Raw genomic sequence first — 71,589 nt, 5'->3', positions numbered from 1 at the left:
TGAATTCAGCCATGGTGCCTCTTGGCTTGCAAAAGCCAGTTGGTTTTTTTTTTTATTTTATTTTCCCTTTCCTGGCTGTCTAAATCTACAGAGGATCTTTAGTCATGTGTTAAAGCTTGTTTGGCCTGAGGAGTTAATCCATTCTAAGACAAGTCTTTTCTCTCTCACATCCATGGGTATTCATGAAAGCATGGTCTGAATCCAGGAGAGTTTTCTTTAGGAACTCATGGCCTTCTCTTAAGGAAAGTATATTGTTCACCTGCAGAAGAGACCACCAAAGCTGCTGTCTTTAACATTTTCTCATGTATCATAACCTTGATTTAGACTCACCTCCCTCTTTGCTTCAGAAAATAATTGTTTAATTGATGGGAATGTGGGTCTCGCTCTAAAACAGGGAGCACAAACTGCCCTGCCTAATCTTCCTGCATCTACCCACTGACCTGAGCTCCAATTTTTAAGAACACTTATTAATTTCTGACTTTTAGTAGGGTATCATATGTCAATAAATCTGTGCCTCTCTCCTTCCTGCCTAAATTTCTCCTCATGAAAAGTAATTTTCAAGCTTATATTCGTTTCCATGAATTCACCCTGGTTCATCAGGACTTCGGGGGGAGGCTGTTTAAATGTGACTGAACGTGCTTATGAAAGAACACTTTTTTTTTATCTGGGGATGAAAGGATTATGGTTATGTGAACGGCAATATTGAATAATGAGGCCATTTGTAACAGGAAGAATTATATGTGAGATCCTTCTAGGTAAAAGGACAAACTTTGCTTGCATGCAAGTACTAGAAAACCTTTGTACTTTTCACATTACCCAATTAGATCAGAATTTTTCCTTTCTGAGCTACTCAGTTAGGATTGTATTGAGTCCATGAGCTCCAGACACAAATAATTACATGGCAAACACCCCAGTTGTGTGAACAAATGTGCAAACGCCCTTCCCCTAGAAAGCCTGTATAGCCCTACAGTCCTTTTCATTGCCCCAAATACAGCTCTATGAGCAATGTCTTCCTCTTCAGCTCTGTGGACAGCCTCACGGTTCACCTTCCCCAGCCCCACGTGTGTCTGCCTCCAAGTCTTCAAGCCATCCTACCCCTACACCAAGGCGTAACTCACAAGTTTTTTCTGCTTTTCCCAAGCATGTTGCTCTCTGCTTGTTGCAAAGACTGTTAGCTGCTAAGTGAAGCATTCAAGGCCAGGCTGGATGAGGCTTTGATCAACCTGGTCTAGTGGAAGGTGTCCCTGCCCATGGCATGGGGGTTGGAACTAGATGGGCTTTAAGGTCCCTTCCAACCCTAACCATTCTATGAGTCTATGATAATCCACATTCAGTACTACGTGGGGTGGTTTTGGATGATTTCCCCTGGGAACCGTGTTACAGCTACAGCTGGGGACCCAGGTGGGTGAAGCATCTGTGAGTGGAAATGTCCTAAATCAGCCAGGAGGTGGGCTGTGCCTCACAGGCTGCGGGCTTCTCACCGCTGATCCAAAGGTGGGACCTTGCTTGGTGATGAGTATCCCATAGGCAAGAACAGACACCAGAAAGCTGCTCTCTACTTCTGCCTACCATCATCTAACATCATATAGCTTATGATTTGGGTAGCACATGGTTGGAGAAGAAGGAAGTAGTTAGAACTTGATTATGTGCCTGGTAGCATCATTCGCACCATTTTTCCTTCCTTAAAATCCATGCTGAGTGTGTGCAATGGCCCTGAACAAACAGCTGTTAGCTATATTATTACTACTTCAAAATACAGAGGCTTGTTTTCTGTGCAGGATGTGGGAATGCCATTTAATGGTCCAGTTACACTGACCTCTGTCTACAGAATTTAGGTCCTGGCTCTTCAGAGGGTTTCCCCGTTTGGAACCGCTTATGGAAAGAGCCGATGTGCGGGTGGGTGACTCCTGGGAGCTGAAGGGCTGCGGGCAGGACCGAGCGACTGGCATGGTCTGGGCAGGAGATTGAGGATGGGAATTGGCTGTGTGGCATGCTGTGTCTTGCTGCACAGCCATGACGACTCAGGGAGAAGGAGGGGGTCAGGGTGCACACTCTTACCCTCCAGTGTGCCCTTGTCTCACCCTCACTAGCAATGGACATTCTCTGTGCTCTGTCTGACGGGTGTCTCCTGCTCTGTTGCAGTGATAAGGTTTGGGGACGCACCTCCCAAACCCATGAGAGTGGTGGTTTTGCTTGTGTCTCAGTGACATACGCTGTCAGTATGTGGCTCTTCACCAGGTACTTTCTTCAGAGTAATTCCCTGCTTTAAACCCAAACATAATCCTGGGATTACACCCTCTCCCTCCACTCTACAGGGCATCTGTCACCCACCACTGCTATCACACAGCCCTGGGGTCTCCAGGAAGAGGAGGTGGCCCTTGATGCAGACAGGACCAGGCCATCCCCAGGGGATGTTCATCCCTCTTCATGCCTAAACTCATCCCTCAGGGACTCTGCTCCCCGGCCATGGCTTTCACACCAAGCAAACAGCCTTGTTGGTTTACCAGCACAGGGAAAACCTCTTAACTCCTCCTCTGCTCTCCCCTGGCCTGGCTTCTGTGCACACCGCTGCTTGCTGATGGGCCTGCCATTCCTCATGTGCGTTTTTATCCGTAAGGGTCAATTAAATCACTAATGCCATCATCTGTCTGCCCGGGATGACTCCTAAGCACCCAACGTTTTGCTGTGTAATAATGCAGAGGCACTTATTCTTTGAGGCTGTCTCTGTGAATTACTCTTAATGTATTTGCGCAGCGAAAAGGATTTGGAATTAATGCCGCCCAAAACATATTGATTTAGCCTTCCTTTCTGTTTGACACAGTTTATGTTTTTTAACGAGGACACGCTGGCTGTGCGGTTCATATTGCGCTGAATCATCGTTCATAAATCACCAGGTTGGGTTGTTGTTGCATTTTAACCTCCCTGCCTGGTGGGGTGGGGCTAGAGGTGCTGTGGAGGGAGCTCAACCACAAAGGGATTGGTCGCTCTTGGGTTTAATTTTGTCCTGATTTACTGCAGCATCACACAGTAAAAACAGCAAAGCAAAGCAAACCCCCAAGCTGGGGCAGATGGCTTGTGCTGGTAATCCTTCATCGTAATGGCTCTTGACAGGGCAGCTGGGTTCTCTGTTAGTCAGGGTTTTCCCATCAGAGGCAAGACTTTTCTTGGGATATGAAACTTCGCTGTAGCAGTTTGCTTCACTCGAGCATCTTATACCAAAGAACAACACAGAAGAGGGAATTACTTTTTTGGGAAGGGAGGCAACCTCCCTCCCATCAAGATAATTTGCTGGCCCATGATTTTTTGCTTACGCATTTTTTAAAAGAAGTCTCAGCCTTTAAATTGTGGTGTTGGAAAACTTCTATGGAGGCTTCGGGTGAAAGCCTACAAAAGCAAAAAAGCTCCAAATGGTCACAGATCCTCCTAAGAGACCAGCGTGGAGGCATTGGTGAATTAGGGTGTGGTGATGCCAGGGTTGCTGAGGGAGGATTTGGTTTAGCACTTCATTCCCTCTGTTTGTGAATCCCATGGATGTAAAGCTATTTTTTTCCATGGGAAATCCACTGAAGCTTTGCTGGCTTTGTCATCCTTTGTGTTGGATTTTCTAGTCCTGCCTGAGGTGTCAGATAGATAGAAGGGCTGTAATTGAGATCTGCTGTGTTTGGTTCTGTGCCTGCGTGTATGTGTGTGAAATACTCAGCCAGTGGAGAAGGATTCATAATTATTTCTCTATCTCCATGCCTGGCGGTGCATAGTTGTGTATTGATTTGCTGTAGTCGAGATGAGCAGACTAATTACGATGATTCATTACCAACACTGAATTATGGCAGTAGGCAGACAGTTGTGTGTGTGACAAATTGTGAGTAAATAGGATAGGATGTTGCACAGAGGAAGGCATGTGAAAGGTAGCAGGTTGGAAAGGCATGTGGTGGCTTTGGCTGACTTGGCAGGGCTGCTCGCTCCATCCCTGGAGTCTCCCTGGATGCTTCAGGAGACCACAGCCTGTGTGGAAGTGGAACTGCCATAGAGGTTGTGCTGTGGTTATGTGCAGAGTCCTGACAAAATTCTGAGTCTGTAGTATTTTAAATGAGTAAAATGAGAGAAAAATGTCCAGTGGGTTGGTTTTATGATGGTTTGTTTTTTTTTTTTCTTGGAAGAAAATGTTTTGATGTGTGGGATTTGAAGTCTTCCACATTAAAAGGAATGTTTTCTAATGCATTTTGACAAGCATGCTTTTAGCTGGAAAGCAAGCTGTCTCCTGTTGAACTGATACTTCAGAATGAAATATCCTTTGCTTTTCAACTGAGAAAACCCCATGACTCCAATGATCATCCCTCCTTCCAGCCTTCAGAGTGAATGGCACTGACATCCAGAGTGGTGTCATCTTTAAGACCCTCAGGTAGCATGTGGTAACATGTGCCATCCTCTGGAGCCCTACCTCTTTGCTTGGACAGTGGAGACGTTTAGACTCATTTAAATGAGAATAGCAAATTTCCAGCCTCCCAGCTTGGGGCAGACTTGATACTGTTGAAATAAGTAGAGTTTTTGGAGAAAGATGGAATTATAATCATGCTGTGCTTCATTTTGATTTTCAGAGCCAATTAAGAATGCATTCGGTTGCCCACTGCAAGGTACCAATATGTGATGCCCATATGACATCTCACAATTTCTACCTGCTTCTCCTTAAATATTGAGTCTTGCTTAAAACTTCAGTGCTTGCGAAGTGCACTGTGGTCAGTGGTTGGAAGATGCTGTGGAAACCCATGCCAACGGTCACCTGAGAAATGCAGAGTTAACAGTGTTCAGAAATCAGCTGCTTTATATGCACATTGCCATTCAGTGCATTACTTTTATTATTATTATATTTTATTTTTACACCTGGACTACATTAACTTTGTGCTGGCTCCATCCTGCTGGCTGACATAAGATGGGTGATGTTGGTGGCCTGGCATAACAACCCACATGGCCAGGTGCCTTTGAATGGTACGTGCTGCCTTCGAAGGGGGAAGCCTGCTTGATCATTAGAAGTTTAGCAGCGCTATCTGCCTACTTGGCTGGAGAAGCCCGTGGCCCTGATTTTATGTGATGAGCTTTCCTTGGCAAGAAAACAGATGGCTTAAGAGGAAAACTTTGCAGAATGACAAAAATGGGGCCAAATATTCCTATTTCGGTGCTTTTTGGAATTCTGCTGAGGTGCTGGTTGGGTTTGCTGTGGTGGGGGCTTGCTGCAAGGACTGTTCCTCCTGTGCTGGAAGCGTCTCGCTTCCACCAGTCCCTCAGGCAGGATCGACACTGCAGATTTAGGATGCTCTTAAGGAGGAGATTGATCCAGTCTTTAGACCCTCAGGAGACCTGCCTTTGATTTTCTTGGGTGCCACCTTGACATAGCACTTGGGGCATGACTCTAAGCTAGTCAAGAGCCCAGCTGCTGTAGTAGTAAGTGCCTGGATAAGAGTAAGGCTCTTAAATATCTTTGCAAATATGAACCTAAATACTCCGTATCTGAGCTCTTGTGCAGAATTAAGATGGGGATATCAACATTCATCTTGCATAGAAAGGTGCTGTGAGGATAAAGACACCTGATTGCCCAAGGTGTGCTTTGATCATAGAATCATAGAATCCGTTTGAGTTGGAAGGGACCTTAAAGATCATCTAGTTCCAACCTCCCTGCCATGGGCAGGGACACCTTCCACTAGACCAGGTTGCTCCAAGCCTCATCCAGCCTGGCCTTGAACACTTCCAGGGATGGGGCATCCACAGCTTCTCTGGGCAACCTGTCCCAGTGCCTCATCACCCTCTCCGTGTAGAACTTCTTCCTGATATTCTTGTAAGGAAGCAGATGGAAGCTAAACAATGAATTACAAGATTTTTCATAGGGTCTTATTTCAGATCTCAGATCTAGAGGCTGAGAAGAGCAGTACAGAGCATGTATTGACATCAGAACTGTTCTCACCCATTTCAGTGAATGCCACCACTACCTCAAAATTTCACTTTTTCCAGTTAAGAGTGGGAACATGAACCCCTGCAGAAAGATCCTGCTTCAGATATGGATTTGCAGCAAGGTAGGTCAGTGTCAATATATGTGTTGTGAGCTAGTCAAGAGCTCATATGCTGAACTTCCAGTGTGCTCAGAAAGTGTTTGCTTAATGGAGACTGACTTAAGCATGAACTGTGGTCTTTCCTTGTACCTGTGCCTCAGGTGATGCTCCTGTTCTGGGGAGAGGTGTAGGTTTGCTCCATTCTTATAATTTCAGACTTGCTTTGGATTTTGCCTTTGGTGATTTTTTTTGGGTTGATTCCTGTACATTTTAGTGTTAGGGTGTTAACTGCAACTCATTCCCCAGCTGCGTGGCAAAGACGTGGACCCTAACTGTGTGACCGTGGAGCAGCGCAGCGAGCCTGAGCCTTCAGTTCTGTAAATTCCCGTAGAATGAGGAGTTTCTTCTGCTTATGGCTCAGAATTAACAATGCTTATTTGCTTCCTGACGCAGGGAAAACGCCTGATAAACTCGGAGGGAGTCATATGCAAATTCTGCAGCTCCTAGAACAAATATTACGCCTCTTTTAGCTCTGCATGCAGTCAAACCCATGCAACTCTTTCTGCACTCTGTTTTGACAGTCAGCACGGTCCCGTTTCTATTTCAAGCCTCGACTGATTGAACTTTTGTTTGCTGGGCTTGGCTCTGTTGCTCCACGCTACCTGAAGAGGAACTGAGGGAGCACACAGCTTTCCTGAGCTATTGTTACTGCCCGGGGCAGATCCGAGCGGCTTGGCCACCCCCATGCAGGCGTGAGCAGCAGTCTTGGGGGGTGGCCAAGGGGACAGGCATGAGATGGGGCTCTGGCACCTGCTCCTTGCTGGAGCAATGAGGCTGGTCTGGCTTGGCCAGGACACAAGGCTAGGAAAATTCTCGTTGGCATCTCCAGTGTCAAGAGAGAGGGAAGAGGGTTGTCACCACCCCAGGAAAAGGGTTGTAAATTGTTTTTTTCTGCTTGACTTGCCGAAGACTATCTCTGTCCAAATCTTTTGCAACCTTTTCCCATGGGAGTTTTGTGTAGAAATAGGAAATAGAAATAATGAAACGGGGAAAAGCAATTATGTGGAGCTTGTGGGGAAGTATTACTGCAGCTGTTTTAGCTGGGAGCGTTAGATCACAGTCCTTAAAGGAAAGGGAAGAGCCTTTGATTGCTCTTGGTTAGCCCTGCAAGTCTGAATGACCTTCTGCCCTCCTGTATTTCTGGGGCACCCTTTCAGCTCCCCAGAGACCTTTCTGGGTATGCCTTTCAGCTCTCCAAAGACCTGTGCTCATCTCAGGCCAGGTTACGGTGGTCTGCTGGCCACCGCCTGAATTCAGAGCAGCATGTCCTTAACTTGAAGTGTGATTTTTATCTTACCAGAGTCACAGCTTCATCTCCAAGTAGCTGAGGTGAAGCACACACTGAAGCACTCAGGGTGCCACGAATGGGCAGTTGTGCTGCCCCTGTGATGTGCTTCCCGCTCAGCGTCCATCAGGATAGTTTCTATCCAGCTCCACAGACTTTAGGAGCTCGGATACTTTTTTCTTTACTGTTGGCAATCCCTCGTCAGGCTGATCTGAATCCCTGTGTAGAGAAAATAGGAATCAAATTTGTGTATGTGTGTATTTGTTGGGGTGCCACAGAGACAGGCTGCAGAAGAAAGTACAAGGCTGGAGTAGTGCAGGGTGTGGAGAACAGATCTGTAATCAACAGAAAAGAACAGATGGCTTTGGTTGTAATGCCTAGATTTATACGTTATGTTAATATTCCTCCCAGAGCACCAGCACTTCAGCGACATGTAACACAATATAAAAGCATCTGGGGAGAGAGGGGATAAGGGAAATGGGTTTGTCAGATCCTGGGAGGAAATCCAGCCGTGGACATTGTGTTTCAGTGGGTGTGAGCAAGCAGAGAAGGCAGAAGTTAGCTACAACCCTCCTTTGGAGCACGGTGGGCACTGTCTTGATGTGCCCATGCCATGGATCCTGAGGAACCATGATGGGACCCTGGAAGGGAGCAGCGTTTGTGTCCAGTGCCCCATCTGCAGTGGGTTGTTGCGTCATGAAAGGAGCTCTTTTCTCAGACCACTTTTCTTATTCCAGGGCAGGGAAAGACATCAAGCTCCTGCGCTGTTGTCTGTGCTGTCTGTGTTCTTGGTGAGGTCAATCCCATCCTGTCTGGCTCCTTATAGAGTCTCCTCGCGCTGGTGCATGGTGGGATTTACTGGCATGCTTGGGATTACTTTCTGACTGGTTCTGTGAATGCAATTAGTCACCACCGGCACACAGGTGGAAGATGAGAGTTAATTCTGTGGCACCCAATTAGCTGTCATTGCTGGAAGGGTTTGAAAGCAGAGACAAAAAATTGCAGTTCTGTCTGCATGATCTGGGGGGTCTCAGGGAGCAGCAGTGAGATGCATCAAATTTCACCTAAGACCTGTGTGTTACCAACCTTTTGTCTTTCTGTTAAACAAGAAGCTTGTGTCTCTGTGGGTTTAACTTGGTGTAGCTCTGCCAGAGATGGTGGAGCTCTGCTTAATTTTATCAGCCAAAGAGAGATGGGAACCTGTGGGTTAAATGATGACAGAATTATTTGGGCTCCTCGGTTCAAGAAGGACAAGGAACTACTCGAGAAGGTCCAGCGCAGGGCCACTGAGATGATTCAGGACCTGGAGCACCTTCCACATGAGGAAAGGCTGAGAGAGCTGGGTCTGTTCAGCTTGGAGAAGAGGAGGCTGAGGGGGATCTTATCAATGCTTATCAATATCTAAAGGGTGGGTGTCAGGAGGATGGGGCCAGGCTCTTCTCAGTGGTGTCCAGTGACAGGACTAGGGGCAATGGCCATAAACTGGAAAACAGAAGGTTCAGCCTGAACATGAGGAAACCCTTCTTCCCTGTGAGGGTGACAGAGCACTGGGACTGGCTGCCCCGAGAGGGGGGGGAGTCTCCTTCCCTGGAGACTTTCCAAAGCTGCCTGGACTCATTCCTGTGGGATCTACTCTAGGTGATCCTGCTCTGGCAGGGGGGTTGGACTAGATGATCTCTAGAGGTCCCTTCTGACCCCTGCCACTCTGAATCCTTGTGTGAGTTTGTGTGTGTGCGTATGAAAATGCACTTGCGGGTATGTATGTGCCCACACGCCAGTTAAAGGCGACTGCTTTTTTATTTGTTTGTGTTTAGTGCACCTTGTCATACCTAGACAACAGTCCTAAATGAAGTGTGATCAGATTGTTAACACGTCCCCAGCTTGTTAACAAAATTATCACATTATTTGTAGTTAAAAAAGCCAATTGAAAGACTCGCTGAGTAATATTCCTTTCAGTCCTCTGACATGTGCATATATTAAAAATCCATCTGATACAAAGCGCAGAACAGAAATGATCGATAGCAGGTTACTGTGCTCTATATTACAGGGGATTAATTGATTACGTCTAGCAGATTTTCCTCCCAGCGGAAGCTCTGGTATTGAATGTGTCTCTCTCATTTCTCTTCTGTCTTTGCTGTTGGAAGCACGCCAGACAGTTTCATACCGTCATTTAAATTTATTTGTGACCTGAGAAAGTTATGTCACCCTTGAGACAGTTAACTTTCAGCTAAAAAGTTTGGTGACATTGTAGGAGGTACAGGATATAATGGATATTATAAGAAGTTTTCTGATGAGAAGGCGGAACTCCTCAATCTAGCCCTCTGTCAGCAGGTCCTACCTGAGAGCTATGTTGAAATGTTTTTCCTGATCATTGATCCACTCTTAATTTGACTGACATCCTGTTCTAAAACCAGCATACTCCAAAGGTATTAACAAGCACCGTTTTTCGTAGTCCGGGGCACTGGAGCCCAGAAGTGAATGATTGCACAAGTATCCCTTCAGCACAGAGAGGAGGCATCTTGTATCACAAGATGACAGGGATGTGTTGGTGGAGAAATGAGGAAGTTTCTGCTGATTTCTGTGCTGTACTATTTGATAGCTTATGCCCTCTTTCTGGTGGGTGTTTGGTGGTTCTCATACATGGAATGACCCACCAAAGACACAGCAACAGGTTATTAACCTGCTGTTTTACAAGCTCTATCCTGGCACAAGCAGCCTATTCGAGGCGCCTGTACCTGGCCTATTACAGGTCCTTAAATGTAAAGAAATTAAGTGCTCCGAGCGTTTCATTCTTCTGAAGCTATGAGGACAGTGGGTGAAATGCTGTGGAATGACATTATTTAATTTAAAGCTGTTCTGTGGCTTTGCCCTTTGCCTGTAGTGTCAGAAATATTATTTGTTTAAGGATTCAGCTTCTGGATTCTGTTCCTGACTTGATCTCATAATTCGACTTTAGGGGAGACACTCAAAAATGGGCTGGTTCCCAAAATAATCTGGAGAAAAGTAGTGGGTGAGTGAAGACTTCTTTGAGACTCTGTTGCAAGCCAGCAGTTGACCAGTAAGGAGGACTTGTATCTCTTGTCTAAACTGACCTGCCTATGCGTTATAAAAGAGCCCTAATCCTCCTGTTTGCTGAGGGATTTGAGATTTCCTGCCATTTTTACAAGGTGCCATTTACTACTTCCATCTCACGTACTTTATCTGAGATGTGTCTACAGCCCTCGCTCCCACATCTCCAAATTACCCCAGTCAAGCTATGGGGAAGCAATGGAGCAGGATCGGAGTCCTTAACTCCTACTTTCTCCTTTAGGAAAAAGATATTTTAGGGTTTTGGATACTGTACAAACATGTATCCTCATGTATGAATTTCTTGTTGGTGTCTTTCCTGCAAGTTGCTTTATGTAAAGCAGGGGGGAAGTGTTAGAACAGGAGTCAGCATGTCACCAAAGATGAAGTTAGAACAAGAAGTTTTTCTTTAACTCTCTGTTTTTATGGCATGATTGGCATTAAAAAAATCTCTTTGATGAAGATTTGTAAAGTTTTGTTGCTATGAACCAGAATATGCATTTGGAAATTGTGTTGAGTGTTTGTGGAGATGTGTGTCCCTAGGGACTGCTTTAATTTCCATAGTCTGTTGTCTGATGCCTGTGAGAGACCCAAACCCTTGAATAACACAGCTGTGAAAGCTGGGGGAGGAGACATCAGGATCAAAGTCCATTTTCACCAGCAGTTTAATGCAGTCTAAGTCTGCATGGCCGTTATGTCAGTCCCATTCCCTGCTCTTCTGCTCTCATCGTTCCACCTCAGCTACTCATTGTCACTTTCTCCTCTGTGTCCACAGCATTGCTTACTCAGCATGTGATGGGCCAGATCAGGGAGCTGTTCTGGCTGAAAACTAGGGGAAAAAATGACTTTATGATGGATCAGGTTCTTCTAAGCAATAGTGCTGACACAAGGGAAGGGGAAAAATGTGGGTTAGGGCAAGCAAACCGCCCTACACACCTTGTAAACTGAAGCCAACACTGAAGATGCCTACACAGATACAGTTTATCTGGCTGAAAATAATCTTTTTGAGGGCCATTTTACACCATCCTGTAGAATTATGTATTCAGTACCTCCACCCATGAAATGCAATGGGATGATCTTAAAAGGTAGAAATGTCTTTACTTTCTGTAGAGTTTTGCTTGCAAGGATGGCAATGCCCATTGCCTGTTATTTAATACTTAGGGTGATGAGTAAATGAGCTGGTTGATTGTGACTCATCCTGTTGCCCTTTGAAGTCAATGGATATCTTTTATCGACTTAGCTGGGCAACAGAGGAGGCCCAGGATGAAAGAGCCACTGTGTTACTAAGAACTACTTGTTTCTCTAGGTTGCAAAAATAAATGATCGCAGACACTTTCAAAGATGGCTGGGCTAGTGCTGCATATAGCTTGTTTGTGAAGTTTTATTTAAAAGAAAAATAAATTGCTTACAGTCAAAGGGCTACTGGCTGGCCTGACCTTTTCAGACTGAAAACGGTCACTGAAAGGATAAATAAGATAATGATAATAAAAACTCTCCTAGTCATTACTGGACTGCTGCTGAAAGGGATTTGGCAAAGGCTGAAGAAATATCAGAGTGAAAAAGTACACCGTCTCTGCTGAAAGATGATTGTGTCTGACCCCATCCGGTGCCCAGGGAGCCCGGTGAAATCTCCACTGATTTCATCTGGAGCGAGGGTGGCTGAAAGCCAAGAGAAGACGCTGCTCAGAGCACAGCCCTGAGGTTTCATGCACATGATGATGTGTTACATGGGAATGCACTGTCCTTAAGAAACCATACATTAAATCTGTAGTATACTAAATGCAGTTTCTTGGAAGGACGCAGCCTGCCTTTGATGCCAGCCCGCTCTCTCAATCTGCTTATGTGTTGAAATGGGCTGCACTCTTCAACAAATAAACCCTTCACCCCACGCATTTCTCCTAGCTCTTGTGCTCAGCTTCATTGATGATGATAACTGCTTCATTAGCTGCCTGATGAATGGTCCATGCACATTAGCATCATTTTATCTAGCCGATAACTATGAGCTTTATCCTCGGAAGCTACATAACATCCATCACTGGGGTTTTCTAAAAGGTTAGGCAAACTTCTTTCAGGAATGGTTTAGGTATAGGGGACAAGAAGGTGGACTAAATTACTTCCAAAGTGCTCTTCTAGCCCTGCTATCTTATACTTTAGAACTCTGTGATAGTAATAACACCTTATTTCTATGGCAAAGCATCTCTGGAAGGCTCAGTTAAGAGGTGGGTGCTATTCAGAGGCTGCACCAATGCCAAAATTGAAATGACAGCCCAGTGTGTCACACATGGGTGAGGAGGTACACAGGGCAGGATCTGTCCCACCTAACCTCAGGTGCTTGTGTAGAAATGTGTGCGTACAAGCTAGGCTAGCTAGCTCCTCCAGCTCTGGAGGGAGAAATGAGTACAGTTCATGTACCTTGCTCTGGACATCCAAGATGAGCTGGAACCACATCCTCTCTCTGCTGACCATCATCCCATGCTGCACTGTGCTGACCAAGGGCAAAGAAAGTCCTTTGGCCTGGTTGGCATGAGAGCGCAGTGCCTTTCTGATTTCCACTGGGACACACTATTCATCCAAACACTTTTCTATCAGCTGTTTGTTTCTAAACATTGATAAGGGTTGTTTCTGTCCTCGTCCTGCTGACGGAGCTGCTCAGGGCTTTCTGAACTTACCCCGTCATTCCGCAGAGATCTGTCCACTGCTGGTCCCTGCTCACTGCCCTAGGACTAGACATTTATTTTAATACGTTTGGGGTAGCATCCTGGAAATAATGTTTAAACAGTTTATACAAAAACTTACCTAAAATGCCATTTATCTTGATTACTCACAAATATTTATGATCTATTTTTGCTGGATTGTGGCTTACATTCAGTGAACCTCTGCAGTTCATCTTTAATTTGCAGATGGCTTTGGCAGAGTTTCAACCTCAGCTTCTGGTGGTTGGAACCTGGTGCTTGAATTAGGCTCGCGATGCAAATAGCCTGATTTTCAGAGATTCTGAATATATTCAGCTGCCTTGTGGGGTTCTAAGTAATACAGTTAGGGTTGGGTTTCTCATTGCCAAAAAAACCGCAAATGAATTAGGAGTCTGGAAAGAGGAATGCGACAGAATACAAATAAATTTCTTTAAGAACTTGGGGATTTAGGAATAAGGATGGAAGTAATTGAAAGCCCAGATCAAGTTTTCAGCGGAAAACCACTAATATGAGTAATTTCAAAGGAGATTAAGGAGGAATGCGTTCATGTTCAGGAGGAGCATAGGGCTGGGCATTGTGTCTGAATGAGTGATGTGACAGAGCCCTGCCGACAGACGGGTCTGCTGCTCACATGCGGGCTGGGGATGATAGGAGCACAGAGGGGAAGCAGGAATATTTACTGATGCCAGAGGATATAATTAGAAATAATGAGTGCAGTAAAAGGGGAGGATGGGCTACAAGCCCAAAAATAAGAAATGGGAACTTGCGTCTTCTCTTTCAAAGCCTGAATTAGGAGAAGTGATGGATAGGCAGCCCTTGGAAGCGCTGGAGTAGTCTCAAAGCGTTGAAAGCGTAGTCCCTGAGTGTGGCCAGAGATGGGGAGACACAGCCACACAGGGACACTGCCGTGTTTTACATCTGCCGTCCCTTGGGATATCATGTCTCGGTGTACTAGGGAAGTGAAAGCGTCTCCTTTTCAGTGTCATTAGTCTAGGGGAATCACAAGTGTGCTAGGTAGGATTGGACTCCCTCCTTGTTTCCTCCTGCATTCAGTCGTTTCTTAAAGAGGCTTTTATTTGTGTGTGTTGGGGGGGTTATTTTTTTTTTTTTATATAAATACACAGCTAATCCCTGTTGCACACGTAAATATAGACAGCCCATGGGTCTGTAAAGATTATGGATGCCCCTTTTGGCAAACAATATCTTTTAATAGCATTGTGTGCGGTTAATCGGGTTAAGCAACAGTATCAGTGGAACAACCAGTGCAAGTTCAGGGAAGGAGTAAGTGACAGACCTCTTGAGAAATGTTGTTTAGTAATGTTGTGGCAGGTAGGGTAGAAGGTTTGGGTTTTTTTTTTTTTTGGCTCAGTGTGGTTGGAAAACAACATGAGCAGAGCAAGCTGTTAAGTTGCAAGAGACTCTTGCTATTATATTTCGTAACAGATATGGTAAATGTTTATTGTTCTTGGGCTTCATCCATCGCTTTCTGCCCAGATCAAGTGTTCAGTGAATTGGGAACTGGTTGTAAGGGCTTGTGCCCTCCCTGCCCTTCAGTTCTAGTTAAGTGGGAAGGGCTACAGGAGAGATCAAAGGAGGGAATGAGAAGATGGATGAAGAAAAATTGGAAAGGTATTGAAGTGGGGGTCGCTCTTTGCCAGGGAGAAAGCTCAGTTCTGCAGGGAATTGCCTGTGAGAAAGCTCTTCAGTCAATGGAGAGGAAACAGGTATTTCTGGAATTTCAGAAATGCCCTGAAATAGGCATTTGCTTTGAGACAAGAGGAGCTGTGCCCTGGAAATGCCCGTGTCTCCACGTTTTGTAAAGGACCGTGAGATGACTAGTTCAGATGTGGGGGTCTGCACCGGAGACTTCTAACACTACATGCACTGGGCCTGAGGGCTAGGGCAAGGAGAAGCACTCGGTGCCACTTCACATCAAGCCAAGGACTGTATGAGAAGAGGGGCAGTGGAGCTGGACGACATGCTGCGGGGGGACGTGCCTCGCTGAAATGTGCCCCAGTCAGCTCGTGGTGGGCTGCAGAGCGAGAGGTATGGGTGCCCCCAGATCCAGGAGCTGTCTGCTGGCGTTTTGCACAGGACACGTGCAAGGGAGGCAGGCCCACACCATTGATCCCATATTGAACATAGGATGTTGGACTAATTCTGTTGTTTTTTTCTCCCCTTGGCAGAGCTGTGACCATCTCTGACATCATGTGCATGCACGAGGGCATCTTTTTTGTGCATGGTGTCCTTCAGAGAGAGCGTACATACGTCAGAGAGTTGCTTATAACAGCTTTGCATGGTAGTGCAGATGTGATTTCACTAATTCTCCAGGAACAATAAAGCAAAATTCAGCACAAATGCAGTTGCCTATTTTTGGCAGCATTTTTCAGGTTACTGTTAACCTTTCACTTCGAATTTAATGCTGAGAACTACACGTTGATTCTGAGCAGCTTCTTGGAACAGCATCAATTTTCCATTTAGAAAATTGCCTTTTTTTTTAAGCTTAACCTATATGGTGTGTTGTTAATTTTTTCCTGAGAGACACTTTCCTATAGAAACCTACTCTTCGGGTCTGAAATTCAAACCGGTTTTGCCAAAGCCTAGGAATTATGAACAATAAAATAGGAAGTGTTGTAGGAAATAACAGCTGAACTGGAGGAGGAACAAGTTTAGAACATTGAGGTCAAGCCCAGAAAAGTAATAAAATAGTCAGAATTACAGTTAAAATTAAAACAGGCCCATGGCCAAATTTAAAGATACTATATGTCTGGATGATAGTGGGGAAAAAACATTGAAAACAAACCCAGAGTAATAGCTGGCAATGGGTTTGCCATGAAATTAATTTCAGAGAAGTGGTGGGTGAAGAAATTTCTCTGTCAGGGAGGAGAAGAAATCCCAGCGGAATGGAATGACATTTTTCAGTGAGATGCAAAGGAGTTGTAAGCGTCCCACAGTGCTGAGGAGATCCTCTGTTAGTCTTCTATATTTGGAAGTTGCTGAGGCAGATTAGAAGCACTGAGCCCAGTAAGCCAGCGTTAATGGGCGATTTCCAGTGCTTGCCTCCATCACGTGTGCTCTGAGGGTGCCCTGCACTGCAGCCAAGGCGTGCTTGTAGGGACAGACCTGATCTACACCCAGTGATCTGGGCAGCATCGCCATGGCTGCACTATCAGCTTGGGATGCTGGGTCTTTTAGCTGAATCAGAGGACCATGCAGTTACGTTTGCTGCTGTAAGTAGCCAAGCTGGTTCATTCAAGCTGCTCTGGTGAGACCTCACCTGGAGTGCTGCATCCAGCTGTGGAGCCCTCAACATCAGAAGGATATTGACCACTTGGAGCGAGTCCAGAGGAGGGCCACGAAGATGATCAGAGGGCTGGAGCACCTCTGCTATGATGAAAGGCTGAGAGAATTGGGCTTGTTCAGCCTGGAGAAGAGAAGGCTCTGAGGAGACCTTATTGCAGCTTTCCAGTATCTGAAGGGGGCCTACAAGGGTGCTGGGAGAGGACTTTTTACAAGAGCCTGTAGTGATAGGACAAGGGGTAACGTGTACAAATTGGAAACAGGTAGGTTTAGATTAGATACCAGGAAGAAATTCTTCACAGAGAGGGTGGGGAGGCACTGGGACAGGTTGCCCAGAGAAGCTGTGGATGCCCCATCCCTGGAAGCGTTCAAGGCCAGGCTGAATGAGGCTTGGAGCAACCCGGTCTAGTGGAAAGTGTCCCTGCCTATGGCAGGGGGGTTGGAACTGGATGATCTTTAAGGTCCCTTCCAACCTTAACCATTCTATGATTCTATGATTTTGGAGCTCTCTGTGTGTCACCAAGGGTGGAAATTACTTTGTAGTCCCTTCATTACAGTCAAGTACCAGAGGAACAACCAAGTCTATGGAGTGGTTTTCAGACATAAAGTTGAGTTCAAAGTCAGATGAAGCCCCCCAAAATAATCCCCCCCTTCCATAAGGGAACTGATCACAGTAAAGGAAAAAGTAACAGAAAGAGATCATGTAAGAACTTAGTTTTGCTGTACAACCTTCCTAGTGAGTCTTGAGACTCCTCAGTAGACACAAGGACGGGGTGGTCAGAGGGAAGGACATCCGTTGCGTCCATCTCCCCTGGAAACCTCATCTGGGTGGTTAAAGCTGGAGAGATTTTCATAGATGGATGGAAGAGGAGACATGACTCCTCTGCCTGATTTTGGAAGGAGAGCAGAAACCCTTTTTTCTTTATATTTTTACTTACGTTCCTGGGTTTGAATTGCCGCTGATCGTTGACAGTCAGACATTCTTGAAGGGGCAGCACTGCTCCCAGCTGCACCACTTCTGAGACCCCATCTGGCTCCTCCTTGGCTGCAGAGGGGTTGCTGGCTAGACATCTCTGAAGCGTATTTTGAAAGGGTGGCTATGAGAGCAACCTGGAGTGTTGACACCAAAATGCTCTCTTTAATTTTTTTGATCTGATATGAAACAGAAAAGAGAACTGACCGTGAGTCAAGTTCAGAGGGTTTCAGTATCCTTTCTGCTTCACTCGTCTTGCATATTTAATTTAATAGATAATTTTTTTCCTTATGTGATATGAACTATGAGATGGATCTATTATAGATACGTTATTTATATATACTGGTTGCCTTTTAGGCAGATTTCATATCAGTGTGACTAAGGGCTGGGTTTTTTTCCTGTTTCTTGAATATTGTATAATGAGCTGAAAGGGGGAAAATGCATATTTTAATTATGCTCATACAGTTGAGAGTGTGATATACCACATTTCATGTGTAACTATGGGTTTGATAATATCTTCTTATGATTTGAGACAAATAGTTTTCCTTTCAGCTGTGCCATTAGGTTTCTAAACCATAGGCTGAGCCACAAGGACATTTATTGAGCCATGAAAACATTAATTCCAGAGAAATCAGGCTGCTATTTGCACTTGGATGCAAAATACCAAAGGCTTTAATGATGTTTAGGAACAACTTTATTAACATCTGAATATCTCTGGAGAGCTATGGTAACAGTAGGAAAAGTATTAAACTCAGTATTGTTTGTTTTTCTGCAAATAAATGAGGAGAATTGCAAGACTTCTCCTTGTGAGTCAGTGGTATATTTGCAGGGATTAACTATCTATACCAGAGCCAGCATGGGCTCACCCTTATTCACCTGATTCCCCCTGTCCTGCTGTGTCATGTGGGATGTTGGCACTGCAAGGGGTCATAGGAGGAGCAGGAAAAGAATGGCCCCAGAATAATCCTTGTGTGCACAAGGTACCTCCTCCTAGGGTAGTGTAGCTTAGGGACTGATGCGTGCAGTCGTAGGGGCACAGATCTCTATGAGAGATCTCACAGATCTCTCATAAATCTCTCAGATTTATGCTGCCTCATGGGTAGGTTTTGCTGTAGTGAGGGTGAGCTACGCCAGCTGAGGAGCTCTTCTGCTTATGCCTTGGGCTGTGGACATGACCATTGCCTTCTCCCTCTTTGGTTCATGGCCAGTCCTGCCAAGAAACCCCAGCTAAATTGAAAGGAACCAACAGATTTTATGGATCTACCACACCCCTCTACCCTAGAGCTGCATAAAACTCAAACTTGCGGCTAAAGCTTCAATCCCGTTTTCCTCAATCCCATGATTTTGTGTGTTATTTTTATGAGCCACACAGGACCATGCAGTGTCAGAGGTACAGGTCCCCTGAGGAAATGTAGAAGTCTACATCCAAAATAAGTGGCAGGTCTCCCTCCATAGCCAGTGGAGAGAAATAGGAGTTTTGAGGATGTGTGTTTTCTCCTCATCTCCCCCTTAGCAGGGGTCCTAAGTAGGCATGTGGCCGATGCTTTCCTTCTATGGACTGCATAGGGAGCTGGAAGTGGCCTTGCCCATGTGGACACATGGAGATTGCCAGAATGTGTTATTTTAATATAGGTCTGTTCCCTCTGAAGAAAGGTGTGCACCAATTCTGCCAGCTTCACCCAAATTCTCACTTGATACCAAACCAATTCAAGAATGAGATGTTGCTGAGGTTTATTTTAAAAATAAAATTCTGGGCTATGAATTTGGAAACAAAGCTACAAAGTCAAAATGAAAGATGTAACTAGATATGAGTCTAGATTGTATCTGGGATCTGAATCAATATTATTAGTAAGATAAATAGCTAATAGCTAACCCTAGAAAGTTTGTTCTGCTTTTCACTTAGACTTCTCAGAGCTTATCTGAGTCACAGAGACTATGGGGATGATCTTCCCTCACATCATCATTCTGCCTTGAGGTATTCTTCAGAGCTGACCCTGGATGGCATTTTCAGAGGTATCCCAATACTGGGTTTAACTTCCCTAATTTGTCTGGGCTTCCTCTGAAATCAGTGAAGGTAGTTCATCCAATCCATCTTAGACATCCAACCTAACACGGGATGACTTGCGCTCTGAGTATGGCTTGCTCCACCGACCAAAGAGGAAGCCGGGTTGGCTACTGTAGATTAGACACCATGACAACCAGAAGTTTAGGAACAGTCCTGCCCTAGGAGACTGGGAAAAAAAAAAAGATCTAATGGAATCTGTGTCCCGTCTCCCAAGTGCTTTTGCAAATCCCACACTCTGCCTTAACATTTGTGCTGCACAGCATCCGATGTGCTTTGTGCTTGCTCTGTGATGGTACATGATGATCATCAAAGCAGAGAGAGTGCTGCACAGTATGTTCCATGCCAGCTACTTCCTTTCTGGTTTAATTATAACTGAGTTTGCTAATCCCAGTCTTGATTAATGAGCTTAATATGCAAATGTTACGATGAAACTGAAACTCTTTGTAATTGCTTGCAGACAAATTACCACTTCGAGTACACAGAATGCGACAGCAGTGGCTCCAGATGGAGGGTGGCTGTCCCAAATCCGTCGGTGGAGTGCTCTGGACTACCTGACCCGGTGAAAGGGAAGGAATGCAGTATGTCAACACTTTTCATTTTACAGACCGTTGCTAGCTGTTTGTGCTATTTACCCCTGTGTTGCTTCTTAGCTCTGTCACTGATGTCCTGCGTGTCCCTGAGTTAGTTCCTTCCCTCCAACCCTTGTTCTGTCTCTTGGAGCTGTGAAGTAGGGATTGTCTTTGCAGCATAGTTGTATAACTCAGTATCTGCTACAGGTACCCTTGTATGCTAATGCACAGAGAATCCACATCTATTACACCACCCCTTGAAGAGATGTGGTTGCTTGTATTGAGCTGCCTTACTCTTAATTTCTGCAGCACTCCACTTCATTTGTAGTTGTATTGGACAAAATGGTGACCAGGAGCAGCCAAATTTTATTTGCATAGCGTCGACATTCTTTTAACCTGCATTATTTAGCCAATTAATAAGCTGAAGGCATAACTGTTGGTAAATGTCTTATGTGCCTGATTTATTTTGGTGATGAAGCTTTTGCATTTTATTTATTTATGTATTTATTTAACAACTTGGAGTCTTCTCATATCACTTGGTCCTGCATTTTTTTAAATGTTAAAACACTTCTTTGCATCTGAGCACAGAAGCGAACTGCTGCTCTGCAAACGCATTTGAACTGTGCCCTCACTGTTCAGCAGCTTCCCAAGCTGAATGCTCTCTCTCATCATCCTTCCTTGCTCTAGCAGTTCTGTTCACAAAAGATCCTAGCGGTGCTTTGCTTTCCCAGTAATTTGTGCTAGGGTGTATAAGTTATTGTATCTGACAAGCGGGATGAACAATGGGGATGTCTTTTCAGTTCTAGTGTAGGAGAGGGGAGATTTTATCCACTCCTGACTCTTCTCCTGTAAAGGTTTATTGTTCATTTCTTTACAGCATACGTTTCAGCGTAAGGCACATAAATGTTTTCTGTAGTGGTGTTGACTACTAGAAGATTACTGACTGCTTGCAAGCATCATTTCAGAAGCTGCCTGTGCCATTGCTGATGTTTGTTTCTGAGGTTTTAAATGTGGAGTCTCTCTATACCCTTAGGATGTGTTTTTCAATTACAGAAATATAGAACTGGGAAGCACCTCAGGTAATCCCCTAATTCATCCCCCAGCCCAAATAGCTATAGTAGCAATGACTGTCATTCATGGCTGATGTTTGTCTGGATCGTTTTCAGGGACCTCTGGTGATGAAGAGCCCACAAGCTCCCCAGATATTTGCTCATCTATTTTGTTCTATTCATTTTCCCTCCTGTGACAGCTTTTCCTGCTGTTGACTCTCCCCTGTTGTACTTCAAGTCTGTTATTTTTTGCTGTCTGCACTACCAAGGAGCAGATAGTGTTGTCTCTTCTGCTGCACAACCACTTTTGGTGTACTCTGGAGTACACAGGTGTAACACAGTTTTTCTGATATACACTATTTCTTCTTAAACCTTGTGATAAATGGTTTAAGGTCCAGCAACATCACACTCTCCTTGACTTTCTGCTACGGTTTTTGATAAATGATGCACTTCCCTCTTCATCTCCTCTTATTTGTGCGTCTTTCTGGTCTTAAATCAGTTCCAATGAAAATCCAACTGTTTTGTAACAATAGATGGATCTCTGGCTTCTCTGTATCTGGCCCCCTACTAGGCAAGGGGAAAACTTTGCCTGGTAAATTGGCTGTGATATTATACACCAAAGTACAGGGTTCTGCTAAATACACTGGAAAACTCATGTCCGTTGATGCTTCCCCTCTTTGTTTTGTTGCTATTAAGTCCGTGACAATTCAGCTGGTTTGGAAGAGATTGGATATTTGACTTTTTTTTCTGAGCCCTTCAGATCTCATCTCTCTGGGCTCTTGGGAGTGAAGCAGTGTTAATGTAGGTCTGTCTTTTTTGTGTGTGCGTCTGTAGTAGATTATCTGGCTTCTGGAGATGTCTGGCTATATTCTGATGGAAAAAGTCACTTTAGGTTTTTCATCTCTTAGTCTTTCACCTTTTGCTATAAGAAAAAACAATCTTTCAAGCTGAAAACATGAATCTGTCAAGAGCTGGGCTCTTGGGAGTGAAGCAGTGTTAATGTAGGTCTGTCTTTTTTGTGTGTGCGTCTGTAGTAGATTATCTGGCTTCTGGAGATGTCTGGCTATATTCTGATGGAAAAAGTCACTTTAGGTTTTTCATCTCTTAGTCTTTCACCTTTTGCTATAAGAAAAAACAATCTTTCAAGCTGAAAACATGAATCTGTCAAGAGCAGTCAGTCCTTGTAGGGAACAACCCTCCTATTTGGCTTGGATAACGTGGTGGTTTTTGCTGCACAATATTTGAACCAGTGTAGAGTTTGGCTGACAGTCTGTTCTTCGATGGGTGGGATATACTGGGAAAGGCAGCTGTTGAAAGGTGTGTGCCTTCCAGCTCTTCAGAGTTTGCACATGGGGGTCTGTTGTTGATGAAGAGTTGTACTGAAAATGTTGACAGATAGACACCTCCTCACTGACTGTATCCTCTGAGCTGGTGGCTTCTGTCTCATCTGACAACATAGGAGCTGGACAAAGGATTTCTTATACTAAAAGCACAAATTGCTGTAGCTGCAGGAAAATGAAAGGTGCTGTATTTGAGGCTGCTCCAGTGCACGTTCTCAGTGGATCGTGTACAGAGTGAAATTTGTGCTACAGGCTTGGCTGGGGTTGCATACACATCTCACCAAGTAATTAGTGACTGTGTGGGATACCTTCCTTTCCTCATTGGTCTGAAGTTATTTTATCCTGAGGCCTATCAAGAAATTGTATAAATATGGCATATCCTTTGTGATGAGTCTTTTTGGTCAGTCTACAAACTTATGCAGATTTTGGTACATCTTGTAGATTCTCCCCTGCACTGGGTCTCATCTTGAGATTTGGCAGAGTCCTGGACTCTCTTAGGTCTCTCTTTCAGGCCTTCAAGCTGCATTGCTGGGGACCACAGTCAAATCACCACAGGGAGGATGATTTCCAGCTCTGCAGATCTGTTCTCTTCAGAAGTTTTGGTTGGTGTCTACTAATCCTGAGATATAGCTGAGTCAACTATGTCTCTGCTCTTAAAAAAGAGTTTTAGTTACATAGCAACGTAAGCTCTTAGGACTCTTTTTGTCTCCTTGAACACTGGATATGGAGATGTCTGAGTGAGATCGTGCATTTTTTTTTTTTGGAACACATCTGCCACTGCTACTGACTTCATGATCATAGAATCACAGAACGGTTTGGGTTGGAAGGGACCTTAAAGATCATCCAGTTCCAACCCCCCTGCCATGGGCAGGGACACCTTCCACTAGACCAGGTTGCTCAAAGCCCCATCCAGCCTGGCCTTGAACACTTCCAGGAATGGGGCATTCACAACTTACTGTTGCACATATACTGTTTGCAGTTTCTTTATTCAGAAATGCCTACTGCTTCAGAATATTTGCCATTGATCTTTATAGCTCCCTGAAAACAGAAGTGACTTGCACGCTGTCATTAATTTTGGATCCTGAGAATACTGCATCAACCTCTCCCACTTCCAAATGCTCAGCAGTCATTCTCTTTAAATTGTTCCTGAACTAGGAATTGGAAAGACTCTATAACAAAATGTTAAATGTCTCCAATCATCTCTGTAAATGCGTCTGGGCTGTGGTCTCCAGTGGAGTGTAAAGACACTTGAGACTGCTAAAAATGTATTAGCGCAGGTGCTTCACGTATCTGGAACAATCTAACTGTGACACTGGAGCTCAGATGGTGTCTGGAGATGTGCTCATTTTCACGATGTTGTCTTTTACTGCTTTTCATTCGAATGAACCCATTTAAAAATAGGTTGGGTATGTCTGTGCTCTGCTGCATTTTGAAGCACATGCTGACCTGCAAAGCACAGCTGACTGACTGCTGAGAGTAGCTGCCAGCATTCCCTGAAATGGCTGTAATAGTCTCTGAAACATGTCAGGATTCATCCCTTTTGAGTCTTCAAAAACTTAATCGGCAAAGTTTACCTGCAGAGAAGACGAGTCATAGGGTTCAGCGTAGAAAGGACTGTCATATTTTGACTGCTTTATGACCTGGGTATTAGATGAAAGGGTTTTTTTTTTTCACTTTATTTTGCCCTGAGCAGCGTGATGAGACCATCTTTCCCTCCTGCCACCCTCCCTGGAATATCTTTAGCATCCAGGTGGGAGGTGGGAAGAAAGAAGGAACCTCATATGACAGATGTATGTGATGCTGTAGGACATCCTGCGATGCAATCACCCCAGATGTGGGAGGGGAGGTGCAGGAGCAGCTCTGCAGCACAGTAGCTCATCTGCAATGCACTGGGACAACATGCCCCTTCCTAATTTTCACTCTCCTCTTGGTTTCTTTCTGATCTGTGAGGCTGTGGCCATCATCACATTCAGAGCCCGCATCAGGGCGTCAAGCCCGTGTTTTGTCGTTGGGTGCAGGGTGGTACCTGAAGGCTGCATCTGGAGGGGCGATGGCCTGGCCATGCTGGACTGCCCGGCCACCTCTCCTGCTTGTGGTTGTTCAGAGATGCGTCATCTGTTTGACACTGGCACATCACAGTTGCAAAGGATCCTGCAAAGAGACACGTTAAAAGTGCAGCAAGGATCTTGGCTGGGAAAAAAAGGCAGTATTTATTACTCCTAAAGCTATTTGGTGTGGCTCTGCTTCACGTTTAGGATGTCCCTTCTAGGCATCTTCCCAGCACTGCTTTGGAGGTAGGGTACATACGTGGAGGCAGTGAGCTTTGTGCTGGGGGGAGTGGCAGACAAAGAGCCTCCCTAAGCGAAATCCAGACCTCTGAATCACTCCGTTGCCGACTTGAATGTGCTTAACTAATTTGGTCTCGTTCATTTTTAATTACCACAGATCTCACTCTGATCTCCTCTTGCATCTGATAGCAGGAAAGGAATTTAGCTGATAAGGACAGATGGGGCAGTGTGCTTGGCTTTTGAAAGGGAAAATACTTATGGTAGTCAATGGGAGCAGTTTGCTTTTGGGGCTAAGCCCTTGCCTGCACCCCCATACTGCTGGAATCTCTGAAAACCCTTTTACTTTGGTGTGGGGTATGCAGTGTTGAGTGGGGACCTTTCGAGCCTGGCAGTGGGAACAGGACTTGGCATCCTCCCTCTGAAACTACGCTGCTGTGTGTTTTGGTGGCCACAGTCAGGCTTTTCTGCCAGTCTGACCATATGCTGCATGTTTTACACTCAAATTAAAAGCCTGCATTTGGAGCCTGCTTTCCTTCTGTGTCTCCTTTCCTTCCTCTCTGCCTTGTCTCCCCCTTCACTCAAGAACAACCCAAATATCTGGTTCAGAGTGTGCCTTTACTGTGCCCAGGTGCATGGATATGCTCCTCTCAGCAGAGTTTGAAACAAGAAAGGGCTTAAAGGGGTCACATTTTTACCTCAAATTCTTTTTTTAATATTAACTCTCTTATTCCACCAAATATGAGTTATTTTTTTGCCATCCTAAACAAGAGTAGGTTGCACCTTATCTCATGAACACCTATTAATTTGAGTGGCACTGTGTTCGTAATAAAGAAATTGTAGTGAGAATAATAGAGCAATTTCAAAAGGAGTTGAATTTGTCACATTCAAGGGGAAAAAGTGCTGTTGGAGTTCCTGTCATAGTCAGCATCCAAATGCCAGGTATACTTAGCAAGATTTCTTAAGAAGAGAGGCACAAAAAAATGTTGATACTGTGGAATAACTTGGTCAAATACCATGCCATGGAGTTATTAATGGCTCTGCTTAGCAAACTTCACCTTTACCTGGTGTCACTAAGGTGGGAGCAACTTTTCTGAAGTCAGAAATGCGCTTTGGTTTTGAGGCGAGGCATGTGAGCATGTGCCAAAAGGTAAGTATGTGAAAAGCTCCACTGACTTCAGAAAATAGACTGTCCTTAATTACAATGGACTTTTCTGGGACCCGAAACCAAAATTTGTCCTGATTTATTGCTACTGAGCTGTGTTTATTGAGTTTATTCTAGCTTGTGTAATCTGCTCCTAGGATACTACAGGAGGAGATATGGATCTTCCTGCTAATTGCAGTGCACTTCAGACACAATTAGGGCAAATGACCTTTTTAAGGCTTGTAGGTTTTATAACACTTTAAGGCAGTTTAAGTGATCTTCAGGAATTTTAACATTCTTCTTTCGTAATAGAAAACTTAAATAGAAGGTTTTGAGGTTGATGTTCCCTCAGTCTCTGGCAAAATTGGGTAAGAAGTGTGTCTGCTTCTAATTCCCTTGAAGTCAGTGGGCATCTGCAAATTTTATAACTTACGGTGTATGCACATACGTGTCTGTGTAGACAGATGGTGTGAAGTGAATGCTATACATCTGGCCTGTGTTACAGTCTTCTGCACGAAGTTTACATCTGTTCATTGTCAGCTAGATTTGCATGAAGGCAAATTCTGTGTGGTCTTTGTGCTAAAGAATTGGTTCTTCCAGAGTTTTACTTGGAATTTTGCAGTCTGGCTGGTGAAGACTTGAAAATAGCAATAATAATAAGTTTTAGTGGTTTCTGTAATGTTTACATTATTGCACATGTAGATGTGAATGTAGATACAAATACTCCCATGAGAATGGTGTCATTTTTTACACAGTCACATTTATTTATGTTACCTCAGAATATTTTGTTAGGTAATAAACCAAAAAAAAATTATTACCACATTGTCATTGTCTTCATAGAATCACAGAATGGTTTGGGTTAGAAACCATTCTAACCCAAACCCATGGGCAGGGTCACCTTCCACTAGACCAGGTTGCTCCAAGCCTCATCCAGCCTGGCCTTGAACACTTCCAGGGATGGGGCATCCACAGCTTCTCTGGGCAACCTGTCCCAGTGCCTCACCACCCTCTCCAGGAAGAACTTCTATCTGATATCTAATCTAAACCTCCCCACTTTCAGTTTAAACCCGTTGCCCCTTGTCCTGTCACTACAGGCCCTTGGGAAAAGTCCCCCCCAGCTTCCTTGTAGCCCCTTCAGGTACTGGAAGGTGCTATAAGGTCTCCCCGGAGCCTTCTCTTCTCCAGGCTGAACAAGCCCAACTCTCTCAGCCTGTCCCCATAGCAGAGGGGCTCCAGCCCTCTGATTCATATAAGAATGCAAATAAGAATTACTTTTCATAGGGTTTAAATAAGTCCAGAGTTACAGCCTTTTGAAGCAAACATGTGAATCCTAACAAATCATCAGAGAGTTATTTTCCTTTTTTTATCTGACATTCACTGAGTGCTGTTTTCTGGTCTCTTTAATGGGCTTTGAAATGATTGGGACTTACTTGTTTCAACTGGAGAGGAGATATGGTGACATCGGCGTGGTTCTGAGGACCAGACATGTATCCATTCTCATTTTTAACTCATGGTTTGAAACCACTGGATCTTTTCTTCATCAACCTCAATGTACTAATTTTTTTTTTTTTTTCATTTTTTTGTTATTCGGACATTGCTCTTTGGGTATTCACCTTAGAAAAAACAATGAGGTCAAGCTATTAATGGCTGCTGGTGTTTAACTATGTCGTTTAGATGTGACATATGCACATAGATATGCTTATGTAAGGTGACAGGTGCTGTTGGGTATCCTGAGCTGTAGGAAAGTATGATTTTGAAACAATGTTCAAAAAATGTATTCAGAAGATCTCCCCTTTCATTCTTCCTCCTTGAGATTACTCACGCAAATGGTATCTGCTGATCTCCTCCCACTCTTCTAGTGGAAGGTGTCCCTGCCCATGGCAGGGGAGTTGGAACTAGATGATCTTTAAGGTCCCTTCCAACCCAAACCATTCTGTGATTCTGTGATTCTAACTAACACCTTCCCTTATCCCTTCTCTGCTGAACAGTCGTATGGCTCCCATGATCCTGCCTGTAAACATACGAGTCACACATGGAAGGTTGCTCTCTCAAACCAAAGTACTAAAGAAGTGGATTCTTAGTGGGCATGAAATCCAGGGAATCTGAGAATTTCTTGATGTGCTATAGATTTGGCCCTGGACCTATCAGGTGTTACCTAGCAATTAAGGATATCTGACAGAGAAAAACATAATACAACTCTGTCTCTGCAGCCATCTCTGACATGAACAGCAAGATGTGCAAGAAGTAGTCAAAGTCATGATCATTATAGGGCACTTTTGTGTGTATGGCCTGCAGGACTGGGCAACTCAGTTTTACCTGAGTCTCTTGTGTATCTCTGGGGAAGTGTTTATGCTGTTTCTGAAAGAAAAGGAAAGGCTTTCCCACAGGAAATGCTGGAGAGGGGACTAGCACACAGCAACGGAGGCTGCTCTGAGGAATTAAAGCCAGTTTGTCATCTAGAGAAGGTGTTTAGCCAGCAGTGGTGTGCATGGCACAGTTTGAGAGTCACTGCTAAAAGGCTGTGTTTTAGCAAAGCGCTCTAGTGGGTGTTTATTCCTACTCCTCTTAGAGCATCCCTGCTAATGCATGTTCCTAAATCAAGTCAGGTAGGTGAGTCCTGTTGATGGTATTAGGTTTCTCACCTGGTCTGAGGCTCAGTGTATTTCCATCTGCCATGGTATTTCCATCTCGATGTTTTCCCAATGCATATTGTTACCCTGAGAGATATCCCTGTTTTACAAATAATTTTTTCCAGATTTTTTCCTCTGTGCATGAGCAATACACTGCTTTTACAGAAAAAAAACCCCAAACATTGTTAGCTTTTTGAAGCACAGCTTCTTTTAGATAGTTAAATTGTAGTGGAGTTTGCACTGAACCCACAGAATTTAATTCCTGGATAAGAGTTACCGGGAACTGCACGTGATGTGTATTGAGATGACCATAAGAAAGGTTGGCCCTAGTGTCTTTTGATGGTTTCTTCACCCCATTTGTGTACACGATGTAATTAAATAAGTTAAACACAGCTTGCTCTGAGTCACTGATTGCTCTTTCAACAGGAAAGCAGCTGGCAAGACCTTGAGATTTGCAATGGCTTGGTAGAGGGATGAGAGGCAAGCACTCTATGTGTGTGCAGAGGAGACCTCAAATGGCACTAGATGCCATTTGCACCAACCATTTTGGTTGTTGAGCAAACAAAATAAGCCTGATGGAGTCAGTGGGGGCTGGAGAGTTCCTCACTCACCTTGTGTTTCTTGCCTTCTCCTGTGCTGAGCCATTAGGATGGTTGTAACCCTGGCAGCAAACTGCCTTCCTCCACTCTACGCCACGCTTTCGTGAACTTGTTGAGTATTCCCATTCCAAATGCTGAGCCATGAGGATGGTTGTAACCCTGGCAGCAAACGTGCTCTTGGCGATGACTGCCTTCCTCCACTCTATGCCACGCTTTCGTGAACTTGTTGAGTATTCCCATTCCAAACCCACATCTTTCAGTGTCCAAATGATGAAATAGAAGTGATAATAAAACAATCCTATATGCCAGGCCAGCTGTAGAAAATGGTACTGATCCTGTCAAAGAGGTGAACTGGAAAAAGCATTGCTCTATTTTGTAATTTCTTGGATGAAAGGAAGAATTATTTACTCTTAAGAAAAGGGTCTCTTCTGCAGAAGGTACTCTTCCCTAAGCTTTCACTGTGATCACATTTCAAGCCTAAACATCCTTGGCAGACTTTTTTCCTTAAATTAAGATTCGGTCTGGTTCCTGGTAACACACTGGGATATGATGACTGAAGAAAACGAACATCAATTATTCACAGTCTATTGGAGAAGCCACATATAAATTATTCACAAAAGACATTCTGAAGCTGGCTGAGATTATAGGAAACATTAATAATGAAGCAATGATTTCCTCTTGTCCTTTGGCTGTCTTTTTTTTTTCCTCATGCTGTATTTTGGTTGGTCCTTGGTTCTGTGTTGTGTGGGCCCTGATGTCCCAGGGTATCACTGAACAGATGCCTTTATGTACTTGTCCTTGGCCATATCTTCCCCTCCAGTCTGAACCCAGCAGCTGTTCAGAGGGACAACTGTGGGATGCTGCCAACCTCACATTTCCTTTCTGAGCTACAGTTTCCACCTCTGCCCCTGGGAGTCTGAGATAATTCAGCCCAGACTTAGTCTGCAGGATGTGGCAGCATCTCACCTGAATCCTAGCAGCGGGGCTTTGGATGAACATCATAGGAATGGAGGGGAGAGATGGAAAGCCTGTGTTTGTGATTGTTTTTCTTGTGTATTTTTGCTGGTTTGGGTAGAATTGCTCCATTGCTACCCCCTTCTAATGTTGTTACAGTCTGGCAAAATCCAGTCCTGTGTCTTTTTTTAAATTGTAATGCGTTGAGAGCCAGAGGGAGCACAGAAGGACACACATGAATGTGCACATGCTCAATGGCAACAGAATAAACAGAAAAGTTGATATAGTTTTAGGTGTCATAGGTTAGAAATGTCTGCGGAGGAGAGTGATAGAGGTAGAAGTAGTGGGTCCAAGTGGTGTGCAAGGCTGAGTGGCCAGGGCTGCAGAAAGAAGGAAGGCAATTGAATATATGGTAGGTTTGGTGTTGGAGCATGCAGGACAGTGAGGCAGCTTTGATTAACCTACTGCTGAGATCACAAATACTCTGATCCTTCTCACAGCCTGGCAATATCTGGGATATATTCAACATGAGAAAACACTCCAGAGGAAGGCTTCAGACCCCAGCAGAATTTGAGTAGTCACATACATGTGAGGATCTCCTCTGTTAGTCCAGCTGTGTTTATGATAAGCCTGTCCTGACCCCCAGCATCAGAAAGTTAAGCAATGTGAGATTGTTCGGGTTAGTTACTAGAAATGTGCCACCTAACACTGATCCTAGTCCACCAAAATCACCCGGAGGGCCACAGCTGTGCTAAAAGGCAGAATGTGACCCTGGAGCCTTGCAGTCAAAGGACAAATGAGGCAAGTCTGTTTATGGTCTGTTTTGCCCTCTGGGGAGCCGTTTCCATGTCTGCAGAGGGATTGTAAAGTACTATCAGATCTGCAAAGTAATCTGTCCCAAGCACCCCTTGGAAGTGATTACACAGTGGGCAGGGGTCCTGCTTCAGGATGCCCCACCTCCGTGGTGTGTCCCAGGAAGGAGGTAAGGTACTGGTCACTATTGACTCACAGAATTTAAGAGGAGGGGAATTAACTAGATTTGGTAGTTTGACCTTGCAGGCCATTAAAATGCATCCAGTCAGGCTGATGCTGAGGATGATAATTTCTATTTGGTGTAAGCTCTTCTTCCATATGGTGTCCAGTTATGGTATGAAGCACTTGAGAGACAAAGGGTCCATCACATGCCATGGCAGGTTGTTCCAGCAATCAATCATTCTTCCTGTTAAAATTGTGTGCCTTACTTCCAATTTTAATTTGTCTGGGTTCAGCTTCCAGAAGGTAGTTCTTCTTATGCAGTTCTCTGCTTGATTAAAGAGTCCAGTGGGATCCTGTGTTTTCTCCCCTTGGAGATGCTTATATATTAATCAAGTTGACTCTCAATCTTCTTTTGATAAACTAAATAGACTAAGCACTTCAGATCTCTCACTGCAAGACACTACCCCTAATTTTAAAAGCATTTAAAACCCTTTCGTTTTGCACTGACCTCTTAAAAATGCTGAATCATGACTATATTCACTACCAGAACAATCTTCTTGCCTGTAATACACACGTTCCATCCTACACATCTCTACCTCCACCTCCAAATATTTCCATAGATCTCACTGGAGCCTTTTTGAACATTTTGATAGTGGAGGTTCTTGCTGAGGTGGGTCCACTCCAACCCTGGGTCTCGCTGCTCTCTGGGGTGTGTTTCAGCCTTCTGCAGGCAGGGATGGCACTCCTTGCCTTCAGCATCTTGTCTTTACCTTTGACTCTGTTAAAGCACACTGACTTCAAGGGGGCTTAGGCTTGACAACAGTCTCTCACCCACCAATTTTAATACTGTTCGTTTTCTGTTTGCCTGCACATCATTGATAAATGCGGACGGGCATCAGGCCCTGTCCTGGGGCAGGCAGAACTGCCCCCTTCCGCCCTGCTCAGTGATGGTTTCCCACCGCCAGCCCTGTCTGAGATCTGTTGCTCAGGCAGTTCTTAATCCATTTAAGATGTGCCGTGCTGGTATTGTGTGGTACTACCTTCTTCATCAGAATGACATGCAAAACTAAGTTAACTGTATTAGAAACCCTAAGTCTATTACATCCACTCAGTCACCTTTATCAGGCGACTTGTAATCTTTTTAAAGAATGAAATCAGGTCTGTTTGACAAGACTTACACAATGGCTTTGGTGGGTATTAGTACTGCAGCTTTTGTTAATTTTTTATGAGGTGAATCCGGTGTTAGCTTTATTGCATGCGTGTATGAATGTGTGTGGCTGCCTGTGGCAGTGTCTGACAGTACTTTACTTCATCGTTTGTGACCGAGACTGCTTGCCTGTACAAACCACAATGTATTTTTTTTTTCTTCTGTATTTATTTTAACAAAGCTGCAGCTGCTAATCACCAATGTTTGCATCAGCTTCACTGGAATTACTGAAGGCATCAGTATATCTGGCACCACAGTGTGTTGTACAGTGCCTGAACGCCTCTGAAAGTGTTTTCCTGGTTTTAAAAATACCGTGATGGGCAAGTCATGAAACCTTTCAACACGTTTCAGTTTTTTTCACAGAAAGGAAGAAGATCAAATTCAGTCTTCATGACATACATTGCTCTGTGTGAGTTAGTGTGTGGCACCCAAACTGGTTTTTGAAAGTTGTAATAGGAAAGTTTGCAGTTGAGAGGAAGAGGAATAGTGGTGTCCAAACAGGATCAATAGTGTCCATTCTGGAAGAGGTCTTCAGAATTGCCTGTGTGATTTAACAACCTTAGTTCTGTTTTCTGAAACAGGGTAGACATATAAGGAGTTATTCAATGGAGGTGTTTTCTCAAAAAAATGAGTATCAAAAGCTTACACAATTGGGCTCTGGAATTGGGTGCGGATATTGTTCACAAAGGCTGCCTCTAAGCCAGGAGACTGATTTTGCCTCTGCAGTCAGAAGCAAGAGCGAGTGTTTAGTGGAGGACTAATCAGAGCACATGCCTAAAATATATGATTTAGATTCATGACACTTCACATCATACCTTAACCTCCTATGCAGTGATGCTGTCCTTCCCGTTGACAGTATCTTGCTGTGTCACCACGCCAGACACAGTGGTGCTGCGGTAATGTCAACCGTTCTGTGGACAAGCGGTTGCTGGTCAGCCCTGGACCTGTGCTCAGCGCTGGACCTGTGCTCAGCTGCATCTCAGTGAGGTGGAGCAGCCATGGTCAAGGCAAAGCACCAGTGCCCTGGGACGGATCGTCTGCCTGTGCCCTGTCCCCACCCTGGTCAAGTGCCTCCTGGCCCATCGCAGGGGACATCTGCTCTGCAGGGTCCCTCTGGGCATGGCTACAACCTGCCCATCTCCAGCTGGGACACACTCCTGAATAGATGCTGCTTAAATTATAGAGGGTTTGGCCTGGCTTTTGGTCTTCCCCCTTGCTGGAAGAGCAAACTGTGCGACACTAGGAGAGAAGACCATCTTAGTGTTCGTCACACACCGTGTTTCCTCCCCATCTCCCTCCAGCTGCTCCTAACCGCCTGGAACGAGACCAAACGATGCATCTGTTCCAATGTTGAAAGGGGTTCGTGTTGCCATTAGCCATGTTCAGCCCCAAATTGAAGCTGGCAAGCAGCTGGCATGCTCAGAGCTAGTTCCCCTGCAGATGTATGTGTTTTGATGGGAAGTGCTGCTGCCTTTGAAGTGCGATTCTTAGAAAAGGGAAAAGAAGGTAATTCCCCACCTAAATAAGAAAAAGGCTCATCTCTTTCCTGGAGGGTGAGTGGTGGATGGCAGTCCCTTCTGTGGCAGCTTGCCTGTTCTCTTACACCCTTTTTTTTCCCCTCTAAAATGATCAGGCTGCAAGGAGTTAAAAGATATCAGTATGGTTACAGCAGTAATCTCTGCTCAACCTTACCGCAGTCGAAGAGGAGGCTCAGCTGCCTTCTGTGTCTTCACTGTGGCAGCGAGTTGCTTGCAGTTACTGACTCCTATTTGAATTTCACAAATATGGTACATGTGTTTAAGCAGTGCTCTCTGTTTCTTGCCATTTAACTTTCTTTAAATATGCTGAAACTCTTAGAGGACTTTAATATGTCATGAGGGAGCTCATTTTTTTACTTCCCTTCCTGATGGCTTGTCTGTGCACCCTTCAAAAGAAAAAGAAAAAAGGATGTATTAATAATGCTAAAGCAGTGAGTAGGACACCTTTATCCACTTAAGATGAAAAGCTGTGCAATGTGTGGTCTCAGTCCAGACACGTGGGGAAGTGCACGCTGCTTTTCTCCGGTTCTCTGAAGAAAGCTGTGCTTCTGACCCCAACCACAGGTGCATCCTATGGCTGGAGCTGAGGTGGCAGCGGTAGCCAGGTGGGATGTTAGCTGAACCACTCTATCATGTGCCACTGCCTACAGAAAACCACTTGCCCCCACTAAGGGTAGATTTTTTTGCCTGTCAGTCTTTCACAGAAATCTCTTGTGGCACGATTTACTTGCATATATCTAGCCTAGCACCCGTCCGTGCTAGGCTCCTGCTCACTTTCCTTCTTGGTCCGTCACCAGCGAGCGACGGGATTAGAAAAACAAATTTATTAGCTTGAAGTGCTCTGGTCTAAATTTGGAGTATGTTGATATGACTAAGAGGGAAGAGTGACCCTTTGGCAGATCTTTCCATCAAAATGGACCTCTTATCTGCATTTTAGTGCCGCCCGTCAAGGACAATTACACGAAGAAATGCTGTGAGAGCCAGCATGGAAATGGGAGCTTGAACTGCAGTTGGAGTTAGGTCGAAATTGGTGTTACGCTGCCGTGACTTTATCAAAGTACTTACAATCAAACAAGTTTTTCTACAGTTAGATAAACATCAGCACATTTATAAAACCACATATGCTGGGCCGTCAGCTGGTGTCAGTTGTTTTGGGCCTGTTTCACCACTTTGGCTGGCAGTCTTGTCTCGTCCTACAGTTTCTCAGACTGTGAGTTTATGTCTCTTAAAGTGAATTTATGAAATATCTGTCACTGCACAGTGTGGCATGCTTGAAACAGTAAAAAATCCCACCAGTTCTTGGGAGGCGAGTTGTGTGCATTGCACTGAATCCTGCTTTGGTTAGACTGGCGCAGTTAAGTTTAAAAATCTGCAAGTGACATAGGAAATATTATGTTCTGCAGAAAGTACTCATTTGTTTTCCATCCAGGAGGTTCAGTCTCAGAGAGAACATGTTGCAGCATGGGGCTGGGGGAAAGTGGGATGGTCTGCCATTGAAATGAGCATCCTGGCAGGAGTTAGGATGCCCAGCACAGACAGGGAGCTCCAAGGGTATACAGGACTTCACCTGCTGTCCAGGTTTCCTCTGTATAATGGGAATATTCTTCCTTTAGCAGATAGAGGTGTGATCAGACTGGAACAAGTGATACACAGTTACTTGGAGTAAGTAATTTTAGAGTTATTAGTAAAAGAAGCACTTTGTGAAGATACCTCCTAATTATACTTCCCCTGGTTAAGCATGTTTAAGTACTACCTTTGCTGTGCTGGCAAGCAGTGTTTATTTTCTCAGCATGCTAATATCACCCCTGTCACAGATCCGCTTTTACAAGACACAGGCCCATTGTTCATCTTTGACAAGACTACCTGGTCTATCAGGCAAGATGTTCAAGGCTTTGTAGGCAGCCCATGTGAGAAGAATCATAGAGTCTCAGAATGGGTTGGGTTGGAAGGGACCTTAAAGATCACCTAGTTCCAACCCCCCTGCCATGGGCTGGGACACCCTCCACTAGACCAGGTTGCTCAAAGACTCATTCAACCTGGCCTTGAAGATGGCCAGGGATGGGGCATCCACAGCTTCTCTGGGCAACCTGTGCCCAGAGAAATGTGGAGAGACCCTTGGATTAGGTCTGCAGCGCTCAGCCGAGGATTGTAGTGTTGCATTTCCATCAGCGTGCTGCTGGGCCCAGTTCCCAGCTGCCATGCAGGTGGGTGACAGAGTCTGCTCCGGCTCTCAGGTGCTGGGGGTTGTAATTGAGTTCAGGGTGTAACAGGGGGGTGATCAAGGGTGAGAAGGACTTTATTACAAGTCCTTATTTTCACAGATTGCTTTTGGACACAGTCAGTGGGTAGAGATTGCATTTCTAAATCTTGTTTTGCCAACGGAGACAAGCTGCAAATCAGGAGCTGTCATATGAGATTTGGTTTCAGTGCCGCCACGTCGTTGGGAAAACAGGCACTGGTGAACATGTCAATTTTGCAGGCAATGTTGGGAGTTCAGCTCTTGTGTTCCTGGGGCTCAGGCATTCTCCCTTTAGTGACAGTTCACTCTTAATTAATTAAGCAGCAAAAAAAAAAAAATATGGATATTAATTGGGATTAATTTCTTCATTTGTATAGTGGAAATTATTGTCTCCCCAGCTTTCTCCTGTGCGTCTGGTGAGTACCTGGAGATGAAGAACCAGGTGTGCAGCAAATGTGCAGAGGGGACCTACTCGCTGGGCAGCGGGATCAAGTTTGACGAGTGGGATGAGCTGCCGGCAGGATTCTCCAACGTGGCGACCTTCATGGACACAGCGGTAGGCTCAGCTGAGAATAAAGCCGACAGCTGCAACAAGTAAGAAGTTCTGTTTGCATCTGGATTACGCAGCCATGGGCGAACCTGAGACAGCTCCTCAGCACAAAGCTAGCTTAATGACTTACCTAAGCTCTCCAGAGGGAAACCAGCCCTGCTAATGGCAAACAGTGTCTGGAAAGCAAAATTTTTAGCCATCTCTTTGCTGTCATCATGGTCTCCTCGGGCTCATTTTATGTGTAGCTGGAAAGCTTCAGGGTCATGGTATAGTAATGGGGCTGAAATGCACTTTCAGAGCCTATTTAGAGACCCGTGGTGGTTGCAGAAGGCTGTTTCCAAGTATAATTGAAAGTTATGTTGGTCCTATGGATAATAAAACTTTCCTATATAGGTTGTGTCCTAAATTTCTAGTACCGTATCTTTTTCCGTAATGATAAGTATTATTTTAGCTGAAAATTAAATAGGAATCCAGTAATAAAGTTACAAATTCAATGGATTCAGCTATTGTGGGATTCTGTGTTCTTTATTAAGTAACGTGGTTTTGTATAGGAGTGTAAGAAAAGTCTCCTCAGTGTCTGTGGTCTCAGCTGAGGCTTATTTTGTTTATGTTCATCAGCTCTTCATGGACACCTCGAGGGAATTACATAGAGTCGAACAGGGATGATTGTACAGTTTCTCTCATCTACGCTGTGCACCTGAAGAAATCTGGTTCTGTCTTCTTCGAATACCAGTATATTGACAACAATATCTTCTTTGAATTTTTTGTAAGTCCTTTTATATGATGAATCCAACCTTATATTGAAAAAAACTTAATGAGAGGGCAGCTCAGAGCAGGAGATGACTGGAAATTCTTAGTCTCTTCTGTTACTGCTACTCTCCCTGCCTGGTAAGCTCTGTTTTTAATCCAAAAAACACAGTTCATGGTTTCTCACAGGAGTGCGAAGCCTTAGCTGCTGTTCCTTAATGTTTCTTGAAGCTTGGAGAGAGGTGTAAAGTATCCTTATCCTTAGTAAAGATGGGAAGACAAAAATAATTTGCTGAAAGTACTCTCTTGCTGCTACATCAGTGCAATCTATTGCACTCTGATAACAGTGCAGGCAATATTATTTAGCAATTTTAGTTTTATATTAGACTATTCTGCCTTCTTCATGGGGAGAAAGCAGCAAATATGCATTCTGCTGTCAGATGAATGTACCAGGATTATGAATCTAACTCCAGTTGCTTGACTGACTGACCGATTTCCTCCTGCAATGGAGTAAATATACTGTTTCTCTGAGCACTGGCTTGAAAATTGCTTTTTGGTTATTACTTTTATTCATATCCCACTCATTCACCTCCTTAAATTTATCTTTCCCTGTTGAGAGTTGCAGTCCTTTATAAAAATGGCCATGTAATAATTCCTAGTTGGTCTGAATATTTCAGGAAAACTGTATTTAAAACTTCTCTAAAAGTCCATTTTTTTTCTCTAACATGTCTTTGTGCTTAAATATATTAAACAATGACACTCTGTCTCTGGACAGTGGCATTTCAGTGGCTGTGGCTTGCAGGTTTCTGGGAAATGATGAACTTTTAGAGCTCACCAGGCACAGGTGACTGCACATTCAGTCAGGGTGAGCGAGGAGATGTCCTCAAACATGGGAAGCAAGCATGAATGCTTTTTGTTAGATACCCAGTGCTTCTGCAGCCTGCCCTTCCCAGGCTTTTTTTACATATTGGAGCCCTTTAAACCGTGTGAGAAGAGACTATCTATCCTTATCTCCCTTTTGCAGATGGGAACCAAGGCACAAAGATGTTGTAGCTCACACTGCGCAAGATAATTAGGGATCTGCCTTCTACTTAGGTGGTTCTTCTCACATCTTTTCCTCAGTGCTGTTGGTCTAGGTGAGAATTAAGTGCACAGATGAATTCTCTTAAGTGCACAGAGAATTAAGTGCACAGATGTGGGGTTATGTGGATGTTAGATGGCTGTAGAGCAACTTTGAGGAGGATGCTTGACTCCAGGTCTTCTAAAAGTGTTTAACTGGCCTTTCTTCTTGGTGGAATAAAAGCTGAGTAAATGAACTCTTGCCTCAAGGGACTTGATACTTTTTCTTCAGAGAAGACAGTTATGAGAAGACAGAATTGGACCTCTGTGAGTCCATGCACCAAACCCTGCTTCAAGGAAAGGCTCCTGAGCTGTGCTGGACCTGGACAAGGGACAATCAGCATCACACTTCTGCCAGGGCAGTCTCTTCATGGCATGTTGCATCTCCCTTGATGATGTAACTCATCCCTAGTAAGGTCAGGTGGCAGGGAGCCAAAACCATAGCAGATATTGGCTGCAAGAGAAAGCAGTTTGTCTTCTAGCTTTGGCCCGTCCACTTCTACCTCTCCTCTGACTTAGATGCCCATGGCCTTTGGATTTTAGAGGGATGGGTATTGGTTGAATCAGGAGAAGGCAGCCAAGACATGATGCTCAGCATCCAAGTCTGACCTGATAGCAAGAATCATAGAATAGAATCATAGAATGGTTAGGGTTGGAAGGGACCTTAAAGATCATCTAGTCCCAACCCCCCTGCCATGGGCAGGGACACCTTGCACTAGACCAGGTTGCTCAAAGCCACATCCAGCCTGGCCTTGAAGACATCCAGGGATGGGGCATCCACAACATCTCTGGGCAACCTGTTCCAGTGCCTCACCACCCTCTCTGTGAAGAATTTCTTCCTGATATCTAATCTAAACCTCCCTGATTTCCCTTCAAGAACACAAGGCTGAAGTCTTCTCCTCCTGCTCTTGTTTCCTATCTCCATCAGGGCTGGTCATCGGAGGCACTGTTAAGCTGGTAGCAGGTTTGGAACGTTGGTGTGGTTCTGCCGCAAGTAAGGCAGCTGCTGTCCTAAATATGTAGGCAAGAGGAACAAAGCTGATCATTCCAGCCAGCAGTCATTATGCTGACAGAGAAATGCATCTGATTGTGGCCACTGATCTTGTGTTTTTATTAACAGATACAAAATGACCAGTGCAAAGAGATGGAGTCCACAGCAGACAAGTGGGTGAAGTTAACGGACAACGGGGAATGGGGCTCTCATTCTGTAAGTGTGCAAAAAATTCTTTCACGTAGGTTTTTTCCATTTATAAAGTTCTGTGATTTCCTCTGAGCAGATAGCAAACGAGGGCCAGATCCTGTGAATGCATCTGAAGAAGCACAGCTTTCCTGGTACTGAGGGCAGATCTCTGAGGGGCTGATCCCAAAGCAAATGATGTAGATGCAAGACTTTGTATTGATTTCCCTGGGTTTTGGATCAAGTGCTTTATGAGGTTAAATAGATTTATGCAAATCCACATGCCACAGTCATTCTGCATGATTGTAATCGAAACCTTGTACAACAGTTGTTTGCTCACAAGAGCACGAAATTATTCCCCGCTGCTCAGCGGAGCGATGGAAGCGGTGTGTGTTTGTGGAGGCAGGCAAGATGAGCATTTAGTCTCGAATCTGTGCTGAAGAGTTGGATTGCACCCAGCTTGTGCTTGGTGGTGACTTACCCAGCTGAAAAGCAAGCTGGCAGCACCAGGGTGGTTCCTTCATGCTGGGAGCAGCAGCCCTTTGGTTGGCCTTTGACCCAGCTGGCTGAGTTGGTTTGATGCACAGGCCATGTGTGGGCACATGAGCTCATGCTGATGCCTGGTTTCCACTATACTGCTATACCCTAATTCTCATGCTAGCAAAGGAATAGCATAAATGACATTGTGCCAGAAGAAAAAAGCATTTAATTGGCATAGACAGCAGCTCACTCTCTGTTTTCCATGGTCTGCTTATCCTCTTGGAGGAGAAACTGTATTCCTAAGCCAGCTCTGGTTGGCAGTGCCTATTAGCTCAGGTGCAAGCCTCATGCGAGTCACATCAGGAGGCAGAGAACTGGGTGAGGAGGGGTGAGTGGCATGGGCTTAGAGGTAGATCCAAGGCCAAGGCATCAACTTGGGTGAACTGACAGATGTAGACAGTGTCTGCATGGGAGACGGTGGCATCTGAGCTCATTGTCCAGGATGTGCAAGTGTCTTCAATATGAAGGTTGCTTGGATGCCTGGGTGAAGCGTAGACATGCAAACTAGGTGAGATGACTATTTTGGCTCTCCTTGAGGCTTTTGTCTGCATTGCAAATCCTGTCATGGCAGCTTCTTTGAGCCCAGTTTTCCAGTTGCTGCAACCTCTGCTTTCACCATGCTGCTCCTGCTGCGCCAGAGCAGTTGGGTATCTCTACACCACACAACATGATGTTTAGTTAAATACGGTCCCAGTTCTGCTGTTACCTGAGGTAACCCAGCTTTCCTCTGCTCCTCTGGATAGTGGGTGTTTGGAGAGTGGGCAATACAACATACTGTATCTCCACTTTGCTGATTTTTTGGACTCTTTATCCTGGATGAACAAAAACTGTGGTCCATGAAGGCCTGTACAGCACTACTGTAAATCTCGTTATTCTGGACCCTTATACTGGTAGAGTTTATCCCTCTTCTTGTGTGAAAATACAGCACCTTCAGGTCAGTGTCACTGTGTTGGCAGTAGACATCTTGTACTGGGCTGGTAGATATGGTACAGCTTTGCAGGCCAGGCAGAGTCTTGGTAAACATGCTGCTTTTAGTAAGTAGAGTGATACTGTAGTTACACAAGTGAGTTCAAGGCAGCAAGCATCGACATTGCTGCCGAAAGAAGTGGTTCTGCCTTTCTCCTCCTTATCCCAGCCATGATGCCACCAACTCATCACGCTTCCTGTGCCAGCACAGGGGTTATGCTGAACCATACTATAAAGGCAAGTAGGTCAGAGCGGTGGGAAACTGTTTTATTGTTGGAATTTTTTTTTTTCCCCCAGCATGTCATCTGCTGTTCAGGGTCAAAAATGAGCAGGAGGGATGGGGCTGCTGCTGGGGACATTCATGGTTTGTGCCGCCTGGCTTACTGATCATGATGCTGTAGTGTTAGATGCAGGCAGAGCTTGATTTTTAAAGCCTATAAACAAACTCGCTTCTGAGCCTGGGTTTGTGAACTCTGGGCTGTGTTTGGTTTCTTTATAAATGTGTATCTCAAATCTCTAAAACCAAATTGATTGACTGTATCTGAACATAGGGCTAGAGATAAAAGCTCCTGAGTGCCAGGAGTAGCTGGATAAAGGCAAGAACATTTTTTTCCCAGTTCTGCTTACAAGAAGGTCTGAAGCACCTCTTGGTGTTTTTCCATAAAATTGGAGTGTCGGGTGGCTATTTTATTGAACTCACTTCGGCACTCCTCAAAGATGTCTCTGCAGTGTCTGCCTAGCTATCTCCCAATTACTTCTTGACTCACTAAGCAGCTTAGGAAAAACCAGGATTGCTGCTAGAATGCAGGAAATCTGAGTAATGGAAGTAAGAAATAAAACCATTTCTTGGTGAGGGGATGCCTGCTAACTGTCATGCATATTGTTACAGGTAACTCTGAAATCAGGTAGCAATATATTATACTGGAGAACAACAGGCATTCTCATGGGGTCCAAAGTAGTAAAACCAGTTCTGGTGAAAAACATCACAATTGAAGGTAAGTGATATTTGCCTTCTAGGTCTTATCTCGCTCTTTTGTCACAGTGTTTGCCAAGTGCCATTTCTACTGGTATGCCTACAGCAAGTAAGTGGCTTTTTAGCTCCCTTGTTCTCTATCTCCTCCTCTAATGTGCAGAAAGAGAACAGCGAAACTTCAGTCAGGGAAAGGCTGAAAATTAATTTCGCTGGTAAATGGTGCCATCTACTGGAGAGGACTGGCTGAGCACATAAAGAAAGAAAAAGGAATAAGCAGGTTTTCTTTAACGTAGTACAGAAAGACCATGCGTATTGGTAAGGCTCTCAACAGTGATAAATGGATGCCTATATCATAACAGTGACAGTTAAATTGCTATTTAAATAATTTAATTAACTAGGATTGCTCTTTAGGTCCTAAATGTAATCAAACTTGGAGTGTCATATAAGGCTCTTACTGGTCAGACTTGCACTGAGGAGCAAAGATTAAAGACCTAAATCATGAGTCACCAAAGCCAAAGTGTCTGAAGTGAGCGGTGAAAGTCTGTGATTTTTAAGCTGTGTTACCCAGCTGGCTTGCTCTCCCCATGAGCAGGTGGGCAGTAGTTACATACAGTGTGTCGCTCTGTATTTCAGTGCTTTACCTGTAATTTACCTTACAGGAGTTGCATATACGTCAGAATGCTTCGCGTGCAAGCCTGGTACCTTCAGTGACAAGCCAGGTTCATCTGGGTGCCAGGTGTGTCCAAGAAATACTTATTCGGAGAAAGGAGCTAAAGAGTGCACCAAGTGTAAAGAAGAAATGTATTATGCAGGTACGTAAATCAAATGGGATGACCAGAACCGGGAGAGTCTGAGTACGGAGGCTGTTCTCTGTGCAGATGTGAGAGTGGTTTTACCCAACAATTAAGTTTAGTCTCCAGTTGATATGCAAAGGGAAAATGAAAATGGGGCTTCCCAAAAGCTGTAGAGGGCATTTATAGACATATTGGTCCACACGATATTGTCTAGGATCACCTGCACTGACATAAAGGGATGGAGATTTTTTGTGACCTCCAAGGGAACAGTTCTTCTGAAGGACAGTAACAGTCCTGCTGTGCCCCCTCGTGGTAATTTGTGTTACCGGCTGGCCATGAACTGGCTTCATTACTGCCTTCAGGCTTGTGTTTCTAGGAATGTCCTTTCTAAATCCTCTCCCGGCCCATCACTGCCTCCCCTGTGGCTGGAAGATGTGGTGGTCTAGTTACAAACCCTAGTCCCCAAAGTCCTCTGCATTCCCGGCTGTGGTTAGCTGGTCATCATCAGATAACACAGGCACAATCTTTTCTTCATGGTCAAAATGTCTTCAGTTTTCTTCCTTGTAATTGTTTTATAAGAAAGTTTTTGAAACATCAGTTATCAGCAGTAACACTGGCTGTTACAAATTATGGCAAATGCTTGGGGACCTGTGCCTATGCTCATGATGGGAATCCTGCAAAAACACTCAGGGAGATGAAAAATTGGCCTAGTGTTAGAGGGAAGTTTCTAATGGGTTGGAGTGTTTTTGTACCTTATCAAGTGAGAACATATTTCCATGCTTGGCAAACTATGCAAATTACTGCTTAGAGGTGAAGGGGTGGAGTGAGGGTTTGCTCCTTGGTTGTATTGAATCAGTGAATTTCAGTGTGACAGTACAAGCATAGCTGGTATTTTCCCGGTTCCGCTCTTCAGTTCAGAGAAAGGTTCATGTAGACTCCATTAAGAGTTTGATTTTTCATCCTCGTTTTGTATTTCTCTGCTAACTCACTCCAGATTTTAAGCTCATTACGGTTGTTTCCAGGGACCATTTGATAGTTTAACATCCTGCTCCTCACACTTCTTTTTAGATGAGGGATCCGGTGCGTGTATAGAGCGTCCCCCATGCACAAACAAAGACTTTTTCCAGATCCATACCCCGTGTGATAAGGAAGGAAAAGTAAGTAGAAGGCATGACACTGTTTTTAACCTCATTGAACTTGCTGTGATCTCTTGATTTTAAAACAAAGGTAGGGATTCTAGGAATTGCTTTCCTGATTTTGCTTCCAGAATTGAATCTGTCTGAGGCTTTGGGCTTGTCCTTTAGCTGCTTTCTCTTCAGCATTTATCCATCTGTAAGAATTTGCTTGTCATGGGTCTGCTTAAGGGATCTGTCATTGTGAAATGCTGAGCTCCTCGCACTTGTGATTAGTCTGACTGGGTCACTGGTGCTACCTACATGCTCATTAAGAAACAACGTTGGAGTACAGGCTGAAATACTCTCCCAGAATAGACCCAGGTCTTTGGTTGTTAGCAGTCTTTCGTGGCATACTTTTGGCTTGTGTCAAACTGCCCTGTCCCACCAATGCCCAGGCATGACTCAGGTGTACCATGGCACAGGAACATTGGACATGACCATACCTATTTTGGGTGGTTTGTCTGCATAGGTGTGATACGTGTCATGTCCCTTGATTTTAGTGTCAAAGAAGAGTTCACTGAATAATGGTATGTACATAGCCTGTAATGGGCAGCAGCAGAACTTAGCTGGGAATCACGTCCTTGCCTCATGGGATGCCGCGAAATACCTGGACTCTTCGCAGACTGCTTTACCCAGAGCTCTTAGATCTACTGGATCTGTCAAAGGGAGACCTGGTGGTGGAGCAGCCTGGCTTTGGAGCTCTCCCGTACTTTGTCCCAGCAGTCATGTGGGGATTTTGCTGAGACTTGGAGAAGAAACTCCTATTTACTTGGAATATGGAGCTCACAAAGGTGTGAACATGTGGTCAGGCCTATTTTGTCTCTTTTCTTCCTTTTCCCATCTCTCTTAGATCCGGATTGCTGTCTACTATTTGACTACTTTTGGCAAGTAGTCAAAATACATAGAACCTGTAGGTTGCTGGCCTAATATTTGCTCGTGGGATGGAGTATTTTGGAGTGGTCAGACAGTTCCAAAATGTGGATGAGGGTTTGTGTGCTTCAGTAACGAACCATCACTGAGTTTGGTCCCAGAGCTGGCAAGCTCTACAACCTGGTCTTGACTCACTGATTCTTGCTCTCTTAACTGCCTGTAATGACTAGAGGAATTAGCAGCAGCAGTCACAGCTATACCCCTAGGTACTGCTTTAATTGCAGACCGCTGCAGATCACCCTGTCACTGCCATTCAAGGCTCCCTGGCACTGAATAAGCTCCCACCGTTGACCTCCCTCCTGCTGTCCACACTCCATGCGTAGAAGGGGTCTCAGGAGATTTAGGCACTTAACTGCTATTGACTTTTCACCGTTCTACTGCTCTAAAATTCCCAGGCTGATGGCTTCAGTTGCAGTCTTAGAAACCCTCACCTACATGGCTGTGGGCACTCTCTGACCCTTTTCTCTCTGCTCAGATGCAGTAGGATTGCTTCAGTGTGAACAGTCGGTCTGGGCTCTGGGCCACCACACAGGTACTCAGCCATCTCCTGAGCCTTTTCATTGTAAATGCTGTGCATCCTGATGCTGCTAAAAATCCTCTAAGTGTTCAGGAGCAGCACCGTAAGGGACAGATGCCACTGTGACAGCAGGAGCAGTCCCACTGTACCTGAGCAAAAGCAGAACCAGCATCAGCAGCCACGTTCAGCCAAGGTTGCCAGGCAAATCCATAGTGATGAGATACGACAAATGTCAAGCTGGTCATCAAGTCCATGTGGGTCAACCAGGGTACATGACCTGGCACGGGCATGGCTGCAACACAGCTCAGGCAGGGACAAAGGGTGAGAACCTCTGCTTAATGCAGCTCCCAGGAGCTGAGGCCTGAGCCTGCACACAGGCTTCTTCCAGCTTTTTCTTTTCAAACAGGTTCAAAGCAGTCAGTAGTTCTTGAGCAGCTCTGTGTTATCAGAGAGCTAACCTTCAGCACAAGCAGCTCAATGCCCGGAATGGCAGGGGCATGTGCTCAGGACCCTGAAACAAATTCATAAGGTGAAATCTCCCCTATCAACCTCTGTGCCCATGCCTCTGGCCTCCAGGATCCCTGATTGCACTGGTCCAGTGGGGGCCAATACAGCTGGGACCAAAGGGTGGACATACCCAGGGAAGGAGCTGTGGCCAGGTTAAAGTCTTGCCAGTTGGGTTTCTCAGCTCTGGAACAAAACTAATTTTTGCCTTGAGATATTAAACCCTTTAGGGCATAGCCTCAAAGACAGATGGAATTTGAAACCCAACACCATGGGTGACGCATCTCATCTAAGCTTTTTCCTGAAGTCAGAAAACTTGTGTGTCATCGAAGAGAGGTGAAGTCAGAGAGGTGATAGCATTGTATATGGTAACACTAAGGGCTGGCTCATGTTAGTGTTCATAGGCTGCTTCTTGTGTCATGTGGAGGGACTGGAGAGGGGATGGAGTAGTTCCTCTGTGGTTTTGGTATTTGCTCAGGAGGTGAAAATGTCTGGAGAGAAACTGAGGACTTTCCAAAGAACAGGCCACTAGGGAGAAAATGCAGAACTTCTGATATTCTCTACTAACACATGCTGTCCCGATAAAGGGATTTTATAATGCAGAAGTTACATTTTGGGTGACTGAGTTTAAAATGCAGACATTGCTTATGCATTTGTTAGAATTATTTATTTGATGTTCCTCAGAAACAATTTCATGGGAAAATCTACTAGATAAATAGGAATAAACAGTAGTAATTGTTTTAAGCTTCACATTTTTGTTTTGCTCTTAAGGCCTGAAATCTTGGCATCCTCTATGAACCCAGTCACTTCTGTTCCCCTTCTCTACCCCTCCCTTTGTTGTCCTGGATGTGCAAGGTCTGGTTATGGCCTAAAATTTTGGGAATACCCTACTTTCGTTTACAAGGGGGAACATGATTGGTGCATCTGGTCCTAAAACTTTGTAACACACCGTGGATATTCAGTGTCTTCTCTTTCCAGACTCAGATCATGTACAAATGGATTGAACCCAAGATCTGCAGAGAGGATCTCCCCGAGGCACTGACTCTACCTCCTTCTGGAGAGAGGAAGGATTGTCCACCCTGCAATCCTGGCTTTTACAACAATGCCTCGTCTTCCTGTACTCCTTGCCCACCAGGCACCTTTTCGGACGGGACACAAGGTAGGAGTCCACAAACAAGTTGCTTGTGTCCCCAGAAGCATTTGTCTGCTTGCATGTGACTTAGTTTAATAACACATCATCACGAGTCAGGGTTCATTTTGCATAGAATACTTATTAAACAACATTGGAGAGAGGGAGTTGGATATCTGTTTTCTCTCTGAAGTCCTTTCTTATCAGGGATTGCTGCCTTCAGTTGACTTGCTGTGTTCTGAATGCATTTCTTGGCTGATATAAACATCCTGAGGGCTATTTTAAGGGATTCTGGGAAGCGAATCAGAACTTCTAAAGTCCGTATTTCCTCCTCACCCATTCTCCTGTCCATGCCAAACTCTTCCCTGTGAAAAACTAATTTTAAGCACTGTCAGATAAGTACCCTGTCAACATTGTCTAGCCAAAACTCTGGCTTGTTGCTTCTGAGATGTATTGCCCCAGTGGTCACCTACAGCATTTTGTGGGAACTTGTGCTTACCATGTATGATCAAACCTTCAGCTGAAGCCATTAAAAAGAAAGAGGTATTAGGGGAGCAGTTGCAGATTACTTACCACCAGGTTATGGTCTGCAGTTTACAAAATGCTGGTCTTGTTTCCATTTTACTGGTTCTGATAAGTTTTTGGCTGTTTAATTATAAAGAAATAGCTTCTTTTCTTTGCTCATTACGTGCCCGAGAAAGTAAAAAGTCGTGTCTGTGTTCTTTAAAACCCTGAGATGTGCTTTGCCTGTGTGATTTCTTTTCCCGCCCTCTCGCCCCATAGAGTGCAAAGCCTGTCCTGCTGGGACTGAACCAGCTCTTGGGTTTGAGTACAAGTGGTGGAACATCCTGCCAGGCAACATGAAGACGTCTTGCTTTAATGTCGGCAACTCCAAGTGCGACGGGATGAACGGTGAGCCAAACTCCCCGTGTTGTTGCCTGACTGCCTTTCTCCTCCACTGATCACTTGTAATGGAGCACCCTTCAAAATGGGTATGCTCTTTACTGTGTGAGTCACAACACAGTTTCCCTCCTTCTCTTTAGTTGCTCCAGGCTTGAAAATTCCTGTAGGAAACAGTGTCACCTAATATCACATAAAAGGAAATAAAACTCCCTCTTGTATACCAGGAGAGGGCAGGAGCTGCAGCTTATGTGAAGTCTCCTCAGCCACAGGCCTATCCCACCACAGACTTTGATGCATCTGAATATCCCTATCGAAAAAACCCAAACTCTTTGACTTCTCTCTATTTTGTCTCCTTTCATGTTTTGTGATAACTATACCCTCTGAGGTCACACATAATTCTTTTGGAAAACTTAATTAAAGCCTGTGATCTTTTGTCATTTAGCATCAGAGCTTTATCTCTGCACGTGTGCTAAGGCTGCAGCAGAGAGCAGTCACAGCTCACGGGTAAAAATGGTCCCGTTCAGGACTTCTCCCACCTCCAGCCTTGTCTGAAAGATTTTCCTCAGCCTCCTCTCCCCTGTCAGGCAGATGTAACTCAGGCTTTGAATTATGCGTGTTGAGTGGGGGGGCACGGAAGTACATGCGTAACGTTTAACACATAGATTCATCAATTCATCTGTTTTAAGGCTGGAAGAGATTAGATGGATCATCCCCCTTGAGCTGCACAGCACAGGTCAGGGAATTTCAATCGCTTTGCTGATGTCAAGGTGACACTCACATATAAAATCAGCAGTTAATACAATTACTAAAATATTTCACTCAGAAGCTTTATTTTACTGCTCTGTAGTTTATACCAAGTATCTTTAAAATGTACTAAAGTCCTGAATTGCTTAAAAAGGTATGGTAACGTAGAAATTTTTTTGCCATATGACTCAGAAACTATCCATTTCGTGAATTATTTTTTTGTCCTGTGAAGGTTGGGAGGTGGCTGGTGATCACATCCAGAGTGGGGCAGGAGGCTCTGACAATGACTATCTTATTTTGAACCTGCACATCCCAGGATTTAAGTAAGGAACAGGATTTTTTTCTATTTCTCATTTATATCTCTGCTTCTTACATCTATTTTACATTGTCCTTGGAATGAACAGATTTTTCCTTTCTGAAAACAGATTTTTCCTTTCTGAATTGCATTGCTGCCATGAATGAGACACAAGGAGAAACTTGGATTTTTTTCCTCTCCCCCCAGTCAGCCCATTGCAGCAGACAATCCTGTAAGACCTTGGTTTTCAGCCGTCTTTTCTTCCATCTGACATGCCAGACATTTGGCTGTCTGGAAACTGAGAAAAGATATTTCTATCTCTCTGTTTCTAAATTATCCCAAAGTAACCAGCTAAACTGGCCGTGGGGTGCATACTGGTGCCTGTCCTGAAGGTGTTTTTGCAGAAACCCACACTACTTTGCACTGTGGCTTCGTCCAGCTTGGACAATCTGTGCTCCCCTGGAGCCAATGGAGAGATGCAGATGCCACAGGAGAACAGGACATCCCACCTCTCCTGGACCCTCAGATAGGATGAAATAGCTGCTTGAGGTGTTTGTGGTTCTGTCAAAAGAGTGAGCTTAGACTCCTAGCTCAGATCATGTGCTAAGTATCGACAGGTAAGGTATGGCAAAATGAACCTCACCCTCACTGTGCTGTAACTGTGCTGAGGAGGATTGTGGCTTCTTGCACCCCATGAGCAAACCCTGGGTTTTATTTTACAGTATGGGCAAACAGCAATTAAAATAAAAGAGAAGCAAGAAACATATCCGTGGAAAAGCTCAGCATGTCCCACTTTACTGTTTAAGTACTTTGCAGGGGAGCACCCTGAATACATCTGGTTTGCCTGAAACTCCTGAACGCATCTGCCACCAGCGGAGGGTAGATGCAATTAAATCAGTGTAAATCACTTAAAGCATGTAATACATTTAAGCAGTAAGATTCCCTACTAATACAGTCAGATTTGGGTGTTGGTTCTAGGGAGGGAACTCTACCAGAAAGAAGTCAGGCACTTAAAACATAATCCTGCTGTGCCTGGTACCCAGTGCAGAGCTGCTGTGCAAACCTGGCCTCCGCAGTTCTGCAAGAGCAGGTTTATGTGACAGGACGTTGACGGTTCCCCTGCTGTATGAAAAAGCAATTTGAAGGATTGACTGCTGCCTGTCTGGAGAGCACCTTGTAAATGTTTTGTTCCTTCCCTGTTTAACAGACCTCCAACGTCGGTGACAGGAGCAACTGGGTCAGAACTAGGAAGGATTACTTTTATTTTTGAGACCATCTGCTCAGCAGATTGTGTGCTGTACTTTATGGCGGTAAGTGAGACCTCTCTCCATGACTGAGGACTCAGCCTGGTATTCCACATGTCATTTTCCTCACTCTGCACAGGCGTGACTAGTTGCACTTTGTTTATTATGACTAAGATTAAGCATGACATTAGTTTAATGTCTGCAGTGCCCTTGCAGGAAGCATTTAATGAATGACCTAGCAAAATTCCTCCACCACGTGAGTTGTGAACCATTCCTGGTTATCTGTTTATTTTAAAAGAAATTACTGGATGCCTCAGAGCATAATTTTCCCCTGTTAAACTGATTGATAAAATTCTCAGAGTCTCTTGTGCAGTTGAGTTAGCCTCCAGAAATTTAATAGTCACAAGTCAAAATGTGGGAGAGAGGGTTTGGAAATGGAAAATTTGGAAATTTAGTCTTGATTTTGACAGTGGCCTGGAGAATTGGTAGGGCAGCCGAGAGATGTTTGTTTGTGAAAGCAAAGGGCTGTGTTCTTCACTTTCCTCATCTGCTTATTGAAAGTCCCTCAGCTGAGGAAGGTAACTGGATGTGCAATGGCTCCCTTGCCCCTGCCATTGCAAAGGGAAGCTGGTCCTTTCTTTTCTTTATATTTAGTGGTACTTTACAGGAATCTGCTCCTAATTTACAGAAAATTAATGAGAAGTTAGGTGGTAATTTAAAGGAATCTTTTTGAAAGGAAAAGCATCATTCAGTGGAACATTTACAGCTCAGGGAGAAGTATAATCATAAATTGAACAGGTTTTTCTTGTGTAAACCTTGATGCTGTCTAATAGAATCACAGAATGGTTTGGGTTGGAAGGGACCTTAAAGACCATCCAGTTCCAACGCCCCTGCCATGGGCAGGGACACCTTCCACTAGACCAGGTTGCTCCAAGCCTCATCCAGCCTGGCCTTGAACACTTCCAGGGATGGGGCATCCACAGCTTCTCTGGGCAACCTGTTCCAGTACCTCACCACCCTCTCCGTAAAGAGAGGCCTCAGTTCTGTTTCACTAGAGACACCAGCAAAGTGGATATGTGAAAATGGTGGAAGGTACAATTTTTCTCTGAATTTTGGCCTTCCTCTCTCTGTGCTGTGGTACCCACATGTTTAATATATCTAAACAGAATTTAAAATTTGAAAGAACAGCTGTGCTGCATCTGTTCTCATAACATTTATAACCTGCTACAGAACTCTGAATTTAACTATTGTGTGAACTAGGAGAAGCTTTTGGAATAGAGGCCCATTCTCAATTAAAAAATTGCCAATGGTGTGAAACAATAAAGTTTACTTTCCTTTATTAAATGTTAAAGGCAACTGTAAAGTTCTTTACATGTATTAATCTCTATTTTATAAAACACTGGTGTTCAGTGTAGCATGACCATGCTTTTTTGTTTTTTAAAGAAAACAGTTATGTCCATTTTATAGGATGTTAATCGAAAAAATACCAATGTGGTGGAATCATGGGAAAGAAGTAAAGAGAAACAATCCTACACTCACATCATCTCCAAAAATGCTTCCTTCACGTTCACCTGGGCCTTTCAGAGAATAAACGAGGGCCAGGATGTAAGTACTTCTTTACATGCAGGGCTTTACAGCACAGCTTTCCTTGGAGACTCACTGCCAGAGCTCTTGCCCTCCATTGAAGCTCACAGTCTCCTTGTAAAGGGTGGGCAGCTGTCACCATATAGCATCCCTTGGGATGCAGCTGTGGATAAACCATCCATGTTGAAAGGCAGACGTGTGCACGAGTTGATTGGTGCACTGGGGCACAGAGCTGTGGATAGTGTCCAAATGCAATGGTGTGATGATACCAGGGAGGTTTCCTTGGCTCTCGTTCCAGAGCAGACAGTTCATCAATGACATGGCGAAGATCTACTCCATCACAGTGACCAATGCAGTGGATGGAGTCGCCTCTTCTTGCCGAGCCTGTGCGCTGGGCTCTGAGCAGTCTGGCTCATCCTGCGTGCCCTGCCCGGCAGGACACTACATCGAGAAGGAGACCAGCCAGTGCAAGGAGTGTCCAGCCAACACCTTCCTGTCCATCCACCAGGTCTACGGCAGGGAGGCCTGCATCCCGTGTGGGCCCGGCAGTAAGAGCACCAAGGTACAGAAACTGAGTGTCTCTGAGCGATGGGCAGGCAGGGTAGGTTGCTATATCAGCACTCAAAGGGCCAGTTTTAGTGCTTTCTGATAGGTGTCTGCCTTGTGAGCACTGAAATGTAATTATAACCATCGATCCTGTTCTTCCAAATATGTCCCTAGTCTAATCTCTGCCTGTAAATATGCAATAACAAGATAAAATTGTCCACACTAGCCCAAAAAAAGGGCTTATTTCAAGAAGCTGTACTGCGAACAGTGCAAGAACAGGGCAAGCATATACGTTACTTCCACCTAAACCTGTCCCAGACTCCTGCTGTTTTAAACTCAGGGACTTCCTCAGCTGGATGATGTTTCTGTGACTGTAGAAACCTGCAGTAAGTTCCTCTTATGTGAAATTGCCCTCAGGCCTAGATAAACATTTATCATGTGCAGCATCCCTTGGCAAGGAGCTGCACACGGACTTGAAGAACCACTGCAATTTGTTTCCATTCTGCCTGTCTTCAGCTGAGTTCATAAACTGTCCCTGTTTCTTGAGCTGTTTTTGTGTTTCCCTTGCACGATGCAGGTGTGACTGAGGCCATGTACTGGTCTACCTACAGGGCTTTAAGCTGGGACACTGGGATCCTAAAAGCACCCGCAACAAAACGAAGCAAGAAACTGCATTTTCTTGTCTAACACAGCAGACAGCAGAAAGGCCAGACTTAGGGAACACTGAAGTCTTGATATGTGATTGCAAGGGACTCAAACAGGAATGGGAATTCTCCCAAGGGAAGGGGAATTACAGGAATAGGACAAAGTTCCCCTCCATCCTGAACAAGGAAAGCAGCCTTGTCTGCACCTGCTTGCTTTAACTCCCAGGTGAATGGTTTGCTGCTGGTCCATAACTGCTCTTTAATGGATGCCTCTCCTTCTCTGAAGGACCACTCTGCCTGCTTCAGTGACTGCCTGGTGTCATACATCAAGGATAACCAGAGCCTGAATTACGATTTTAGCAACCTCAGCCGGGTGGGCTCGTTGATGAGTGGACCCAGCTTCACCTCCCGAGGGACCAAGTTCTTCCACTTCTTTAACATCAGCCTGTGTGGAAATGAGGTGAGCTCAGCTGGTGCTGAGGGTCAGGGGGATTAACCAATTTGCCGCCTGTGTTGATGCTCTGTGGGATCACTCTGAGGCAGGATGAGGACTCCCCTTCAGCTGAGCTGTCACCAGCAACGTGCAGACACTTTCATCTGGGTTTTGCTCAGCAGTGCAAGAGGGCTTCTGAGCAGCCAAGGGATTTTCCAGAGCAGAGATGACAGTGCTTTAGGCATAAGTAACCCTCAGAAGAAAAACTCTGTCACATTCCTACCTTTTCTTAGTTTTTGTGCCTTCAAGTCACTTGAGTCCCACCCCTGATCATTTTGTGCTGCCACCGAGGAATGCAAGTGAGATTCTGAGTTTTTCAGTTGTCAGCTTCTTTCCATATGTTTCCCTTGTGACTTGACTGGAGATGTTGCTTGCAGCAGATTCCCTGGTCACCCTGCTTTCTGCCAGTGGCTGAGGGTGCTGACTTTGATTACAGCCTTTTATAGTGGTGGAAAAACATGTTTAGTCCATGAGTGCAAACAGTCTCTGCCCCAGAGTTTTTTTGTGTGGGGCTTGAACTGTGCCAGAGCATGTTGTCACATACATAAATCAAACTTTTGGAGCAGTACCAGTGATGTGTATTGTCCCGTGAAAGCCAAAGCACGTTTACATTAATGTTCAGCCCTGTAAAGTTCTGAAATCTCCTTCCCACGTACCAAAGGGTTTGCATGAGTTGAGGCAAATGAGTAGTTGCATTTCTTTACAGGGTCTTGTATACTTTCAGGTCCCAGTGTGTATTTAAGTACCACCTGGATTAGAGCTGCTGACGACTAGATCCACAAAGGTACAGATATGCTCACTCCCCGGTGGATCTGGTCTTCATTTTCCCAAACCACTACGATAGTACTACCAACCCTACGATTTGGTTGTGTCTGCTCGGCACTTTGTCAGGAAAACTGAGCCTGGTGATTTGTCTTTTGTTGCTGTTGTTCTGAGATTCTAGCACTGCTCTTGACATGTGACATTAATGCAGCCTCGAAGGCTAGATATCTGTTTAGGGATTTCATGTATTTGTGCTTTGAAAATATTTTATCTTCATTAAATGCCAAATAAAGAGGTATTGAACGATTTATTATTTAAATGCAAGGGAAATATGGTTTTCCTTTGAAAGCCATTTTATTATGCTCTGCAAGTAAACACTGTGCTGTCAAGATAAACAAAGAAGAGTGCTTTATAGCACAGGTTTCTGATAAGACACATGCCAGAGGTGACATCGTGTTTCTGAGTCTGTACAAGGCTTTAATCGGAGCTTTCACAATGGCAGTTTGTTGTTGCAATTTGTCCCTCTTATGATAAAAACATCAAGTTGTTTCTGAGGTGCAGGGATGAAACTCATCCAGTTTGCAGTCAGGTAGTTTGCAATTTCTCCTTTCCCAAACTTTCTTCTATCTTAACAACCAACAGTTTACCTGTTTTTTGCTGATTGTCCACAGGGGAAGAAGATGGCTATTTGCACTGACAATATCACCGATGTCACTCTGAAGGACATGGTTGCAGAATCCGAAGATTTTTCCAACTTTGTGGGCGCTTTTGTCTGTCAGTCTACCATCATCCCATCGGACAGCAAGGGTTTCCGAACAGCCCTGGCTCTGCAGTCCAACAGCCTTGCTGACAGGTTCTTAGGTATATGGCTTGTCTTCTGCTTATTGTTATCATGGATGTACTCTCAGGTATTTAGGGCTGCAGGGTAAATCCTTCTCAGGTCAGCAGCGCGCTGTTACCTTGGGGGAAGAGGGAAGGGGCAGCCCAAGATTCAATCCCACTTTGTTCCTGAGCTGTGAAGCAGATTTGGACAGATGCCATTGCTTTTTGCTGCTGTTTCAGTTCAGCTGATGGCTGGAGAAGAAGAGTGAGGGCTCCCCCCGTTCTTTGTTTTCCATGCCCTTATTGCTCACTTTTCTCTGTGTTTGGTCTGGTGGGTCCTATGATGCATGGAATTTCAGCACAAAAGTCTGAAGAATGTAATTAAAAAGCACTGGTTTTCTTCCATGTTTCCTACCCATCTCATGCAGGGAAAGACCCATCACGTTAGTCCAAGAGTTTCTGCCCATGCCAAGTCCCACCTCAGGTGATTTCAGAAGAAGCGGCTGGTGCTGAAGTAGGCGAGGAAGGAGGAGGCTTGGGGCCGCAGGGGTCTGTGCACATCATTAAGTCTTGTATTGCTCTGGCTCACAAATTCCCAGAGTCTGAGGCCAGAATAGACAATGAAGTCATTTAGTCTGCTTACCTGTCGATTACATGCATTAAGTGTTTGTACTTTCTTCCTGGCACTAAGCCCAAAACCTCATCTTTGACAAAAGCATGTCTTTGGAAGATCATCCAACCTGGACTTTTAACACTGCCAGAAATGAAGGCTTTGCCATAGTGTTTGGTAATTTTTTCCACTGGTCAAACACCATCTCTGTATTTTATTGTAAAGCAGCCTTGCTTCCTGTTTGAATTTGCGTGGCTTCCGTTTTCAGCTCTTTCTTCTTGTTATTCTTTCTCCATTTTACACCCACTTTTTCCGCCCTGGAGGACCCTGCCCAGTCTGCTCTTCTGATAAATAAGTGACCAAGTTCTTCTACATCTCTTGCTATCATATATTTCTCTCAAGCATCTGAATAATTTTGAAGTATTTTTCTGCAGCCTCTGTAACTTATTATATTTTCTTTAAAGCATGGGCATCAGAATGAAATACTATTCCAGTATTTAATTTGCTATAATGACAATAAAAATAATTTCCGTATTTGTATTTAGATGCAAGGAAGGAATCCTTCCTCCAGATGCTTGCTATTTCATGATTGCTTCTTGGATCTGATGTCCACTCCAGATCTTTTTCAAAGTTACGGTTTCTGAGGGAAAATCTCTCTTCCTTAGGCCTGGCCTTCACCCCTTGCTGCACTTGTCTGCCCTAAAATACGCGTAGTTTGATGGGGACCAGCTTACCAGGTGAACCAAGTTGCGCTGTGTTTTATTCTTGTCCCTTCTAATCTTTTCTCATCGACACACTCTACCAACAGTGATTATAGAGTTGCTTGCAGATCCCTGACGATAATCTTGCATTTTGGGACTCCAGTATCAATGCCTTGAGAAGCCTGGAGCCATACCACATTTGATGACAATTTTCGATGGCCAGATAATTTTATAATTAGTTAGTTAAATGATTTTTAATCCAGAGTGTGTGCTTAATTGATAATATACTGCTAACGTTTTAATTAGAAACCCATGTGGTAATTAGTGAAATACTTGATAAATTTACATAATTTTCTTTGGCAACCAAATTCCTCAGCACCCAAGGAATTAAATCAGATTTGTTCAACAAGAGCTGTTCTCCATAATTTCATGTTGGCTGTCACTCCTTATGTATCCATCCATTAACTGAACCCCATCTTCCACTTACCATTCCTGTTATTTTGCCTCATGGTGTTAGCCACATTGTGATTTGGCTCACTGTATCCCCCCCTCCATCAGTCTCCTGATATTTCGCTATCAATAAAAGCTCTATTAAAGGGCACTCTTAGGTATGGGCTTGCTAGCTGATAAGTGTGCGTGCCGTGTAGATGCCAATATCTTCTCCTGCCACTGAAGAAATGAGGTGTTCAGTTATTGTCCTGGAAAGCAAGGAGATAGTCCTGATTTTTTCCTAATACAGAGAAAAGATATCAAGCTCTTCTGCTGCCTTTTCTGTATCACAATTGTTACATTTTAAAATGATTGAAATTTGCCTTTCCTATCCATAAAATGTACTTTTATTTCTAGTATTTCTAAAAAAGCTCCAAACTTTTTCTAGTGCTGCCAAACACAGGCTTTTCTCTAAACTCTGTAATATAGATTATCAATTTTCTGTAACTCATAACTTTTGATTTCATTTGCTTATTCCCCTTTCGTTAAGCTTCTGACAGTGTTTTTATTTGAATTGCTGTTTTGCTGCTGTCTGATCCAAGGTGGACTCTTAGTAAAATTTATTGTCATTCTTGAGAGAATCATTGTGGCTGTTTAGCCATATAATTAATATCCCCTGAACAATGACTTACTTTTTTTTTTCCCCCACAATTGATTTTGCTTCTAGTGTTCTTATTTTTGAGGAACTGCACTTTGAGATGCCATTTCCACAGTACTGCATATTGGATGGGAATATTCTCTCAGTGCTTCTGTTGACTATAATAAGGTCCCTAAGAGCTGTCATCTTCCAATCTAGTGAGTAACCAACCTCTGTCCATTGTGCAATCCAAATCTAAGTTACCCTGTGTTCAATGCAAGGTCTTTGAGGAAATGATCATCCTTGCTGACATCAGTGCATGTTCTCAGAACGGAGGCCCCTCCGCAATAACCCATCTTTCTGCACATCCCCCTGATGGTTGCTGAAGCACAGAACATTTTGTTCTGTCTGCTGATGTGATGCTCTGTAGCTTTTCCTCACCTGTAAGCCCTCCAGAGCAATGTTACTTGAAGACATTTATCCATGTGCTTTCACAGTCCCAGGCTCTGACTTGTCCTACACTAGGTAGTTAGCAGTGTCTAGAGCAAACTGTCTCCTTTGTTATCTACTGCATGTACCTAAAAGGGTTATAACCGGACATGGATTTTACAGCTGTGTGAATTGTCCTGCCAGATGTAATGCCAGTTAAGTCAAAGTTTAGTGAAAGTCTTAAGAATTCATCAAGGCTGTCTGAACTGTTGCAAGTGCAAGTGGAGAGCTTTTCTTCAGTCTTTCCCATCTTCCCACCAGTGGTAGCTGGCTGCTGCCACTTTCTCTTGTTCTACCAAGTTTTCATCTCACTAGAAGGATGCAGCCTGTCCCATGTGTACAGCTCCCTCTTCCTCTGAGATGTTGCAGTGCAGCACCAATATTGGAAGGATCTCCAAGAGCTTTGGTTACTTGAATTTTCCTTTCTCAGCTCTTCTCCAAAATCCACGCAGACCTCTGTTGTTTCACACACCAGCGTGTCATTTGTTCCAAAATGTGCCATCAAGTCTTGCCTATGACTCCACAATCCTTCTGAATCTTGTCATTGCATCTTTCGGTCTTTCTCCCACAGTACTGCAGATTGCTCAGGGTATTACATGGTTATGATGTGTGAGGGTTATACGTTCAAGGCATATGCTTTGGAGCAGTTGATTGGATCAGATATCTTCAGCAATCCCTTCCCAAGCTATATTATTTTATGATTTTGTAATATTCTGATTGCTTTAAATTCATACAAGAGTAAAACTTATTTACGCTGGTCTTGTGGTCTTAAGTTTTTGTTTTGTTATGTCTGTGCAAGGAAATCAGACTGTATGGGGAACATACAAATCTGCAAAGTTTAGTTAAAGTGTATAATGTATAGTAATGTCATTGAATGCTATGAAGTGAGACCCATACCTTTCAGACTGAGAAAATGTTATATGTAAACCTCTCAGAAACCCATTCTTAGCTTGATACTTTTTTTTTTATTTCTTCTTCTCAAATTTTAGGGGCTACTGTTGAAACAATGCTGGAAAATATCAGCATCAAGACCGACATGTTTCCTCCCTCTCCAAGCAAAATACCTGATGTTCATTTCTTTTACAAGTAGGTAAAATATACTGTTTATTGGTATGTCAAATTCAATCATTTGTTTAAAAGCAACTGAAACTGTGAGGAGAGATTTTTGATCCATCTTTAATCTTTATCACTTTAATCAGTATCTGGCTGATAATGATTGGCATGTTGAAGAATATCTTATGAAATCAGCAAACACTGTTTACTCAAGTTATACTTGATCTGTGGAGAGTGATACCAGACCTTTGATTCATCCAGCTACCACTTCCAGTGTCATGTTCCTTTCCATAATTTCTCGTATATGACTTTGACACACGTCTCCTATGAAGAAACGCTGAGAGAGTTGGGCTTGTTCAGCCTGGAGAAGAGAAGGCTCCGGGGAGACCTTATAGCACCTTCCAGTACCTGAAGGGGCTACAAGGAAGCTGGGGGGGACTTCTTACAAGGGCCTGTAGCGACAGGACAAGGGGTAATGGGTTTAAATTGAAAGTGGGGAGGTTTAGATTAGATATCAGGAAGAAGTTCTTCCCAGAGAGGGTGATGAGGCACTGGGACAGGTTGCCCAGAGAAGCTGTGGATGGATGTGGCTTTGAGCAACCTGGTCTAGTGGAAGGTGTCCCTGCCCATGGCAGGGGGGTTGGACCTGGATGATCTTTAAGGTCCCTTCCAACCCAAACCATTCTATGATTCTATGAGATTTAAATGAAGTGGTCAAACCTACCCTGTTTCTGTTGCTCCTATTTTCTCTTCTGGCTGACAAAGGCAAAAACACTGTGGTAAAGGGTATTTCTTTAGCATTGCAGTTGCATGAATAGACAGAGACCTAAGAAAGAGCAATGTGTATTTACTGTAGCAGAAACATGTTACATTTCTCTTCTTGTTTGACATTAGGTCTTCAACAGTGACAACCTCCTGTGAAAATGGCCGTGCAACTGTTGTGACAATGAGATGCAACCCCAACAAACCAGACCAAGGAGAGCTTTCTGTGCCCAGGTATTTTAGTATGTGTATCCTAGTAGTGCCTAAAAGACTTTTCTCCTCAGACAACCTTTACAGATCTCATTAGTAACTTTATCGTTAATAGCAAGGAAAAAGGCCATCTCCATCCTCAGCCACCCAAGAGATCGCACTCATTTCTCCCAGGTGAAGGACCTACGTGCCTGTCACTTCCCAGCAGAGCAGCTGCTATGTATCTAAGCTGTTCGGTGAGAGGGGTTAGAGATCAGGCAGGTTGTTCCAAGCTTAAGGGCAAGAGCACATACAATGATGTTTTCTTGTCTCCAATTCTCCTTTATTTCAGATCCTCATTTGGGTCTTTGGCCTCCTGATTAAAGCTGCCTAGTCTGGGCTTTGAGAAATAGTTTTCCTTCCTTGATCTACAGGAGTGGCTCTGGACAAAGTGATTTATTTTTTTTTTTTAAAGGAGCAACCTGTCCTATGAACTATGAAATCTGCTACCCAGTCCAAGTTCTATATGTATTTATGTGTTTCATCACTCCAGTTTGTATCCTGGACCCCTTGTACCAGTTGAGTTTAATTTGCCTGATCTTTTTTTTTCCTTCACTCTGATTCAAGTGACTCAAAAAATCTTCTTTCTTCCAAAGTCCTGTTTATTCCTGCACCTGAAAAGTAGCAGAGAAAAACTAGTAAAAGAATTAATTCTATTACTCTTTAGTGACACTCTGTGATTCTTCAGAAGTTCCCATCCATTCTGATAACCCGCCTCTTTGGCCATCAAGGCCTATCTTAGACCATCTGGATGTTACTATAAATCTGCTGATTGCCTTCTCACTCACCCTCCTTCCCAGAAGTTAAGTCCTCTTCCCAAAAGCTAACAGTGTGAAAAGTGTGGAATCCTCTTTGATTCCTATCCTTACTGGGACAGGTGAACCATGCTCACCTGAATGAAGGCAAAGAAGGCATCTACTTCACAGGTGGTGGGTGAGTGATTGATGTTTGAATGCCTTTGGAGATGCTTATCCTGGTTTCTTAGGGACCCGACACACCAGAGATTATGCTGGGCAACAAGCCATCATCTATCAGCTTCATGTGAAAATCTTCCAGGTGTTCTTATAGTGTTACAGGTTAAACATGATGGGAGCTGTGATAACTCACCGGTAGTGGGGGAGGAGTAACATAACCTTGTTTTTAAAAGTGTGAGCTTGGACAGGAACGGCACACAGCTGACATAGAATCATAGATTCTGATGATGTACCTATCTCAGTTCTTGTTGAATTCTCCCTTCCTAGCCCCCCCTTGATTAGCACAGCAGTCAGACAGCTATTTTCAAACAGCAGGGTATCTGATCTTGTCAAACAACACTGCATGTAACTCCTTGATCCTCCAGACATGGTGTTTAGTGTCACATGAAGTTACAGTAGAAGATGAAAGAGGCTGAGGAAAAAGGTCTGTCAATGCTCTTGCCATGTATGGTGAAATAATGTTATGTAAACAAGAGAGGAGAGTTACCAGTTACTCAAATCAAGATAAGCCAAAACAGGCTTTCAGGGCTGTGGATTTTTCAGTCTTTCAGATCAGGATAACAGATTTCCAGATGATATAGAAAAAGCCTTTAAATCCATTTTTGTATGGATATATTTGACATTTACATCACCCAACTTCTTGCGTAGACTTTTGCTCTCTGCTGCTGCTGCTAGACCTGATGTAGCTGCCAGTAACAAAAGCTGCATGAATGTATTGCCAGTACAACTGTCTGCTGGCTGAATATAAAATAGGGCCATTAGTCTTTCTTAGATTAAGAGAATCTGCCATCTCTTCATTAACTGGTGAGCATCCTTCTAGTAATTAACCACGACAGGACAAGTCCATTCCATATGGACAAGATCATGCAGCATTCATGTGGAACAGTCCCCCAGTGCAGGAGAAGAGCAAGAGGCACACACTGGGCTAGCCTGTGCTGGTGAAATGCTGTAGCAGTTCCTCTGCTCTCCAAAATTGGTTTCTTTTCTCTTTGGTGTGTGAGTAGCACTCACTGTCAGGAACTGACTTGCTATTTTAGACCTTTAACAGTCCAACATGCTTTCACTTGAGAAAGCATTTTAAAAACAGAGAAAAATTTTCCCCCCAGATTTTTCCATCTGCTGACCTGATGGATGTTTACCCATGTTGTACTTATCATTACCAGTCTCCAGCAGCAGATTGTGGAGTGAGGATGCAAACCCCAGAGTGTGTCTAAGTGATAACTAATCTTTGCTCTCCTCCTAGCTCATGCCCTGCTGGCACCTGCGATGGATGCATTTTCTACTTCGTATGGCAAAGCGCAGAAGCTTGCCCTCTCTGCACAGAGCAAGACTACCATGAGATTGAGGGAGCCTGCAAAAAAGGATTTCAGGTAAAGGACCCATGTCTCTTAAGTCAGATGGGTTCATTTGGGTATAACCTGGACACTGTTGAAGTTTGGTGTGCCAGGCAATATGTAAGTACAGGTAGAGCTGGGAAATCTCAGTCCAGGCTCTGAGCTGGCTGCGTGCAAGTCTTGCAGGTGAGCTGCTGTGTTGAAACTCAGGGATATTTGTGCCAATGGCTGTATGGTTCCTTGAGGAGAGCGGGCTTGTGCTGACCAGCTATGTGGGTAGGGGTGTGAACTCTGTGTGCATTCGTACATGCAGGCAAGTTATTTGTGAAGGATGGAGTGCTCAAAAGATTTCAATCCTTTAATACCCATGAACTTCAGGGGCAGGCTAGGAAAGGATGCAGAATTTCACTTCAGAAATTCATCCTTCCTTGATTGCAATTCTTTTGCTGCTGCCTTCTCTGGTCAAATGTTAGGAAGTCCTTTCACAGGTTCAGAACTGTCCTGTTGTTCAACAGCTCCAGTGTAGGCACAACACGTTCAAAATTGCTGTCCAACCCATACTGTGCTACGTGAAGAGCAATACGGAAGAGGAAATCCTTTTGCCATGTCTGAACCTGCAGGCACAGTCAAGGGAGTGACTGAGTAGACAATATGACTCCACCTACATTCTGAAAACCTGCAGTACACGTTTTGGTTTGCTTTTATTGTAAAGATGTCTAACCTATCTCAAAACAGCTTATTTTCTTCAACTCCAAATAGTTCACCTTTTTCCTACAAGCAGCTCACCTCTTGATGTTTTCTGTTTGCAAGGAAACTTTGTATGTATGGAATGAGCCAAAGCACTGCATTAAAGGGGTTCCCTTGCCAGAAAAAAGGACCAGCACTTGTGAAACTGTGGACTTCTGGCTAAAAGTTGGAGCTGGTGTTGGTGCTTTCACCGCTGTTCTGCTCATAGCTTTGACCTGCTATTTTTGGAAGAAGAACCAGAAGTAAGTACTGCAAATGGTGTTCCATACAGAAATAAGATAAAAGCTTGATGTGGTGAACAGAAAGACATATCATGGATCTGGCCTTAGAACAATGTTGCTGAGAAATGCCATGTTGGATCAGTCTGTTAATCCACCAAGTTGAGGTTCCATCTGCCAACAGTCGCTGTCTAAGTGCTCGCAAGGAAAGTACGGAAAATCCACGCTAATTTGTTACGGGATAATTTCCCAACAGGAACTGTCCTTTTAACCCCCAAGAGTTTGAAGTTGACCTTATGTCCTGAAGCAACATGTCTTTTTCAAGGACTGAAGACTAGAAGGAGATTTTTCAGTCTAATTTGTACCTTTTGGTTGGTTAGTTCCTGACTTTATATTATTTAAGTCTGTTTGGCCTGTTCTATTGTACCAGAACATGTCTGGTACACCCCCAAAAGATCCCTGCTTCCAACACTGAACATACGGAGTGTTCCCCATCCCCGTTGTCCTTTGCTTCCCAAATGTCATGCCTTAAACTTTCAAAACGTGCTTCTACCTCCATGCGATTTGATTGCCCCATAGCACATCCAGCTTCACCAAACCCAGACTCCAGTATCACGGTCCCCAGCTATTGCTGCCTTCTACCATACCCTGTTACACATCTCTCCTTTCCCCCATAGCCCCCCTGGACATGGGTCTGATACGGGCTGAAGTCAAACCTGCTGTTGCCCCAGCCAGCACACAGGTTTCACCTGTTCATACAGGAATTCCTCTTGTGGTCTTTTGGGAAAACAACTCTTTTATAAGTATAGAAGGCTAATTTTGAGAGCAGGAGCTTGATGTATTGTTAATACTGTGCTGCTTACATATTTTTAATGATTGAAAAAGATCTGATTTCCAATAAATACCTCAGAAGTAACTATGTGGAAGGATGCAGAAAATCTAAATTACAAAAAAACTTGAATAGGGGGCATTTGTAAAAAAAATCTATGCCTCTCTGTCTTTATATCTTCAGGCTGGAGTATAAATATTCCAAATTAGTGATGACAGCGAACTCAAAAGAGTGCGAACTGCCAGCTGCTGACAGCTGTGCTATAATGGAAGGAGAAGATAATGAAGAAGAAATAGTGTATTCAAATAAGCAGTCACTGCTGGGGAAGCTCAAATCCTTGGCAACAAAGGTGAGTAGTAATTACTATTATTAGTACTAAAAATAATTATAATCTTTATTGATTACTGGACGTGATGAGGCTGTGATGCTAATTTGCACAGTGCTTTGTGCAGCCTCCCACGCACGTATCACCCAGTCCATCGCTGATCTGCTGACATGCACAGGCTGGGTAACGATAAGAAATGTTGTGGGATATTCAGTAAAAGCTCCCTCTTCTGCAGAGAGCTTTCAGTAGCATTCTTTATTGTATGGGTGATACCTAAAAAGAGCAGTTAATGGCAGGGGGATTCTCTCTTCCCAGATTCCTACCAGACACCTCCCTTGCTGAGGCAAACACAGCTATTCTGGATACAGAACATTGACACTGGGAACACAGGCACCAGCCAGCTGCTTGGGCTGGCTTCAGGGCTGACTTGAGAACCATAATTTTGAATACTACTAGATTCAGTTGAAGGGGAAGCATCAGCCACAGCCTGTTACCCAATACAGCAACCTCCTCCATTTCAGTGGGAAGCAACAGCAAAACCCACTTTTTCTGCAACACATGTGATGTGGGTTGTTGCATGTCCGAATTCTTAGCGAAAAGGTCTTTGGTGTCCTTTGAACATTTCTGAGAGGAGCAACAGAGGACCATTGTGGTAGATCCCACGAGCACTTTGGTCTTTATTCCAAATGCCTGGAAGTTAATGGGAAGGGCAGTGTTGCCTTTAAGGGAGTCCAGCTGGGGCATCTGTTATGATCAGGATGAAGGCAGATGACATTTTCCCTTTCAAACAAATTTGCTGAAGAAGATTTCTTAAAAGATCGTAATAAAAATATTCTTTTTAAAAGTCCCTTTCTTATTTCTTGTCCAAATAATATTTCAGAATGCTCAATGTTAAGGGTTTTTTTTCTTTTATTGCTTTTTTCCACTCTGTGACTGAGTGCAGTCTAATTAAAACCCATGCGCCTCCTTTCCCTTATTTTTCTCTTCTCTTTGTTCTTTTTTTTCATTAGACTGCTGTTCTCTTTCCATGCTACCTGCTCCCCAGATCTCTCTCCTAGGAGATGTTACCATTACAGAGCTAATATGCGGAACTTCCCCTTGACCCCAGCCTGACTGTTTGTCTTGCAAAATCAATATTGATCCTTGCGGAAAGGGGCAGAAATTCAATATTAATTCAATATTGAGAATATTGAAAATGTAAATAAAAATCAAATCGCATCAAATTTTGTGGTGGTGTTGCAAAAATGGAAGGTGATTGCATTTTGAAGCCTATAGGGACTGACTTTGAAACACTGATGATGTTGTTTTGTCCGTGAAACGGCTCGGCTGGCTGTGGCTGAGTATAATGACCAGTGCTGCTGGTGAGGGTCGTGTTTTGCTGTATGTCTGTAAGCGTAAAAGCTTTGCTGACTCCATTTGCAGCACCAACCACTGGCTCCTTCCTGATTAGAAGTAGAGAGACGAGAGCGTGGGAGAAGTGGTGGTTTGGTTGGGGTTTTTTTCTCTTTAAAGTAACCTTTAGTGCTTCAGTATTCAGACCACTTGAATACCTATTTGATCTCAAAACCAGTTTTTTAAAGGTCCTATCTCCATTATAGCAGGCTCCCTGAGTGTGCTCTCCTTTTTAAACAAGCCTGTCAGATATTTCTAAGCTGGTTCCTTTTTTCCTGCTAGATAATCGTGGTTGGCAAACTCAGCTTCCGGTACCTCATTAGCTTACTGAAATCCGTGTCCTGTATCCCTGCAGATAACTGGAATTTGATATATATTTCTCCAAAGCAAATGTTATAGGCATCACTTTTCATTTGTGCAAAAGAGGAGGAAATTCATCTCCTGCTGCATATGCATGTAAAATACGGAAAAAATTATATGGAGGAAAACAGGAGGAAAAAGAAGAGAAATGTAGACACAGAGAAAGAAAAATCTGAAGTATCCTAACTATATGTTCAAGCTTCAGGCAATGACATTTGTATGAAGCAAACATCTCATGAATCTGTCAGTGGTTTTGAGTACCTGGGGAATTGCGGGCTAGGCCTGTAATACAGAAATAAATGACTTGTTTTTAATGTGAATATAACAGTTAAAGAATTTTGTAACTGCATCAGATCGGAGGCTGTTCTAGGTCCATCTGTTGTCTCCAGCACAGCAATACCAGGTTCTTCAGAACAAGAAATATGTGCAGTAGGCTAGCGTAGGACACTTTTCTTTCCGGCTCGTTCTCACATCTGCACCAGGCTGTCCTGATCTCTGAGGGAGATGGCTTTAAAGACCAGATCATGAGGTTAGTTTAACATGCTTTCCAAAATGTTTGTGTATATCAGCAAGTATAAAAGATAGGTACGTGAAGCAAGAACCAGCACTTTCTACTGAGTAGTTTTGTTAGGGTTTCTTCGCTCGATGTGTCTGCGGAGACCGTTGGGTTGTTCGCACATGCAGCAGTGCGTGTGTCGCCACTGCTCACCCTGATGCCTGCTGGCCCCGTGGCCTAGGCTATCGCCCAGCAAGTGACAGCAGATGGAAAACTCAACCCTCCAGCCCTGATTTTTAAGATGGTGGAGGATTTGTAGACTTTTTTGGTCCTGTGCATCTCCCAGTGTAGGAGTTGGGTTGGGAAGCCAGGAGTGAGGCAGTTCAAACTTTGCACTAAACGTTTCATTTATTGTAGGAAACACATTAATAAGTAATAATAACCATAGATGTGATTACCTTGCAGTTCCCCAGCTCTGATTATCTGTCCTATGGGTATGAAGTGCAAACTTTCCCTGTATCTTCTAAAGTTAGTGCCAAAACCAATATATATGACATTATTTTTTGAATATTTTTCAAATTTTTACAGAATTAGTTATTAAATAACAAAGCGTAAAACTGAGCATATAATGGCTGGTAGAAATAAAGTGAAGTCTATGGCAAAAGCTGCTCTGGAGGTGCGAAGAGAAGTGACTAGTAAGTGTTGGAGTGAATTTGAGGAATTGCAGTTGATGGGAACCTGTCTTTTCCATTGCAGGAAAAGGAAGATCATTTTGAATCTGTTCAGCTGAAATCTTCAAGATCCCAGAATATATGAAGAATTAATGCTGCCTTCAAAGAAACAAACCTAATTTCTATTTTTACAGGACCATATTTTAAACATATTCTGGCACACATTGTAGTGGTGATCTTGGTGAGAAATGCTTGACCGTTTAGGAGGAAAGAAGACAGGAAGCAAAGGAGAAAATTGGATTGCCTTACCATGTGATTGAGTACCTTGCCAAAAAAAGATAGCAGACGCTTGGATTCCATACTGGGAATGAAATTCAACTCAGGAAGAGATATACATACTGCAAATAACATGTATTTTTTGCATTCACCTGGGCATCGCTCAGGCATGGCATATAATTTATAGGTACCTTTTATTTCCTATCGCTCCTTCTACGCATATTCATAAGAAATGATTTTCAGAGAGGCATGAAACCGCCTGTAAAGGCTGCGTATTGTCCTTTAGTAGCATAACTATGAGTCTCTCTTAAAATCAAAATTGTAAATGGTACTCGGAATGAGCCTAAGGTGAGTTTTGAACTTTGGAAAACACTTTTGATTTTAATGCTTTGAAGAACTGGATGGTCTGTGTTGCCCTCTAATACATGAGGCATGGTGTTGCACCCATTCTGATGCTTAAGTCGTGGCCATCGGGGTTGGGGTAAAACCTGGTGCTATTGAATTTAAATGTGTTAACTGCTGTTGTATGAACTGTAGGTCTGGGCCCATGATTTTATGGGCAGTAGTAGGCTCAGACTCTATAAAGAGAAGTGATACCTACAGTGCAAGTTGCACTTGTCCCTCTCTGTGGAAGTTTGTCCTTTCAAGAGAGGTCACTGGCAGGTTGAGTACCCTCCGTCAGGCTACCAGTATATCACCTTGGCCTGGGTTGCAAACCAACAAAGCCTAAACTCTGGAGGTGAAGCAAGAATCTCTATTTCGGGAGATAAGGCATCAGCTTTGTCAGCTGGGAGGCTTATTAGAAATACTGAGCCACCTCTATTCCTGGACGCATGCAAGGAACGAGGCCGGAGCTGAGGTTACGTGCTTGCACAGCTCAGCATCTAAATGCTTTCTGCTGTCAGTGCAAGTACCAGCTTTGGAAGGAGGGCACAAACGGTGCCTTGAAAACTGGAGGCTAGCTGGACCTTTTCATAAACGTCAGCCACATTATAAACATGTGAGCTTCGTAATAGCCACTGTAATAGTTTCCTGAAATTCCCATTGAGGTCGAGCTCAAAGGAATCTGAAACTTAGGCAAAAAATATTTGAGTAAAATTATGCAAGACTTGTGTAGAACAAGGAGAAAATGAGGACCGATTCTTGTATTGACCTCTGGTCAGACTTACATTTCCATTATAGCAAAATTATGTGAATTGTGGAATGCATGAAAACCAGAAAAGACACACGGGCAGAAATTGTCTTTTTACAGAATACAGGAATACAGACTTTTGATTTTATATGACTGAGTTAAGTCTGTCAATATAAGAGCGCCCACTTTTAAGTAAAATTTAAATTAAACTCAATTTTCTGCACTCTAAATATTTTATTATACTATAGATGTGGACAAAAATTTTATGAAGTTCGGTAGGGAAAATTCAGCTCAGTTATTTTATAACTCCAGTCAAAGAACACAGGCTTTACTCTTTTGATGTGAGATACTTCAGGCATCTTAACTGAAGTGGTGTACATTTTTGTTGTTTTTGAACAGGCACTTCACTTTCCCAACAAAGATTTTTATGGGGTATTGTTGAATGTATATTAAATACACATTCCTTTTTGTATATGTAGGGAAAATTCAGCTCAGTTATTTTATAACTCCAGTCAAAGAACACAGGCTTTACTCTTTTGATGTGAGATACTTCAGGCATCTTAACTGAAGTGGTGTACATTTTTGTTGTTTTTGAACAGGCACTTCACTTTCCCAACAAAGATTTTTATGGGGTATTGTTGAATGTATATTAAATACACATTCCTTTTTGTATATTTTGTACCATTGCACACTTATTATTGTACATTGTATTTGTTGTCATGATGTCATTTATATATGGTTGTCAAAGATGATATGCTCACAGAGTAAATGGGTATGGCTTTGGGATTTCACTTATTGGATCTTTTATGAAGAGGGTTTTTATGTTTGTTGATTTTTATTCAACTAGTGTGCTGTAGCATCAAAGATATATATCTGATGGGCATTCATAAAATAAAGTGAAAATATATTTGAAATCTTGGACTTGAGGTGTTTGGTGGAACTGCAGTCTTTCCTGAACGATGCAGGTCTGCAGTGGTGGCTGGAGCTTTTCACTGCCATCAAATTGCATCTATCCATATATCCTTCGATTTTTTTCCCCTTCTCTCTTCAATATGTTTTTCAAGCCATAATTGCAGCTCATCCTCCAGAACACATTTTCTTCTTTCATCACTGGACCCATGTCTCTGTAACGTCAAAATGCCTTAATTTTTATGAGCTATATTTAATTTTACTTAATACCAAAGAAGATTTGTTTTGGTTCCCTTTTCTTTCCCTTTTATTTTCCAAATAAAGTAGAGAATGGAAATTTTTTTGTCAGCTCTGATAGACTTTGCTGTGTCACCCTTCTCAGCTCTGTTTTCAAATGGTTTGTCATGATACTGCTCAAAATTCTTCCGGGCAATCTAATAGCATATCTGGTACAGTGCTAACATAATGGGCTACAAACCAATACTGTTTGTATTTATCTTAAAATAAGAAAATTGCATTTTCCAACAAGTAAGGAAGTTAAAACTGACATATTTTAGCTGACACCCGTTATTTTTTTCCTTTCTGTTAAAGATATAGTAGAGAGAGGAAGTTTCCATTTTCCCATAGAAGGCAAAATTTGGAAACCTTTAACACTTCATTAAAAAATCAGCTGTCTGTGACCTCTTCTAGTACTCTGCCAAAATATACTTACAGCAACCTCCCCCTTTTCTCCCACATGGAATCACATCAGAAACTGTTACTTGATGCCATAAACCAAAGTGAATCAGTCTGTTATGCGTTTACTTGATTCAATGGAATGCATTTTATTGCTGCATTTGCATGCTTTTCTTTCAAATCTGGAGTCAAGGAACTGATTCTCTATGAGGATTAAGCACATTTTAGGGGTTTCTCTGTATAAATTACTGGCAAATTAGCAGGATGTTATTGTCTCAGCTTTGACAGAGCTTGCTAGAGGGGGGAATGTGCAAAGAATGTATTCTATCTTGGCTCTGATTATGTTAGCTGATGTTTGTAATATATAATATGATTGATTAAGAGTCTAGGTTTTGGGAAAGTTGTCTTAGAGCCACAGTAAGAAGGTATTGAGTAGCTTCAAGGAGGTGTCGTCTCTGTTCGAAGAAAGGGTTTGACTATTTGCTCTTGAAAATAGGTTCTAGGACTCTGTTAGTAAAGGGGAAAGTCTGTAGTTTTGTCTGTCTGTCCTGCCGGAGCCAGTAGTACCCGTATAATGGAGATCCTGATTATAATCAGACAAGATAGCAGCAGATGTTGCCGTTCAGGAGACAGTGGTTGTTGACTTGTCTCCAGCAGTGGCCAACACCGGCCATGCAGTGGGAGAGTCAAAGCAGCTACAGTTGGTGCTGGCACGCTAATGGGGATGGCATTTCTTCCTAAGCAAGGAATGCGGCTGGTTGGTCCATATCATGACGCATGGAGGCCTTAAAGAGCTATTTTAGGTAAGGTAACAGGGGATGATAACCTCAAGAGAGATCTTGGGAAGTTCTGCTTTTCTTTGGTGGTACTCTCTTAGTCTTCCCCCTTGTATACTTCTTTCATTGAACCCCCTTGTTTCTATTTCTTACTACGTTCAAATACGTGTGAACTGTGCTGCTTTGGCAAGCTTGTAAGGGGATAAGAACAGAAATAAAAGGAGGTGAGGCTCATCCTGAAATAGACAGTGAGTGTCACACCGCATGATGACCTCCCCAGCCACGTGCTTGGATGTGCCCACGCAATATGTGCAGCAGGAACGAGGGAGACGTGAGGAGCGAGTAGACCGTAAGCTGCCAACATGGTTTGGTGTCTCT

At 43.8% G+C, this 71,589-nt stretch overlaps 1 protein-coding gene across 1 annotated transcript; it reads left to right on the top strand.

The window, feature by feature from the left end:
• The first annotated feature begins 19,940 nt into the window (after nt 1–19,940).
• KIAA1324L (KIAA1324-like ortholog) lies at nt 19,941–68,266 on the top strand. The gene is made up of 21 exons (XM_010162019.1): nt 19,941–20,058; nt 36,408–36,603; nt 37,178–37,325; nt 39,546–39,632; nt 41,998–42,103; nt 42,741–42,893; nt 43,944–44,032; nt 46,980–47,160; nt 47,914–48,042; nt 49,010–49,100; nt 50,280–50,382; nt 51,784–51,921; nt 52,199–52,462; nt 53,377–53,550; nt 55,017–55,206; nt 59,023–59,119; nt 59,981–60,082; nt 62,315–62,441; nt 63,216–63,394; nt 64,383–64,548; nt 67,529–68,266. Exons 2-21 carry the CDS (start codon nt 36,440–36,442, stop codon nt 67,586–67,588), a joined length of 2,748 nt encoding a protein of 915 aa, XP_010160321.1. The 5' UTR covers nt 19,941–20,058; nt 36,408–36,439; the 3' UTR covers nt 67,589–68,266.
• Nucleotides 68,267–71,589: the final 3,323 nt, after the last annotated feature.

The sequence above is a fragment of the Eurypyga helias genome, unplaced genomic scaffold (genome assembly GCF_000690775.1).
Source record: "Eurypyga helias isolate BGI_N326 unplaced genomic scaffold, ASM69077v1 scaffold38460, whole genome shotgun sequence".
NCBI lineage: Eukaryota > Metazoa > Chordata > Aves > Eurypygiformes > Eurypygidae > Eurypyga > Eurypyga helias.
This window is presented reverse-complemented; position numbering and strand designations above follow the sequence as displayed.

Excerpts from the sequence above, each read along its gene's own strand:
- KIAA1324L (XM_010162019.1), top strand. The coding sequence starts at position 36,440 with ATGAAGAACCAGGTGTGCAGCAAATGTGCAGAGGGGACCTACTCGCTG. Across the intron at positions 44,033-46,979 it reads CGTGTGATAAGGAAGGAAAA|ACTCAGATCATGTACAAATG; the intron begins GTAAGTAGAAGG and ends TTCTCTTTCCAG. Across the intron at positions 47,161-47,913 it reads CTTTTCGGACGGGACACAAG|AGTGCAAAGCCTGTCCTGCT; the intron begins GTAGGAGTCCAC and ends CTCGCCCCATAG.